Source organism: Strix aluco, chromosome 3 (assembly GCF_031877795.1).
Source record: "Strix aluco isolate bStrAlu1 chromosome 3, bStrAlu1.hap1, whole genome shotgun sequence".
In the NCBI taxonomy this organism is placed as follows: Eukaryota; Metazoa; Chordata; class Aves; order Strigiformes; family Strigidae; genus Strix; species Strix aluco.
Window position 1 is genome coordinate 54,445,632 of NC_133933.1, and position 72,089 is coordinate 54,517,720.

The 72,089-nt window shown below is 39.5% G+C and overlaps 1 long non-coding RNA gene across 1 annotated transcript; it reads right to left on the reverse strand.

Annotated features, from left to right (window-relative positions):
* Window positions 1-8,214: 8,214 nt before the first annotated feature.
* LOC141921773 (uncharacterized) lies at window positions 8,215-35,657 on the reverse strand. Its single transcript, XR_012622772.1, has 3 exons — window positions 35,619-35,657; window positions 17,852-18,050; window positions 8,215-8,454 (listed from the first exon to the last, which is right to left on the reverse strand). It is a non-coding gene; the product is annotated as an uncharacterized LOC141921773 (long non-coding RNA).
* Between the last annotated feature and the right edge of the window lie 36,432 nt (window positions 35,658-72,089).

Sequence of the window (72,089 nt, forward strand, 5' to 3'; positions counted from 1 at the left end):
GAAAAAGCCCAATCAAAAACCTTTGAGTCCAGAAAGCAGGGAATCATTGTTAACAGATCAGATATTACTATCAAGCAATTTTTTTTTTTTCAAAAGAAATAAATAGCAAACAACAGAATACATGTTAATTGACCAATATATATGGCTGTCAAGTCAGAACTGTCATGGTCCATGGGGAATTTGCGATGTCTTTTAACACAAGTTAACCATCCTCTGTGAGACTAAAGCATCTTTGCTGCTTGTAGAAAAATTTGTGTTGTTTTCAAAATACATTTTTAATACTCTTTAATAATTATGGTTCTAAGAAAAGTCAAACAGTATTCTTGCTGGCAAGGAAGGAATTCATGCCCTGAACACTGTAATGTGGAAATAACAGTATAATGTTTTGATATGGAAAGCTTTATTTTAATTCTTTATTTAAAAGGTCTAAATTGAGCCAGAATGGGATGAGCAGCACTAGGCAACTTCCACTTTCTGTTAATGATGTCTTTTGCAATAAATACCTATATATTTTAACATATTTTCCTCCTGTATAAAGGGAAAACTAAGTTGAATTTCATTTTTATTCCATATTGTGTTGCCCTGTTCTTTTGGTAAATAGACCCTCTCTCTTTATGCTCTTTTTTCTTCACAGTTTCAGGTGTAAATAGCAGATAGATGAGTTTGTAATTGCAACAGAGTTCCATTGGAATGATTATTTCTTTTAAGCAGGTTGCATTTCATGTCTGATTTGCCCCAGCAACATAACCAATACAAGACAACAATCACACTCCTCAGTCTGTAGTAAACCGATATGAAAAAGTTGTCTTACATTTACTGTACCGTCACATGCAACTGAGCTTTCACAGAATCACAGAATCACGGAATCAACTAGGTTGGAAAGGACCTTGAAGATCATCTAGTCCAACCATTAACCTAACACTGACAGTTCCCATGTACACCATATCTCTCAGCGCTATGTCGACCCTACTCTTAAACACCTCCAAGGATGGGGACTCTACCACCTCCCTGGGCAGCCCATTCCAACGCCTAACAACCCATTCTGTAAAGAAATACTTCCTGACATCTAGTCTAAACCTTCCCTGGCGCAACTTGAGGCCATTCCCTCTTGTCCTATCGCTTGTTACTTGGTTAAAGAGGCTCATCCCCAGCTCTCTGCAACCTCCTTTCAGACAGCTGTAGAGGGCGATGAGGTCTCCCCTCAGCCTCCTCTTCTCCAGACTAAACAACCCCAGTTCCCTCAGCTGCTCCTCGTACGACATGTGCTCCAGACCCTTCACCAGCTTTGTTGCCCTTCTCTGGACATGCTCGAGTAATTCAATGTCCTTTTTGTAGTGAGGGGCCCAAAACTGAACACAGTATTCGAGGTGGAGCCTCACCTGTGCCGAGTACAGGGGTAAGATCACTTCCCTGTCCCTGCTGGCCACGCTATTTCTGATACAGGCCAGGATGCCATTGGCCTTCTTGGCCACCTGGGCACACTGCTGGCTCATGTTCAGCCAGCTGTCAATCAACATCCCCAGGTCCCTCTCTGACTGGCAGCTCTCCAACCACTCCTCCCCAAGCCTGTAGCGCTGCTGGGGGTTGTTGTGACCCAAGTGGAGCACCCCGCATTTGGCCTTATTGAACCTCATACAGTTGGCCTTAGGCCATCACTCCAGCCTGTCCAGGTCTCTCTGCAGAGCCTCCCTACCCTCGAGCAGATCAACACTCCCACCCAACTTCGTGTCGTCTGCAAACTTACTGAGGGTGCATTTGATCCCCTCGTCTAGATCATCAATAAAGATGTTAAAGAAGAGTGGCCCCAAAACCGAGCCCTGGGGGACACCACTCACGACCGGCCTGCAACTGGATTTAACTCCATTCACCACAACTCTTTGAGCCCGGCCATCCAGCCAGTTTTTTACCCAACAAAGCGTGCAATCATCTAAGCCTCGAGCAGCCAGTTTCACCAGGAGAATGCTGTGGGAAACAGTGTCAAAGGCCTTGCTAAAGTCAAGGTAGACAACATCCACAGCCTTTCCCTCATCCAATAAGCAGGTCACCCTCTCGTAGAAGGAGATCAGGTTTGTCAAGCATGACCTGCCTTTCATAAACCCATGCTGACTGGGCCTGATCTCCTGGTTGTCCTGCATGTGTTGTAAGATGGTACTCTGGATGAGCTGCTCCATCAGCTTCCTGGGTACCGAAGTCAAGCTGACAGGCCTGTAATTTCCTGGATCATCCTTCCGACCCTTCTTATAGATGGGCATCACATTGGCCAATTTCCAATCTGTTGGGACCTCCCTGGTCAGCCAGGACTGCTGGTAAATGATGGAAAGCGGCTTGGCGAGCACCCCAGCCAGCTCCTTCAGCACTCTTGGGTGTATCCCATCCGGTCCCATAGACTTGTGTATGTCTATGTGATGTAGCAGGTCACTGACTCTCTCCTTGATTGCAGGGGGGTCGTTCTCCCCGTCTCTATTATCTGGCTGAGGGGGCTGTATTCCCTCAATACAACTAGTCTTGTTATTAAAGACTGAGGCAAAGAAGGCATTAAGTACCTCAGCCTTCCCCTCATCACTTGCTACCAAGTTTCCTTCAGCATCTAGCAGGGGATGGAGACTCTCCCTGGTCTTTCTTTTGCTATTGACATACTTACAGAAACATTTCTTGTTATTTTTGATTGCTGAAGCCAGATTAATTTCCAGCTGGGCTTTGGACCTCCTGATTTCTGCCCTGCATAGGCTCACAGCCTGTTTGTAATCACTGTGAGTGGCTAGCCCCTTCCTCCAAAGGCTGTAAACTCTCCTTTTCTCCTTGAGTTGCAGCCAAAGCTCCCTGTTCAGCCAGGGTGGTCTTCTCTGCTGCCTGCTCCTCTTGAGCACCTGGGGACAGCCTGCTCCTGTGCCATTAAAACTTTCTTCTTAAAGAGTGCCCAGCCTTCCTGGACTCCTATACCCTTCAGGATTGTCTCCCAAGGGATTCTGTCAATCAGGTGCCTAAACAAGACAAAGTCAGCCCTTTGGAAGTCCAGGATGTCAGTCCTGCTTAGCCCTTTCCTGGTCTCTCTAAGAATAGAGAATTCTATTATTTCATGATCGCTGTGCCCTAGTCATCCTCCAACTGCCACATCATCCACCAGTCCTTCTCTGTTCACAAGGAGGAGATCTAGCAGGGCACCTTCTCTGGTTGGTTCTCTCACCAGCTGTGTTAGGAAGTTGTCCCCCACACATTCCAGGAATCTTCGGGACTGGTCCCGCTCTGCTGTGTTGTATTTCCAGCAGATGTCTGGGAAGTTGAAGTCCCCCACAAGAACAAGGGCAAGCGATCGTGAGATTTCACCCAAGTGCCTATAGAATATTTCATCCACCTCTCTGTCCTGGGTGGGTGGCCTATAGTAGACTCCTACTACAACATCTGCCCTGTTGGCCTTCCCCCTGATTCTAACACAAAGACACTCCACCCTGTCTTCACTGCACTTGTATTCAAGGCAATCATAACAGTCCCTAACATACAGTGCTACCCCACCACCTCTCCTACCTTGTCTATCCCTTCTAAAGAGCTTGTAGCCATCAACTGGCACGCTCCAGTCATGGGAGGCATCCCACCATGTTTCTGTGATAGCCACAACATCATAATTTTCCTGTTTCATCACGGCTTCAAGCTCCTCCTGTTTGTTACCCATGCTCTGTGCATTGGTATACATGCACTTCACATGGGCTGGTGTTTTGCCCCCTTCCCCCTTCAAATTTAGTTTAAAGCTCTGTCAATGAGCCCAGCTAACTCCTGCTCCAAGATCCTCTTCCCCTTCTGGGACAAGTGCATCCCATCTAACGCCCAGAGGTCTGGTGCCCTGTATACCAACCCATGATCGAAAAAACCAAAGCCCTGACGGTGACACCAGTCTTGAAGCCACGAATTCATCTACTGTGTTCTTCGGTGTTCATCCTCATCCATCCCCCCAACTGGAGGGATGGAGGAGAACACAACCTGTGCCCCCGACCCCTTGATCAGTTTCCCCAAGGCCCTGAAATCTCTCTTCATTGATTTAATACTTCTCCTGCTAATGTCATCGCTACCTACCTGGAAAACCAGAAGAGGGTAATAGTCCTTGGGTTTGACTAGAGAGCGGAGTCTTCTTGTGAGGTCCTTGACATGGGCCCCAGGGAGGCAGCAGACTTCCCTATGATGCGGGTCTGGTCTGCATATGGGGCCTTCGACACCCTTCAGAATGGAGTCCCCCACTACAATGACTCTTCTGGGGTTCCTTTCAGAGCTGGTTTTAATACCTTTTCTAGAGTGACCTGGCCTTGGTGGTCCTTGGTCTTCCTCATTGTTTGTCTCATTCTCTTCCTCCATGTCTTCATTCAAAAGTTCCAGGGCCCCGAATCTATTGTGAAGGTGCACCATGGAGGGTGAGGGAGGTTGGGAGAGAATTTTCTTTGATCTAGTATTCTGCACTTATATGAAGAGTGCTATTGACTTCAGTTGTATGTCAGATAATTTCCCTCTCCCTGCCTGGCCTTGTTGCCTTCAGAGTGACTACACAGGTGTAAAACTGGAAGAGAATTTAATATGTGTTTCTAAAATATGGCAAAGATCGAGAGAAATTAAAATGAGGATTTCCAGCAACATCTTCTACTGCACTGTTTTGGTACCCAAGGTTTGTTCTTGGCCTTGATAATACCTTTACATTCTTGTTTCTGTTGGTATTTCAATCAAAGGCAATTTTACATCTGCATTAAGAACTAGTCTCCCAAGGACAGGACACAGGAAATGGATAATAGATTATTTTTCCATTAGGATAATGAAAAAAGAGTTGTTTTGTTTGGTTTTTTTTTTTTAAAAAACCCAAGATATCCCATTTAGATTTGCAATATTCCCTATGCTTATATAGGCACTAAAAGACTAAACAGAGAAAAGAAAATTAAAAACATTAATTTTTTTGAATCTGTGGTAAGAAGGAGTGAAAAATAATCCATAATACTTTTTGCACCAATAAGGTCATCTTTACCCTCCCATTTGACTTTCTTCTCTGCTACCTGGTTATTTTCTCCCTGTATTTAACTTTGCTCTTTCATCCATTACTACTCCTAGTTCAAAACCATTTCTTTAAAATATAAACATAATACCAGTAAGGATGAAAAGCCTGCTATAATAACTCCATTTGTCCTGGAGGTGATTACAACCAGCAACAAGGAAAGAAAAGGGAGAGGAGATGAAAAGGTATACAGTTTGTTGCCACAATGTAGGGAATGATTGTGAAGGAGATTTAAATTAAAATGTTCCTCTAAATAAGATTCTACATCAATGAAATTCCTGGAATCTCCATATCCTTATATTTTTTTTCTCGTAGTCTTGGTGAACATTTAAAACAATGCTAAACGCCTTTTGAGAGAAAAATAGGAGTCTCAGGTACACTTTCAAAATACATCATGGTGGTAAATGGATACCACTGCTTACTAACTGAGGAAACTTATCCAAGTCACTACACTAGTTCTTCTCCCTCCACTCAAGAGATTAATAAAATACGTGAATCACATCTGTCTAGAGAATGTGATTTAAGCTTCCTATAGAACTACAGAAGAGTCCTATGACCTTTTTCCTTGAGTTTCCTCTTATTTCTTTTTCCCCTGATAGCCCGACGTTCCACCTTCTCTTTTTGCGAGTGCCTCCATTCTGTTTCCTGATCATTCCAATCTCTTTCTGTACAAATCTGGAAGTATTTCACACTTCTAGAACTGGCTTCCAAGGCCCCTTCTAAATCTTAGATAGCAGTCTCTGCATTTTAACTTGTGTACTTTGCATGAGCCAAAATCAAGAATCCCCTTTAGCTTTTCTGCCTCTTTAGTGCTTCTTTGCCCCATCCAGAATATTGCACTATGTAGTGAATTGATTGGTGTTCTGCAATCTCACTGGTTAGGGGAAAGGCAGCATTTCTGGTTGAAAATAGCTCCCTTGTGGGAGGTCTGCATGTACATCATCTGGACAGGGAATCTCTGTATAGTGGTATTGTATGTGTATATATCATGTGTACGTGTGTATTCAGAAAAAGTTGATTTTTTAATCTCCTTCTGAAATATTCTTCTTAGCTTTGCTTTTAATTAGCACCTTAAATGCAATTACTGAAATAATAAATCTCAAAGTATATTTAGTTTTCCGGTTAGCAGCGTTCACCTCTATTAAGACATATGAAAGGAATAACCTTGAAAACTGCTGCTTTATACAGACAAATGTATCACAGAGATTTTTCTTGTACTTCATATGGTATCTAAATTATTAACTTTCTTGATGAGGTTCACAGAAATTCTTTTAATAAGTTGCTATGATATTAACCTTTTGTGTAATACAAAAATTACATTTAATGATATAATTACATTTAAATGAAACCATTTTTAATTTCTTTGGTTCTAATTCGATGTTGCTATACTTCAGCCTTGGAATGTGGAAATAGTGAAATATGTTTGTGACCATAGTCATGACTCTTTGAACAAAACAGATAAACCCACCTTTAAAGATCTGAACTTGTCTTCCTCTTGCAGACCAGAGTTCCTTGTCCTCCTTGTCCCTTTGTTTTGTCTTTCATAATGACATATATAAACATTTCCTTTCAGAAAACTGCGTATGCTAACAGTCATTTGAGTGCATAGAAATTTCATATCCAACTACCTCCTACATTAGGTCTCTGTGTGTATGTGCTCATAGGATAATTTACTTATGTCTACATGAAGGAATGATAATTATCACAGTGCTCTGCATATCACAATATCCCTAGGTTGTCGGTTTTGTGCTAACGTGAAAAGCAGCTGCACAAACTCCTGGGAGAAAAGTCTACAGAGGGCTGTGGAAGGCAAAGATGCCACGCTGGCTTGAAAGTCCCCAGGTCATTTATGGGTTAGAGTCTATTCTGGAGATGAAATAGTTCTGTACCTGTGCTGTTTCCTGGGCTTATGCTTCTGGCCACAACTGGAAAGAGGCTAGTGTCCTAAATGAACATTTGATATGACCCACTGTGCTTATTCTACATAGCTTCTAATACACAAGTCAACTCCTTCAAATACAAGTTTAGGTATTTCTCTATGGCACTATGCCAAGTAAATAAGCATTAAGTGAAGCATTCAGGCTGCTAAATCAGGTCACAGGAGGTTACATCATGAGAGATATAATAATGAGAAGAGACCTCTTGTTGCTCATAGGTCCACCTTGTCCTTCACTGAGATGCAAGCGAAAGGCAATCTTTTTATGAAACGTGATCTTAAAATAAAGAATTTGTGGTTTTTGTCCCATGCTGCTTGGCATCTGACACAATTCTGCTTGAGGTGCAGGTTTAGAAAGTAAAACAAATATTTGAGGTTTCTTGTCATGATTTTTTATGAGTTTGGGTGTATTTTTGTTTCCTGTTTTTCTTAAGTAATTGCCAATTATATCCATATTCTTTAGAGATGTGTGTGAACCAGCATATTAAAAGCTGTGTAACATTTAGTATATCTGCTGTGTAAGAATGAAAACAAGGAAGGATGGATGATTTCCAGGTTGCCTGGGGCATCCAAACTCCTTAGAGGCCAGTATGATGTCCTAGTTCTTCATGTGCAATTTCTATTGACTTCTGCCTCAGAAGCTAAGGGAATATATAGTTCAGAAACTGAAACAGGAGGGACAGAAGGACTTTTTAGTAAAATATTGTAATATCATGTATATAAATTTGTACTGAAATGATTAGATTGTAATTGCTAATATCAAGTGGATTATCGCTTCTTAGTGCAGCTTTTTAGGACAGCAATTACTTCCTAGGTCTCTCGATCACACAATTCATTTAACCGAATTTCTTCAGACAAAAGAGATATCTAGATGTCAAAGCATATGTACATATTGTTTGTGGAACTTGCAGTAAGGATTTTTATTCTGGAATCCCTCTATCCATTTTTCAGAGTTTTACCAGGTTTTTACCAGTAGGCCTGGAATTTTCATGGTTATTTCTTCCACCAATTTTTTTAGAAATCCTAAAAAAAAAAAAAAAAAAAAAAAAAAAAAAGGAATAAGGGAAAGGTTCAATACATAAAAATGAACCTTGTTTGTTTTTAGAATGTGAACTTTAAAGAAACTGTATTGTTCTATTATGAGGTGATGGGAAACAGTCTTGCAATCATTTGAGAAGCTAAACTACCTCTCCACTTAGTGTCAGAAGTATTATTTTGCTTGAGTCTTAGATGTTCTTATGAAAACCTACCCACATCTGACAATCCACAAGAGAGGAGAATCATTACTTCTTTGTGTTGTTTGGTGGAAGACTCTGAAATGCAAGCAGCAAAAACTCCAGACACACGGGACTTCTGCCTTGACTGTGGTTTTTTTCCATGCATCTGCTCCTTCTGCCTGGCAGAAGCATCTAGGACCATGGAAGTTGGTCCCAGGAGAGTGGTTCTCCAGTTGTCTTCCCGGTGCCCAGACATCCAGTGAGCAAGTAAGCTGTTTCTGATAAGAAGAGAGGAGATGCAAGGTTTCTTTTGTTAGAAATATTCTGTCAAAAACAGAGCAAGGTTAGATATGCAGGGTGAGATGTGGATTCCTGAGGGAAGCAGCAGAGGGTGGTAGTTCAGGAGAGACCTCAGGCTTGAGACCATCACTTTCAATTTAAAATAGAAATGTGCTGAAGTTCTTTCTGAATTAATATAGAAAGAATATTTGACTTGCTTACATCTAAGCACAGGAAGGCAAGCTATGTTCAGGCTGAGTGAAAAGAGAAATTATTTTTGTAGTTGAAGTTTTGTTCAGTTCCCAATTTCTGTGGCAGGATAAGGAACAAAAATTAGTTATATCAACATGTTGTTTGGACACTAAGCACGGCACAAGCCATGATACAGTTTGTGGTTGGGATATGATCATGAAGGGATACTAGAGGGAAGAAGAATTCACAGATTGGAACTCAGTATTGATTCCTCACTGTTTTCCCCAAGTATAGGTGTTTTGTGTGGGTATTACATTACAGCCTATTCTCAAAGTGAACTGCAGGTTAGGAACATCTTAAGTGAATGATTACTTCCCCCCCAAATTTGCCTTTGCTTTGATGCTTCTAGCAACTTCTTTGAAAGCATGTAAAAAGAAACAAACAGAAAAATCCTCCTGCCTCCTAGGAAGCTGCTACTACATAGGCAGAATTAGAATGCCACAGGTACAGCCATCCTGCTAGTACACACAGTTGTTTATAGATACTTGGGGGAAAAAAATGAGCCTGGAAGGTAAGTTAAAATTGCTTATAGAATAAACATCAAATCAGTTGCACTGAAGTCTAACAGTGTTAAGTGTATATAACATTAAGTACCACGATAAGGGGCTGATTATTCTCCACAGGTAGAGATAATAGTGTAAGACACAGGAGTTAATAAATGCATAAGAAAAATTCAAAGGAGTGCTCTACGCTAAAGAAGTCAATGCACTGTTTATTGTCCTAGTTTAGCTATTAACACCTTGCTTTTGTCAGTGAGAATAAACTCAAAGCAATTGCAAGAATGTTTCTACCTATCCCTTAGTCAGAAATTAGTCAGAAAAGCAGATACCTTCTGAGGAACAAGAAGTTAAGATACAAAGGTCTGAGCAAAAAACTGTCTGGAAAGTTAAATAGAAGAGAAATTGTCTGGAGTCATTTGTCCATTAATCTATGGCTGTCATGAGAACCCAGATAAAAAATGTGTTTAGTTTTAGCCATTTCCTTAGGTTTGCTATCTAGTTCTCCTCCTTGTTTCAGGGCATGTGGTAAGGTGTCATGAAGGTCATGGAAACCATGATTATGTGCAATGAAGTGGAAAACCAGAGGTCTTTTCGGGACCCTTCAAATGTTACTGAATGTTGGCAGGGCACCTGCCAATTTTGCTTGGGGTATAACAGATTATAGAGAAGAAACCAATAGAACTGTCATAGGGAACTGAAGATGCTGCAACAAATTCTGCAACCCAGAAGAGATGAAGTGAAAAATATTATTACATCTTGTATTAAGCTATTGTTACTATTAGACATACAGAAATGAACTGGTACTATATAAAAAGATTAAGATACTTCATGCATAAAAGAAGATTAAACTGCTTTATAAGGTTTTATGATACAAAGTTATTGCAATCATCTGAGTTGGGAAAGGGATGCTCTTGATATAATACATAATTTTGCAGAGCTGCCAGCATGCTGTAAGGTTAATTCATTGTTCCAGTAACATAAAACAGCTGACAGCAGTCAGATGCATAATTCCATGCCTATTAATGGAAAATTAATATCTTTACTGCACAATTGTTGATACTTTAAAGATAACAGAGATCTCGATTTTTCTACTCAGGAAAGAACAATAGGGATTCTGCTGTTTGAATCTTGGAGTTGATTATGCACTATGATTTCCAATCCAATTGTTCAGTGCTGCTATTGATTGCAAAGCGGAGGTTATTTTGTGTAGGAGTAAATCTCTTTGACTGAAAAAGAAAAAAAAAATGTTGCCTGTGACCGTTATTGCCTACTGGCTTGAAGAAGAATCATCACTATGCACACAATGTAACCAATCAAAAATCCATATTAATGCATTATTTGAATATTAAAAAATGTGTCAAGTTTTCAGACTTGGTGATGACTGACTAGCTGGATTTTCAGCTTTATGAACACTTTCTGAGTACCAGCCCACCAGAAGCTGCATCCCTGGAGATATCTTAAGGTGGGAGGCTCAAGTATTGAGGTATTCAAAATGTTATTTTATAAAACACTTTCCTTAGGTCATTTAAAGCAACACAACTAATGGAGGTATCACCCTTTATAGCATGTAGAAGGGGCTAGCATGTTCCTCCTCATAAAGTGAGGAAGGTTCTACTCTACTCCCCAGGGAAGGAAATTCTTCAACAATCCCAGAGAAGTTCTGCTGGATATCTCAATATCCAGTCCAAATTTCTCTAGCTGTACAGTAACCTAGACATGTCCTCTCCAGACTTTTTTAAATGTGGAGGTTCTCTTCTTACGGAAGACCTCTTTCTAACACCGATGCCTCCTTTTTTCATAACTCTTTAATTATTGGAAGATCATTATTAATTCCTTTGTGCCCTCTTTTTTCTTAGGGAAAGCAAGCCCAATTATTTTACATTTTTGGGCATATTTTTCAAATCTCTTGTTGCTCTTCCTTAGACTCAATGTTTGGAAACTGTATTTCCCAGACTGGATATACTAAACTCGTCTGAGCCTAATGAGCATTGAGAGGAGCTTAAAAAAAGTGAATTTCCTGGGTTGCATGTATGACACCCTGGCTTTAAATGGATGTGCCTTATTTACAAGGCTGTATCACAGTGCTGGTCGATGCATACTTTATAGTGTTCCCAAGCCTTCTGGCTTTCTGCTCTCCTATTGCCTGGCCAGTTGGTTCATACTGTTATGTGTGCCTTGCTGTTTCCTTTCTGAGTATAGTACTTTGCATTCATATTGATTTGAATTTAATCTTGTTGATTCCATAGCTTTTCCCCAATCTGTCAAAATTTTGAATTCTATTCCTGCCCTACAAGTATCCAAGAGTACTTTTGTCCCCTCCAATCTGCTGATCCATGAATTCTACAATTGTATTATCTATTCTATCATCACTCAGAGAAGAACAATTTTAATGTGCATAGTTTCACAATGTGCATAGCTAGACCTCAGTTCTAGCAGACAGGAGAGGGAGGAGAAGAAAAAAGAATTATAGCACCTAGGAATGCTTTCCAAAGTCAGCATCAGACAGTGTAAGCACACCAGTTCATGGAGTTGTTTAGAGCTCAAGAGAACTTTCTGATCTAGGTGGCTCAACAAAATTGGTCTGAAAAGCATCTAAAAAAGGCTCAGTCTTCTGAACGGTTTTCTTTTTCTTTCTAAGGGATTTCTTTTTTAATAACTGTATACACAAGTCCAAAGTACACATGTTGTCAGAAAGTATTGTGGCTCTTCCAGTCATGAAAACAAAACCAGAAGTATTTGTGTAAAATAAGATGTCTCTGAACTTTTACTCCAAACTAGAACTTAAAACAAAAAAGAAAACTTAATTAAGCTTTCTGCAAATCACATAAAGAAATACTATGCTTAAACAAAATTATTTCAACTAAATGACAGTTATCATCTAAAGACATTACCTCAGAAATTAAGATATGGTAGTCAACACTGATTTCATGGATGAGGAAATCAAGAAATAAAGGAAACATGTACCATGTACAATGTATTACCACGTAGAACTACCTAAACTATATCTGCAGTTTTCAGCAGCACTAATTACCCCAGACAAAGCATAGCAGTAAAATAGCTTACACTGCTTTGGATATCTGAAGTCATTTTAGTTTAGCATTAGCTTGGATATCTTTAGCCAAAGCTGCTTTTTTTTTTTTTTTTAGTGTACCCAGATGATGAAGGCCAGAAGTTTTTTAAGAACTTCCTTTTTTAAGGTTCTTTCACAGCGATGCCTTAAGTAGCTGAGCTGAAAATGCTGAGTACCTACTAAGCCCACTATCTGTTGTAGTTATTGCAAGCCTCCAAAACTCCTTAAAATATGACTGAGGCTGTGGAAAATTGCTGATGGATGTGGAAGTAGAGAGATTCCAATTTTACACAGCAAAATATAGTTGTCTATGGTTTCAGAGCAGGCAGGTTTCAGGAAGACACATAGGTGTCTCATGCATAATCACTGAGCCCTGAAATACTATGGGTCTTGTATCTTCCAAATGATTGTCTTGCACTTCCAGGGAGACTCCAAATTCTGGGCAATGTTTGCCTGAGCACAGAAAGATAATTAGTAGAAAGTACTGTCTGAAAAATCTACCAGTGCCTTGGCAGAATGGAAGTATCACTTCTGGAATGGTGCTTTTAAGTAATCATTTGCTGTTATAAGTATCTGGCAGAAATATAGGATTTCTATAGTGCCATTGAGTTCTATATCTGTAATTTATTGTTCTTTAATAATTTTCCCCATTGTTTTAATCTGAGAAATGTATCAAAGATGTCAAACAAAGTTTGAGTACATGTCCCCAGATTGCATACAGGGAGTACTAGTGGGGTTTCAAAATGCCAGCTGACAAGGATGAAGAGTAATATATTATTATGGTCTAATTAGGGAAAAACACAAATATAGACCTTATTTTTTGGAGCTGCACAATGTCATCAATTCTTTCTTAAAGACTTCAGAAAAAGGTGTGTCTTTACAAGGTAATGACATGTAAACTGGTGTTGGGATTTTTGCCTAATTTGGCATCCAATTTAAAATTGCCTCATTCCTTTAAGCAGGATGCTAATTTTGAAACTAGTTGTTTGGAGAGAGATAATTTTGTTCCAACACTGGGCAGTGTGGAGTCATGAAGAGCCCTTACTTCTGTTGTTCCAGCCTTGCTGTCTTTGGACTGTGGCGGTGTGTGGAAAATATGCAGGCTTCTTTGGGAAGAGGTTGTGTTGATTTTATTCAGAGCCCTCAGAAAGAAATAAGATGGTGGCCTCTTATACGAAAGGGGTCATGCAAGGAGGGATATGTTGACTTTTTGAATTGTTGCAAATGGCTCTTCAGTGAGTGCAGAGTGAGAAACATCCCAATTCCAAAACAGCAAGGATCCACTGCATGCAGGAAAGGCATTGGGTTAGTCTGCCTGTGTTGTGAGTTGACAACTTGTCCCTACCACTGATCTAATCACATGCTGCCCATGATGTACAAACTACAGACATATATAATTTGACTTTGCCTAAGAGCCTGTTTTGTAGCTTCTGGAATTCTATTTCAACCTGAATTATGGAGTTTGGCATTGCATTAGATTTTTAATCTGGAAGAAATTTTTTCATACTCCAATGTATTACAGTCTTTAATCTCCCAGGCTTGGCTAATGCTCTTCCAATGGTAATCATTATCTGTGGCTTTATTTATCTTCCTTCTGTATTCTAATCCCTTCATGTTTTATTTTCCCTTTCTTTCTGTGACCTTTTTTCTTTGCTGAATTTATTGCATGCTTTCCCCTGGCAGCCTCTGTAAATATGTGCATTACCATTAGTTTCATCTCAATGTGTATGGGATTTATGCCTATATGGCTTGCCCTGCACTTAATTTAATCACAGGTTAATTAGATCCTCTACTTAATTTGATCAAAATGTTTCTTGAGCCAAATCACTTACATTAAGAAGACTAGCAGTACTTTCTACCCTTTAGTTTGATCAATATCGATCATTTTAAGCAGGTACTTTGGGGTAATTCAATCACTGGCTATGGATATTTTCCATTTAATTAATAATAAAGGACAACATCCTTAATGAGAGAAGAAAATAAACATAGAAAATATCTACAGACACGTGAAAGCAACTAAGTAAATTTTGGGGTTTTTTGAGGGAACAGTTTTACTTCTGCTTTCTCTTCTATCCTGAAGCAGGTGTTCTGGTGGTAATATGGTCAATTCTAGTATGTACATTGTGATGGGAAGGCTTGTACTGGTGGCAATGTTCATGAATACGCACAGAAATAACAGTAAGGAATTTCAGTATGTTATTGCTACATCTGAAAGCTCAGTTGGTAGACATCAATTTTGCCTTAATTTTGGTGAGAAGAGACTGTACTGAAGCAAAGTTTTGCTTTTTTTTTGAGATATAGCATCATCGGTTCCTTAGTTTTACAATAGCAATTTTTTATATTTACTATTTCCTGTATAGCAGAGGTCCTTTGGGAGGCCTGATATATTGCATTTGGGTGATGACTAATAAAACATTAATTCTAAATGCCAGGGACCAAGGTGTCAATATGATAATTTGTAAACCTCTCATGTGTGTATGGGTATAAGAAAATTAGTGTTGAATGAAGTCACAGATAGCACATTTCTTTCCTGAAGCACAGCGTTTGCTGTGTCTAAAAGAAAATTCTATGCTTAATTTAATTTCTCTAGAGTGGTCATTTAAAGACCTTAAAATAACCATGGAAACTGAAGGAAGACTAAATGCCCAACCTTGCCTTTTCAAGAGCTGTGATTGATAGGTGGCAGCCTTCATGTGTCACATTGTAGATGACTTATTTTAGAAAGCATTTGTTCACATTACCACTGCCACTGTTTTCAGGAAGTGTATTTGCATTAATTTGTATGAGTTTATGCTGCCCAATCTGTCTCAGAAAAATGCGTATTATGAGAGCTGTGAAATATCTTCAGTTGAGCTAGACTTTCAGAGGCCATTGTCAGCAGGATTAACACAATTATTGAAGTGCAAATTCTAGTTCTCCAGAACAGCATGTTGTTTGCATTGTCCGCATCAGATACTGGACCCCTAATCCCTGGGTTTACTCCAACAGTTCCATAAAGACTGTAATACCTAAACCAACACTGTTACCTAGTATACTAGTGAATGTAACACAGGATTCGAAGAAATTGCATATGTAATGATTTTCAGCCTCTTGTAAGACTAACATTTGAAATCTGATTGGGGCAGAAGGAAGGAAAATAATTAATTTCACCTAACTTTATCCATCTAAAATTTAGTGTCCAGTCTAGTCACCTAGTTTCATCTAAAGGATGTGTGCTCTTAACTGCACTTTGTTCTAATTTATTTATGTGGGATTCTTTCTCTCTTTTGATGTTGAAGGGAGCTTATATTTCCAGCTTTAACAAGCCATCCTTCATATCAGTTGTTAATATCCAGCACCATTATGGCATGTATTTAAAAAAAATAAAGAAAAGCTAATGCTATTTTAAACTTACAGATGTGACAGCTTGGAGGGGACTGTGGTAAGAAAAGCTGTTTCTGGTAACACCATGAGATAATAATATATACAAGTTACTTAGTTTAGTGTATCATCCAGATTTAGCTCTCTTTTTCATCACACTTTTCACAGGCTAAGCACCTTTTTTTTTTTTTTTTTTTTTTTTTTTTTCCCCAAAGCATGCAAATACTTATGGTGTGGCTTTGTCTGGATGATTTTGTCTGAAACCATCTGAAGCATAGTTTCAGATGTTGAAGATCTCTTTAATGATGATGTTACTGCTTATGGATTGCTCTTTCTTACATATATCTCAAAACACATAAGTCTCATGAGTTTTGTATTAGATATCAGGAAATCAAGGCAAAGAGAAATAAGGAATTCTAATTCCTGAAGTCATGGCTTTAGACATCTAGGACTAAACTGGATTAAATTGAAGTTGCCATCCATATTTACTTACCTAAATGTTTATGAACTGATTCTTTATGCTGCAAGAAATGTAGCTCACCCACTAGCCTCACTTGGCACTGTGGTGATTTCAGATATTTCTCAATATGAGGTCCCAAAATTCTATAGGTGAAAATAAAACTATTTCCAAGTTCAGAGAGTACTCTGAGTGGCAATTATAGGTTCTTAAAGCTTTTAAACCACTATATATACTGGATTTTTTTTTTCCTTTTTGGGCAAGTTTGTTCCAGGTCTGACAATTCTTGCAGAAGATTTTTGTTAGCACAAGTGGTGATCTGCACAAAGGACTATATCCATTTCCCCTATTTTGAGGGAGTCTCCAAATTAGGGTTGTAGTTGCTCCACTCTCCCTTTATAGACAGTAGAGATATATGATCATGACTAAATGAGATTATTTCCTCTAACTGGTGAACCATGGAGATGCTCAGGTCTCTCTGGCTCTAGGGTATAACTATGTACCCAATGCAGAAGTATCACCGAGATGCCCAGAAGTACATGGGACTCAGGCTAAAGTACAGTTGTACATGTGCAATTTTATGTATGCATTGACTTCTTGACTGTGATGAGATTTTTTTGCATGTATGAATTGAAGTTTCTTTTGCCATGTCAAATGAACTAAATAGCTTCTTCACAAAGGCAATATTTTTTTCTAAAGCAAGTGACCCTCACTTTTAAATACCTGTTGACCTCATATGAGAGTACTTAAAAAGAGAGAAGGGGAAAAAAACAGCAAAAAAATTTTTCTACTTTGTCTGGGATGAAGGTGAGGTAGTTTGCAATAAGTACTTCTACATGTTGAACTGCCTTTGATGTGATGGCTTGTTAGATAGCAAATGTAAGAAATGGATCACTGAAAGAGAAACTAAATATTCAGATTATGAGGGATTTTGGCAGTGTCCTGTGATGCTGATTCTTTTGTGTAACTGTTGGTCCATGGCTGAATAATGGTCCCAGATTTCAAAAGATTTTGCCATCACTTTCATTTTCTTTAAAATGAAAACAGTTTTTTTCTGCTGGGAATATGTTTTTACATATATATGGAGAAAATATGTGTCATTCCTATGTTAACAGCTCTGACACAAGTGGTTTGTGATTTTCTGGTTTCCATAGAAACATCAAAAACATTTGTAAATCTTTCATTTTTACGTAAACATGTTCAATTTTATAACAAACCAGATGCTCATACTGTTACCCCTTTTTTAAACATTTTTAAAGATTATGAAAAATGGTACTGGTAAACAGTACTGAAACAAGAAGTAGATTATGGTATTTCAGGCAACACCTTTCAAACAGTTTGTTTTGTGTTTGTAATTATAACATTAAGCTGCAAAAGCCTTGCACTATTAAAAATTCTTGTAAATGTTGTGTGTAGGAAAAAACTCTAGGAAGAAAGCATTTCTGGGTGGATAAGGAACAGGTCTGATATTTAGGTTTCTATCCCCAGTGTTACTACTATCCTTCTGGTTTTGTCAGAGCAACTCTCTCTTCTTTTGTATGCCATCTGAAAGAGTGATCTACTATGATGCTTAGCATTTTACTGAAGTGCTTAGACATCTATTGATGAAAGTGTGATACATAGCAGCTATGTATTTGATCATTATCATCATCATCATAATCTTGCTGCCTAAGTGACCTTGTACTGTTTTAGCACACTAGATGCTCTCATTAAGAATACAGGCCTCCACTCTAGTCAGAGGAAAAATTCTTACTCACCAGAGGGAATGATTAGGCTGGTATGAGGTGCATGTTCTTGTACTTGGCTTCTGGCAAGAATAATATTGAAACCTCTGAAGAGGCAGGAGGGCTGGATGGAGGGGGCTGTTAGCAGGGATGCTGATGGGTCTCTCAGCAGTTGGTTCCACAGGAGGGCACAGACAATGAGTGATAAAGTGTAGCTCAGTTTGCAAAGCAGCTGAAATAAAATAAGTTTTTATAAACTTCTCTTACTGCTTTTTATCATGACTGATATATTTTTCTCCTCCCACCTTATCTTGGGGACAATAGCAACAAATGGTGAGGTATCTCAGGACACTGATATGTGATGGAGAAATGGACAATCAGCAGCTTTCTGTTGTGGCAAGAATGGTGAGATAGTGGCTTCTGAGCTGCAGCCAGTTTCTGTAAGGTCCTGTGCCAGGTTTAGGAGCAAGGCTGTGTCAGGGCCCTGATGGCATTAACAGGACTAATGACCCTCCACAGCCTCACCTGGGTGCCCACCCACAGGTTTTGCCCATCTCACTTCAGGCCATGGCCATTTGTTCTGCCTGAGTCATGCTGAAGCTGTGCCTGTGCCCAGTCCTGCCTCTAGCCCTATCTCCTGGGTGGACCTCTTGGACACATGCTGCAACCTTGCCTCCTGCCCTGTCTCTGGACTCTTCTCCTGCTGCTCCTGACTGGTGTTCCTGGACCTAGTTTGTCCCCTTGCTGTACCTGGTGCTGTTGATAGACCCTGTTAACAGCCCTGGCTCTGCCACCTGTGTTCAGCTCCTGCGGGACAGTGTCCATGGGTGTTAGCATGGCCTGTGCCAGAGTCACCTCAGCTCCCAGCTCACTTGCACCTCAGGGGAAGCCAGCCCTCTCTGCCCCAACAAGATGGTCCTCTTGGTGACCACTGTGAGACCCAAAGCCTGCCTAAGCTAGTGTTAGATCTGTACTGTAGTATTGCCATGCTTCATGATGATGTAGTTCATGAAGGTCTTTGGCTAATGAGTTTAGACTCCTGCTTAACAGGTGTCTGCTGAAATGACTGGTCTCAATGGGAGAAAGGCTGGTGATTTTGCCTCATATTAGTCTCCAGCTGGACAGCAGGACTCCCAGACTATGATGGTGGCTTTGAGCAAAGGCTGGCAAATTTGTTGGGAATAGACCACACTTATGACTCTCAACTTGAGGAAAGATTGATAAGTTGAGGAAGTGCAGAGAAGAATGGAAAGGGGGGAGGATGAGAACATTCTGGAAAAGAGGTGAGGAAAGATGTTCTAGTTCTAAGACAATAGAAGAAAAGATTATTTTGTCTTTATTCCCCTTTCCTAATAGCAGACTGAATGATACTGGAAGCCACTCTAGAGAAATCAGAATATGAGCTGTTCTGTGGTCTGAGGGATGGAGGCTGGGAGAAAAGGAACAGAAAGTCAGAAAAAGGAAAATGCAGCAAGTATGAATGTGAGGTGCAGTAGGTTACATCAAAAAGAATGTTATTGCATAGCATTGCTTGACAACATGCTACAGATGAATCAAGTATAAGACAAACAAGCCATGGCAGTATTTTTAAATTGTGGGCAGTGTTTTTGGATTAATGTAGCCAAAGGAAGAGATGAAGGTACCTTCAGGAATAACAGCTATTGGTCTCAGACTGATACTTATTTCTGCAGTAGAGTCTACGTAAGGCTAGCAAGGCTTCTTGGTTCAGTAACTCCTGCAATAAAGCCACTTAAATCCAAGTGTGTTTACCTTCCTTTTGCCTTCATAGTTTTTCATGTCAATCATAGCTATTTATTTTTAATGAGTGCTGTCTCCCTTCCAGCCCATCTTCTCCAATTATCACCATACATCATGCAGAGTGAGTATGGTGACAAGGTAAACTTTTTCATTGTGCAAGTCAGTAAGGGTGCAGATAGTAATTTGAAATTTGTAAATATTCTGACAAGTCAGTTGCCCCCCTACCCATTTTATACCCATAATCTGCCAAGGTAGACCTGCCACTGCAGACAACATTATCACTAACCCAGTATGGGCCATCATAGAGCGATATCTGGCAGTATGTTAATAAAAGACCAGAAGAACAACAACAAAAAAGCAGCTCAAAATGACAACTATAAACAACCTGCCAGTTGCAATAAAAAATGTTGCCCCTAGGAAATTAAAAATTGTACACCACGGTGATCATAGCCTATGCCTGACTACACCAATGCATGGCATAAATATAAGATTATGACTTCTCTACAGTTGAGGCAGAGTCTGAGGTGCAACAGAGACATTTTTTCTTAAACATGAATGCCTCTAGTAAAAGAAATGCAAATATGCAGTATTCCTGAGAGTTTTGGGGTTTTTTTTCCTCATGTTGTGTTATATATTTTCAAGTTTGCCTTGGAAGACTTCCCCTCTAATGAAATGTGCAGAAAGACTCAGAAATTCCAAAATACAGAGTGATATTGTGATTATGCATATTCTTGGTGCTTTGGGTAAAGAGAAAACAGAACAGATGCTGTTTGATGTAATCAAAACAAATTGCGATCTTAAAAGATCATAAACATACACTGTATTTTGGTATTATTCACTGATCTTATTGTTGGAAAAGTATTTTAAATGAAATCTCAAATAGTTAACATTTAAAGTACTATGAATAACACAATCTTTGTTCTGGAATTCAGCCTGGATGTTTACATTTTTAGCTAATGATTTTTAACTAATTTTTGACTTCTGAGCCCTTAAAACTCTTGGCAAACTGAGACCTTCTGCCCCATTTTGTACAGTAGGAGAACTGGTGTTCCCACTTTTCCTTGGGTTAGAGCAGATGCCCTTGCCTCTCCCCAGAGCACTCTTCCTGCTTGGAGGCTTCCCTGGCTTCCCAAATGCCTGTTGTCACTGCTGACAAGTAGTCAATGCGTTTCTTAAATTGGAGGCATGGGCTGGAACGATGATCTGCTGTTCGATTATTTAATCTCTACCTTTGTGAGAATTACACAGGGGAACACTGAGATTTTTTTTTTTTTTCCTCCTGCTTAAATCTCATGTTCTGCCCAAAACAGCCCAGGATGTAAAGAGCTGAAGTAATGAGGAATAACTCCTTCCTGCAGGCTAGAACAATAGTGATGTTATTATTTTTGCTTCTGACATACAGGTTAACATCCTGGCAGGTTATTCACAGGCAAGAGATTGGCTCTCTGTCCTCTCCATCACCCTGTACTTTCCCTTGTTTCGGCTGGTTCATGGTGGGAATGGCTCTTTCTCCAGATGGATGCTGAAGTGAGCTTTTTGGTGGCTCCATCTGACATTTACCTGTTTTGAGGAGCTTGTGTAGAGCTTCTGTCCCCTTTCCTTAATACTTAGGGATGGACATGGCTCCAACTCAGAGAGGGTGAAACTGAACCCAATCGCTGATTTGATGGTTGAGCTATGGGCTGCTCCAGGCACTGGTAACAAGACTAAATGTGGAGGTCCCAAGCCTTGGGTACAGCTGCTAAAGTGGGTGGAAGGGAAATAACACTGAGTGAAGAAGTGGTGCTTATGTTCTGAAAGTGCCAGTGTTTCTGAGCTGTGGTGTTTGAGAAATATTTCTGTCTCCAGCTTTTGGACAGTGCATGATATAATCAACATGTACAATGTGAATTTTAGCCCAGATGCATGATAGGTTTTTATCACTGTACATGCTGGAATACAAACTCTTATTTCACTCTGGCAGGCAGACACTTCTAAATCTAGACCCACTGGGCTGCATCTTGTTTAAAGGCAGCGTTGTGAGGGATTTTCTGCTGTAACAGCAGTTCTGTGTTCCTTGGCTATCTCCACCCAGATATGCATGGTTAAAACAAAGCCCAGATGTTTCTTTTCCTTTCAAAGTGATACAGCATTCAGTTTGCTAGCAGTACAAGAAACTGAGGCATCCATGCCTGGGCTTGGTTACCATCTGAATCAATGAGTCCTCAGCTTTGTTTTACTGTGGAATTACATTTCAGTATTTGGTATATTTCCTATAACTTCCTTAAAAGGAGGATTTTTCTATGGATGAGGCTGTAGACCACAACTTGGCTGTGCTGGGCAGTTATTGCCAGTTCAAGTTGTAATGTTAATAAAAATCCCTGTAATTATCATGTGAACATTGTTCTACTAATGTAGGAGTGTCTTTTTTCCATTTAGCTTATCACTTTAGTTTGCCTTAAACCAATTTAAAGAAAAATATTCTCTTTCTGGGGTAGGTATTCATCCATGGAACTACATCAATAGCCTTTCAACTCTTCCATTCTAACATACTACTAGAAAAATTGCCTATGAATACAGGCCTTCTGGATGAGGAGATCTGAACTAAATTCCCACCTCAACTCTGTGGGCTGACTTCTGAAAAAAAAAACAAAACAGGAGAGAATTGCTGTGGTCTGTCATCACAGGGAGCAGCAGCAAACTGCATCAGTCAGGAACCTAGTGAATAACAGAGAAAAACCCAGGGACTGCTTCATCACCTCTCACTTTCATCACTGATGTAGAGAAGGTGCAGGTTCCTAGTTTCCTAATGTAGGTAGATCAGGTAAATGTTTCAAATTATGAGGGAAAAATCAGTATCTTAATCCTTGTGCTTGAATTCTTCTTTATTTCTGCTTCTTCTATCTGCTGTTACATGTATACAGACTGTTGGTGCACTCTCACTCCATGTACAGTGCCTAGCAGAGAGGAGCTGTGTTTTCCATCTCAGGTGTCAAGGAACCATGGCAAATGAGAAATCAATAACATTTAGTAGTCAAATATTATTCTTTTCTACGCTTTTAATTTTTTTCTGCCCTGCTTTTGTTCATGCAGCTAGAGGATTTTCACTCTCCCTGCTTTTCACCTCCAAGCTCAAGGTGATGTGAGCTTTTAATCAGCAGGTTCCCAAACGGTAGCTCTTGAATTCTGTGGCTATCAATCAAGTGTCAGAAACTGTCTTAAAATGGAGAGGTTAAAATTTAAAATCTCTTCCATTGTTTCCTGACCCTATTTGGGAACAGGTAGCAAGATTTTTGAAATGCCCTTTTTGTAAAGGGATAATTTGAAGCTTTTGTAGATGTAAGCATGGTGTGTTTGTTTCCAAAATTCATTGTTATGAATATAAATGGTAATTTTATTCAGAACATTTAATTGCTTTTTTGCGTAGCCTTTTATGATTGTCACACTGCCAGGTATAATGGGTGACCTCTCTGCTATCACTGCAGAAGAAATTACAAGCAGGGAGTGTCTTACTTCATAGCTGGTGAATAATAACCTCCGTTATTTGGCTAAGGACAATGGGACCAAAGATATTGATAAAATTCATGCCTTTGTCAAATGAAAGCAGTGGATGCTGTGGCAGCTGAAGTCATTAACCTGCCTATTGTTCCTCATGGTGGGAGTGTGTTGGAGGTGACTGGAACAACAAAAAGTCAAGACTGGTGTTTTTCTTTCTCCTTCCCTTTCCTATTTACATCCTGAGTAACCTTAGGCAGGATGATTCATGTAGATGCTCTGTGCCTTGGCTGACCAATGCATACAATGACATGGTGGAATTCACTGATCATGCACCTACCTTATGTTCTTTCAACTAGTATTTTTTAAATTCTTGGATCTTTGCATGGGAGGTATTGAGTATGTGTCAAATGACATCATTTATCATTATGAAATAGGAGCTTTCACATTTCTAATGTTCTCAATTTCTCCAACTTACAGTATTGTTAAATTATATATTTAAAGTATTTTTTAAAGTTATAAAGTCTTAAGGAAAACATCACCAGAAATTAATTTGATCTCAAATTAACTTTGTGATCAGCTATTACATACAGGACAAAAAAAGCAAATTCATCTTCCAAAGGATGCTGAAAGTGTCGATATTTGTTAAATCTTTTTGGAGAGTGATGGCTGCTGTATCTAGACCAAAAATAGCATGTCCTTAGGAAGAGAGGGAAAAAAACAATGTGGCCCTAGCATCAAAATTAATAATCATCAAGAAAATACTGTAGGTAGAATCACTGCTAGAACAACACTGGATTTATGTGAATCCAAGGTTTGCTGAGGTTGTGTGTATGAGGAAACTTCACCAAATGAATACCATGAATAAATGTTCTGATGGTGATTGTAGTTTATGATTTATTCTGCCAAAACAATGAATGCAACTATGGATAGCAGCTGTAGTAGGTTTCAGGTTTAGTTTAAAGATAATTAATTATATCTGGGCAAAAAGTAGGCAAGTCTGTGTCCAGACAGGAATGATGTATTCATCTCTCCAACTAAAGGTACAGTAGTTCATCATGATCCATCTCTCATCAGTGCTGGGCAGGTTTCTCTGAAACTGTCTTTCATTTTGGAATAGGTATGTGTCTTTCTTATTCTGCTGAAATGTAAAATGGGAAGATTTGCTTCTCTGCCTATTTATGGCCAGGTGTAAGTTCAGTTGTGTATGTTGGTGATCTGACCAAATCTATTTGGGGTTTGTTTGTGGGGTTATTTCTTGTCATTTCCCCTTTATAGTGAGGAATATTTTCTCATTTAGCATTTTACTTATTCTGGTCTTCACCAGGACATCCAGGCAATACTGGCTATCTGTAGTTTGTGAATGTCTTAGAGAGTGTTCATATGTACTGATGCTGTCACAGATCCGTTAGCTCAACCATGTGTGGGGTGTGTATTTATTTTATTTATTTTTATCAGAGCACACAAGAACCCACTTACAGCCATTATTCCTGAAAGAGAAGTGTCCTAGTGAAGTGATGAGGCTAAAAGAGTCAGGAACCTCACGCCTTGCTTATGTTTTGGGGACTGGGAACCCTGTGAACACTGATTGCAAGACAGGCAACAAGGTGAAGCTCACAGAGTTGGATATTTTGGAGATTTGGGTTTCCTAAGGGTATTACACAAGTAGCTTGAAGTTTAAAAGGTCTCCAGTGGAAGCGTCCTAGTGTTTTCACAGAAGCTTCTAAAAACTGAGATGTGGACACATTTCCATGAATTGTATTCCTGATGGAAACCATTTTTGCCATAACGTTCCTCATCAATTCTAATTGTGTGTACCCACTTCCAAATTTCTACTGCAATTAAAATCCACAATGATTGACCTTGCTTAGTTTACAAGACTATAGCTTCCATCTAGCAACTTCAGTGTAGATGGTGTGTAGAAAGAGTCCTTCCTTGTTCTGAGTATTGAGTGATCTGAACTGCCATAAGAAATACAGTTCTGATACCAAGTTTCGGATCACTTGGTCATAAGCCTGTGCATTCTCATGTAAAGGAATTCCAAGGGGCAGGACTACAGAATCTGTGTGAGAGGAAAGGGAAATGCTGCAGAACTCATCTCCACAGCTGGAGCCTTGGACTGCCATTAAAGGAGACAAGTGACCTGGCATGTAACAAGTAACCATTCTGCACTGTTAAATAGCACTTCCATACCTTGCATGTATGCACTTTTTTTACAGAATGACCTATAACATAATTATTTGCTGATGGTACTAGATAAGTGTCTGTTCAACTTGGAATTGATTTCTGGAAGCCATGGGACAAGGATGCTTGCAATGACACCCAGTGTCATGAATAGTTTCACTTAGTTCTGTGACACCTAATTAGCTCACCCAAATTTAGACAGTCGTGACATTTACACTGTGAGGTTTGCAGCCTAGCTCAATAGGTGAATCAGCTAGCTGAGACATGAGTAAGTCTCTAATACACTCTATTCTTTCTGAAATGATGCATCTGAATTTCAGGAGGTGTTAGACTAAAGCATCTTTTTCTCCAGGAGCGTTGTCAGAAGTGAAGTAACAAACACATATATTATTAAACACTCCATAAAAGCATTATCTGTTTCAAAAAACCCTAAACTCCGAAGTCAACACATCAACAAATGTATGTTTTTTAACTATCAGATACTGTATACTGTAATCTCAGCTACAGATTTGCTACAGGATATTCTGAACACTTGATTAGCATCCCGGGTATCTGTATTGATTGGCAGAGGGTTGAAATGGGATTTAGTCCTTCCATATTTGTAAGGTTTTTAGCTCCCTCTGTGTTCTTTCCACTTGAACCAGTACTTTCTTAGTGGCTTAAGATAGTGCTCCGTACTAAAGTGCTTGGTACTAAATTCTGGATAAACACACTTCTTCCACATATAGTAACAATTACCTTTTAGGAATAATAATGAATCCCCAGCTAATGACAATTTTCGGTAGTATAAAATTTCTCTTTTAAGTGAAATGAGTGGTAATTCCAGTTTCTGTGCTTTGGTACTAACTCCATACAGAGATCTGCAGCTGTTGGGAGAAGTGGCATACTGACGTGAAGCAGGCATTTAGGATACATTCTCTTAAACAGCTAATTTCTTAAGGCTTCAAGTGCTGGCACTTCTTTGGGTATAGTTACACTTTTCTGGTCTAGGCTTCTCTTTTCATTATTATGTGAGGCCTCAAGAGACCTGGTCTAGACTTTTTTGTATCTCACTTCCACTGGGACTCAGTCTTCTCAATTTCAGATATCTTTCTTTTTTATTTTTTTACAATTGTCCAAATGCCTCTTTCTCCTCGTTTAGTAACTGGTACTGTTTGGATATCTAACAACATGCTAACTTTCTCTTTAAACATATGTGAATGCAAATAATAATCTGTAGGTCATGAATATACAGATTACTTCTGTTCTCTTTGTGTTTGACCACCAAAGTTCAAGATTTTCAAAATCAACAAACTTCTTTTAACTGGTCTTACTTAAAATGAAAAAAAGGGAGGCTACAGAGGTGCTAAAGAAGGATGATATGTGAAATAACCAAAGAAGTTTAGCTTGTCTGTTATAGCAAAAAGGACTGAATTGAATCAAAAGTTGATGTTGTCAAAGATAATATGAACAGTAGCAAAATTCATAAAGCAAACTAGAGGTTGGTCAAACACTGGTAAACTTCAGCGGTAGCAGAAGTGACAAAGTTTAATCCATTACCTATATGGAGCTGCTGGAGAGCAGTGTCAAGGTAAATTGTAGTCTTACTCTCAAAGAGGAAAAGAAGAGGCTTTGTGGCACATTGCTAGTGCTGGCTGCAGAAGTACCTGTGCAGCTGTTAGATGTGAGACCTTCTGGAGTTGGTATGCAGGAAGCCTGCCTGCAGAGTCATCAATGAAGCAGAAAAAAAAGTGAAATAACAAAGTTGCTACAGAAATGCAGTTATAATTTCCCTATCCCAACTAAACCATCAGCATCTATAAAAAAAGCCAGACTCCCAAAATTCTTTCTTATTATCAAGTTATGCATCCAGCTCTACTGTGTTTTCTCTACTCCTCCTTAAATTTGTATCTACCCAGATCTTCAAGTCCACTAGGGTTCTACTGCCTTCATATTTTGCCTTCAGAGCATGCAAGGGAAAAATATATATTCAGAACATTTTATTTTGTTTGCCATCTTATAGGTCTATGGATTTGTAGGAGCTTCAAGCATTCAGAAGTCCTAGATAGATTAAGTAATAATAAGGCAAGAATGAGAACAATGTATTTTATTTTCAGGAGCTGGCACATAAAAATCTTTGAGGGGAAAATACAGGAGACGGTAATCTTTTGAAATAGGTCATTTAAAAGTAGCCGTAAATACTTTTCTAATGAGGCAAAATATTTCAAGTTGGTAAAAATGCTTGAGCTGGATATTCTGCAGTCAGGACTTACCTTATTTAATAAAGACAAACAAGTGTAGTCAGAGCTTTGTCTCATTGCCACTAAATAATAGAGAAAATATTTTTTCCTCTAAACCATATATGTGGGAACTGCAGCACTAGTATCAGAATACAAACCATCTAGCTTTGTTGCAGGAATGAGGCCAACTGAAAGGAACAGGGAAGTGCAAAGCTGTTCACAGAGAAGCAAACTTGCTCAGAGAAAGCATCCGTGCCCAAGCCCAGTAAGCAGCTCAGTGCCCATCCGGGAGCACTAACAGCCGCTACTGCAGCATCTACGCCCTCAAACTCAGAAATCCCCCCTGGTTCTGAACAGAAGGAAGGTCTTCATTTAGCAACCTCTGACTGCATCTATACATGTGTATATATAGTACACAGGTGCACAGTCCTAGAAATAGACATATATGTTGAAAGGATTTGGGGAATTTCCTGTCTGTTCACAGGATCTGAACTTTGATCTCTGTCCCATGTGTGAGCTGGGACCTTGGCAGTCCTTGCCTTGCCTTACTCCTCTCCTTGCCAATGTCAGGTTTTCCCAGACAGATTTTCCCTTCAGTACTTTTTGTCTTCAGTGTTACTGGATGCCAGGTACAATCCATTTGCTGGGTGTTTAAATATCCTGGAGGTGACCCTATGTGACCAATCAAAATAACTGTGCACCTGTACTCAGGTACATGAGGTGTTGCACTGCTTTCTTATTGAATAATCTATGGGGCATGCCAGAGTGAAGGTGGTAGATTTACAACATAAGCAGACTTATTGCCATTTATGTCTGTCTGTAGCAAATATATACATACATAGCTTGTCACAGAGAATATTCAAAGTCAGATATTTCGTAGCTTTGTAGCTCTTGGATGAGGTAATTGATGACATAACCTTATTGTTGCCCTGAGCAAGTGATGTGCTCGTATATGCACAACATGTTTACTTATATGATGCTTTCACAGATGGTGCAGAATGACCACCATTAAGAGAGCGCACAGCTTTTCTGGAACAGTCTTTCTTCTTTCTATTATGGAATTTACATTTGGGTGATGGGATCTATTGACACCGACTCAGCCACATACACTGAGGTTCACCTAAAATGTCTCTACCTTCTTTTGTGGACTTCCATCTAACATCAGAATTTTACTTATGTTCCATGAAACCCGTATTCTCCCTCACTGCTCGCAGTCCCCTTGCTGGGCAGCCGCCCTGAGCATTTCTGCTTCCAGAACTTACAGAACTCAGTAAGAAAAGGAAATTGTCTGGGCCCCTCAAGCTACATATCTATCTCTTTTATGCATATACAGAAGATGTGGGAAGACAAGAAAGAGAAAGGTGAATAAAATGAGTATTCTTGCCTCCCTGTATTTCAGTGAAGATGACTTCCAATGGTTAATGCCACCTGTAGGGGTCAGAGTCACATTTGCACGTTTGCAGAGTCACCTATTTCCATGTTTTCTGAGGTTTGTGGTCTACTGACAAACACAGGCTGGAAGAGTGTAAAGCTTTACCAGTAATCTTAAGTTTGAATTTTAAAATTTTTTCTTAATATTTTTTTTATAATTGAATTGACTTTTTGAGATAAATAAGGAAATAAAACCACAGAGATCAGAAAGATCCTGAGGAAGAAGTGAATACAAGAGGACTAACATTCAAACAGCTTCTAATGTCTGTTTGCATAAGAGGAACTTTAATAAAATAGAAAGCTATAGAACTTCTCATGCAAAAGTGATGATTTGGAGCACACTGAGTTGTAGCTGCACTAATGAAGCTACTCAGAGACAGAGGGCAAAAAACCCCGAAAAGCATGGATGTGTTTACAACAGGTTTCAGCATGCTCTGGAGGTGTCTAGCTCCAGCAGAACTCTGAACTTTGGCTTTGTCCTTTCTATCCTGCTCCAGTAATTAAGTCAGAAGATGACCTAGGTCTGACTTGTTCCCTCTCGGCAGTTGTTCTGCCCTGAACTCAATGGAAACTGTTTTCTTACTATGTGTTTCACCAGTGATGGAGAAAATAACAACCTGTTCTTATCTGTTACTCTAGCCAGGTGATAGGAAAGCAAACAGTATTTTGGAAGATGTTAATCCAAGCCATTGCTTTAAGTTATTGAATGAAGGAGTTCAAAGGGTGGTGGTAATTGTCCTTGTTTTCAATTTTAAGAGCTGAAAAGAGGAGGAATTCAGATTATGGATATAAGCAGAGTCTCCTGTCTGATCTGCAGGAGGCATCCTAGTCTGGTAAAAATTCTGCTTTTGAGATGTGAAAAAGAAAGAAAAGCTTTGCCAATAGCAACATAATGTTCTTGCTTAAACCAAGCTGAAATAAATCCATTACTTAATGTTGCAGAATTGGAATAAAGTGTGACTGGAGTTCTTATTGTATCAAAAAATTGCCTCAAATTAAAGAACAGTGGGTACAGATACACTTGGATCTGCTCCATCAAATAATTTATTTTTCCTGTATCAACTAAAATGAGGAGGATGCTAATTCTGTTGAATAAAATTGAAATACATTATGTGTCTGTGATGACTAAATGATTTTTTCTGGGATGAATTCTGTTTAGTCTGGCAGAATTAAGACTTTGTTTGTAGCGTCTGGTACCCTAATAGTTGATCGATTCAGAATCTCTTCACCTACACAGATCTATGAGGTTGTTTATTTGACAGAAGAATTCCAATTCTCAGGCCATTTAGCAAAAAAGAGAGTATGCATGTGTGTATGCATGTGAGATAGCTTGATTCTTTAAGTATATTATGGATATAGTATCAAGTAAAGATATGTGAGAGGGAATACATTAGTGAAAGACATCTACAAATGGACAGATCAAGCAAAGATTTTCATCAGAAAGCTCCTTCAAGAGGATCTGAAAGATCTAGGTGAGATTATTTGTTTGAGTGGATTCAGGGAGGCCTTTCCAAGTTTACATGCTCAAGCTATGGCAGGGCAGGCCCTGAGGAAGTTAATAATGAATTAAAATCAAAGTTGCCATTGAGGTATCTAGTGTTAAAATAGATTGAAACATGAGGAAACTGTCTTTGCCTGAGAGGAGGATGACAGAAAGTGCTCTTCCCTGCTTTTTTTTACAAGATTTTTTTCCTTTTGTATAATTGATCTCCCAGTTTCTTGCAGTATGATGAACATAATGAAAACAGATCAACCCCTCATTTTCACCTGCTTAGAGACATGGGAAAAAAACAGACAGACAATAAAATCAAAGGGTAGTAAATCTAGAGCTAATAAAAGAAAATACTTTTTTGCCTAATGCATAGTCATTGCTTCATGGAAATCAGAGCCTTAGGAGGTCAGCCAGACAAATCTGGTAGATGCATTTGGTAATGTTAAGATCATGGATAATTTATGCAAGCTAAAACAACAACTCAAACTTGAAGCTTCATTGCATAAGGGAAATGCTCACTGAGGGAGCAAGGATTTTCTTATGCATATACAATTTCCAAATATTATTCAGTCTATTATGGGCTTTGTCTTTGAAAACTCAGCTACTGTGAAGTCCAAAGGCCAAATGGAGTAATGATGACATGATCAAGTGTGGTAACCCTGGTGTACCTGTCAAATATCTAGCTGCTTTTCTCAACCACATCTTCCAAGAATCTGCTGAAAGCAAGGACTCCCCACTCTGTGTCTGACCATGGTACCTCCTGAACTTGAGGCAGTTACACAGTGGCAGAAACACCCAAATCAAAGCTTCTTCCTTCCTTTTCTCCCCACAACACTTCCTGGTTCCCGCACTGACGTTAGTGAAAATGCTAATATGTCAATGAACAATGCCACATCAGAGAGGTCATTTGGAAGAGGAGTTAAAACATAACAACCCCCTGTCCACCTCCCCCTCCATCAACACACATGCATTCCACCACAAACCACTGCATTTTACATTACAGCTACATTAATCCTGTAGCTAACTTCTGGTGGAAAGGCTTTGTGCTCCTCTGTCCTCCTTATTTGCAATGGCTGTGGCACTCACCTGACTGCTGTGACAGTTTTGGTAGCTGAACTGGTAGAGAATGCCATTAGGATAATTTAGCTATGTCATGAAACTGCACCCTGCAGGGCTATTTTGTGTTTCCTCCTCACATTCCCTCATCTAATTGTCAAATTAAGACATGTAAAATGATGCAAGGTACACATCAGTACATTAGTTTAGGGCCTTTACACTTGCTAAGAGATGCTTGATAGCTGTGGGAAGTGTGGGGAAAAAAAAGATGGTAAAAAAGAATAAGTGGAATGAAGAAGGAATAATTTAAAATCTTTTTTACCCACTCATCTAATCTAACAGTCTGTGCCTTACATCAGCTTAGAAACCTTTGCCTCCAATTCCCAATATATAACATCACTGTCTTACTTAAATGCCTCCAATTTTGTTCTGAATGTGCCTTATCAGTTTCAAGAAATGAGGCATTATGACTTCCCTACAAGTATTGTTCCTCTTATGTACCAGAAAAGCCATTTCAACCTGTTTAAATACATCTCATTGTGAGCTCATTATGAAGTGTATTTCTGATATCCTTCATAATTTTTGTTATATTTTTCTGCATTTTAGCTCAGATTCTTCTGTTATCAACCATAATTTTGCTTAGCACCATCCCCTTGGTGCTTTGTCCTTCCCACGATATGCATTGGATCGACATTATTGAATTTAAACCTGCGTAATTTTTACTTTTCCTGAAGTCACTTCTCAGTTAAGCTCCACAAAGGTCAGAACATCTTCTAGAGTTTAGATCCTTAATCATATTCAAGCAACTTAAAATAAAAAAAAAATCAATTTAAAATCCTCCCATGATAGTGTTTGTATTCACTAGTAAAATATTGCAGTCACTAATGAGATGCAATTAATAAAGAGGTTTTCTTATACTAATAATGGCACTGCAATTTATTGTTACTTTTTTTTTTTGCAATGGGATATTCATGACTGACAGTCCCAATGTCTTGTTATAAATGTCATTAAGATTGGATGATCTGTGTACACTATCTGTATGTTCAGATTACTCTCTTCAGAACAACGACACTCCCTTTGGAAGCACCATAAATATTTAAGATGCAATTTGGCATGAGGAGGAGTCTATTGAGAATAACATTAAACTATATCTTAAAGCTCCTTATTTCTCATTACCTGTAACACTTGATTTGTACACTCTCCCACAGCTCTCTGCTACCTTCATTTCTATGAGGAGGCAAGTTTAACAAGGATTATGGGGAAAAGAATATCTAATCTCATATATGCTTGCCAGAGTTAAAGCTTGTGTTGCCATCTGCACTGTTTGTAAACCAGCAAATACAGGGGCTTTACAACAATGCGTGCTGATTGTGATACTGCAAATTCTTCCTGTTGCATCTTGGATTACTGCACTTTATTCATCCTAGTACTGCATAACTCGTGTGGCATTTCTTATATGTAGGTGGAATTTGGAAGATGTTACATTGCACTAATCAATTCTGAATCTGTCTGAGCGTTGTGAAAATCAGAGCTTTGAACTAAGGATCAGGCATATAAATACAGAGCAGCAACACCTCTATAGTCGTTATCTGCTAATGTTGCATATGGAAGACAAATTATAGGATTCCACTTCAGAAGTCCTGAAAATTAGGAAAATGTAAAGAGGGAGAAATGCTTGGAATAGATTTATTTAGTTTTAACTGAAGGGAGCCATTCTCTGTACAGAAGAAAGAACTCTATCTGTGACAGTTAACACTTATCCTGTTACCCACTGTGCCAGGTGGTAATTCCCAGTAGTCCAGAATCAATGTACTACATCTACTCAAAAATATCACACCAGCAGCTCCTAAGGGTGGAGAGGTTGATGTCTATTACCCAAGAAATTATCTGTGAATTGAAAAATTGATGAGGACAAAAAACCTAAGAGGTTCTGAAATTCTTGTAATAGCAACTACCCTGCTTTTGTAAAGAAAACAAACCCAGAAACATTCATACCATTAGGTATAGGTAATACCTAAAACGATAAAGGGTTTGGCCTGGTTGAGCTGTTGTTGGATACTGTTCACATTTTCTTTCTTTGCCTTGGACTTTTCATAGTCTGAACTAACAGCTTTGCTTTATAATACTGTTTTCATAGCAGTGGAAGTGCTGCTGTAGCTGTGATGGAATGGATGGTGTGTCCAAAACGTTGTCATTTTTCTTTTCCAGTTAAGTTGGCCTTGCAAAAGATTAATAGAATTTTTCAGTTGGAAGGGGCCTACAATGACCACCTAGTCCAACTGCCTGACCAATTCAGAGCTGACCAAAAGTTAAAGCATGTTATTAAGGGCATTGTCCAAATACCTCTTAAACATTGACAAGCTTGGGGCATCACCCATCTCTCTAGGAAATCTGTTCCAGTGTTTGACCACCCTCTCAGTAAAGAAATGTTTCCTAATGTTCAGTTTAAACCTCCCCTGCTGCAGTTTTGAACCATTCCTATGCATCCAGGTACTGAATACCAGGGAGAAGAGATCAACACCTCCCTCTCCACAATATCAGTTTTACATACAAATCATGCTCTCTCTATTGCTACAGCACTTTCCCACCAGGATCTTCCCAAGCAGCTGTGAGTCCGACCACGCTGTTCTTCTGTGAGGTGGAAATCTATTAATAAGTTAGCAAAGTAGGGTCATTAACCTCAATGTTTCCCCACGCAGTGTCTGTGGGAGAGCTGAGGATGCCTTTTCCAGTAAAGCACATGTTTGTTTGTTTTTTGGGGTTTTTTTTAATTAGATTTGGTAGAAACCTGAGGCAGAGAACAGATGCAGATGGATGGGAAAGTGGTCTGATCAGCTGATAGAAAACAAACTCGGCGTAGCTACAGTGAATGGTTCTCTGTCTAATGTGTTTCTTTACAAATGTGTCTTCATTTTTGGGGGGCTTCAGCAGGACTCCTTATGTACATAAAGGAAAAGATAGAGTTAAGGGATCTGTACTCTGGAAAACAGTTTACTTCTATTGCTGCGTCCTCACTCCTAGGGCTCTTCTGAAAACTGCAAATTAGAGCCATACCTACAAAATGTGGGTAGAGATATGTATTTGGGGAAAGTTTACCTATGATTGCATAGTTAAAAATGTTAGCAAATTGTGTATCCTCCCAGTTCACTGAATTCAGAATAAGTAAATTTAGTTTGGGGATTTTCTGATTCTTGAGCATTGGCATTTAAATTTTATCATTCTACTAACTGTGTGGTACCTGTGGCTTCTAGAATTAATGATCAAAATATCTGGAGAAAACCCCATCTGCTCACTATTCACCTGACTCATCACTGGAGGTAACAATGGCCAGGACCCCTGCTAATGGACACAGTCCTGTGGGTGAGCCATACAGGAACAGTGGCTGGTTTCAGAGGGAGAGGTGAGTCTCAGCTCCTTTCCATGCTCTGGAGACAAGTGTTCTTTAATGGATGCAGAACCTCTTTCAGCCTGCTTGAGTCCCTCCATATCTTGTCTCATCTGCCCTGCCTTTCAGTTCTATTTTCCGGCAGATACTGCCTCTCTATCTGTATCCATCCTTTTGGTCAGAAAATGTACCTACTCCTCTTCCTCAGGTTGTCTGCATCCATTCCTGAGTTCCTCCTTTCCCTTTTTCAAGGTTATTTTGTTTGGCATGACCTCCAGAATATGCTTGTTCTTCCTGAAGACTTTGCTCATCAGCCAGCTGCTTCTGAGTATCTAATGCTTGGCTCGTTCAGGCCTGGTGCTCCATGTCAGTGTCTTATTCAGTATGTTCCCCCTGCAGCCCTGGCCCCCATTTCACAGTTGCCTTGTGCAGATGGTCTCAGCTACCTCCCAGGACACACTTGGTCTGAAATACATAAATCTATGTCCTTTCCTCTGATCTTCCAGCCTTATTCAGCCAGTCCCCAGATCTCTCTGGCATGGTCCAAGTCACACCTTCTCCACTCCACATCTACTTCCCTCCTTGATTTGTAGCATTGGGTGTTCTCCTATTGTTCTGGTTTGAACTCAGCTGGTAGCAAATCACCACGCGGCCAGTTGTTTACTCCCCGCACCACAGTAAAATAAGGGAAGGACAAAAGAAGAAATTTGTAGGTTAAATAAAAAAAAAAATTACAAGCAAAACCAACAGTAATAATTGTGGTCCAAAACAGGTAAAATGCAGTAGTAAAATGCTACTCACCGAGTGGCAACCAGTACAGAGCCCGTCCCCAGCAGCGATCTGACCGCACCAGAGAAACTCCACCCAGCCGATCGGGAAACCAAAACCAAAACAATGCGCAAGAGAGAGCTGAGCTTGATGTCACATGACATGGAATGCTCCAATGATCGATCGGGACCCAGCCCTTCAGCTGTGCTCCCTCTCTGCACAAGGAAAGTTAACTCTATCCTGGTCCAAACCAGGACACCTATCCAGTTCCTGGGAAGCTCCTGAGCTCCAGCAGTGATGGAAAGAGAAATGTTCTTGGTTCAGGTGTTTGCAGCTACAGGAAAAACTCCACTGGATCTAAGCTAGAATATCCTGTGTGAGAAAGGACTTTGTTTCTTACGTGGGAGAGAAAGTGTTGTTTCTATATGGTGAGCTTCTACACTGTCAGCTGTAACTTTTAAAATGAATATACAGCTAGACTTTGACGGACTTCCCACAAGAATGTGAAAAGGCTCAGAACTTGACACAGGGAACCCAACCCCAACTGACTTTCAAGAGCAGGGACTGGAAACATAGCCATTTCAGATCCCAGCTTCACCTATTACAAAAGTGGTTTCAGCATGAGTAAAGCAGTCTCTCTGCGTAGGTTAATGTGGGGGTGATATTTCCTTTAAACTGTTCAGATTTCAGTAAGTACAGGGAAAATTTAGCAAACCAGTGAGCGGTGAAAAGCAGCGTCTCACAAAAGGAGATGTTAAGATATTTCAATTGCTGTATTTTCTCATACAGGCAGTATCTTGGAGCTGGTTGATTACAGAATCATCTAGGTTGAAAAAGACCTTGAAGGTCATCTAGTCCAACCATTAACCTAACACTGACAGTTCCCAACTACACCATATCCCTAAGCCCTATGTCAACCCGACTCTTAAACACCTCCAGGGATGGGGACTCCACCACCTCCCTGAGCAGCCCATTCCAATGCCTAACAACCCGTTCTGTAAAGAAATGCTTCCTAATATCCAGTCTAAACCTTCCCTGGCACAACTTGAGGCCATCCCCTCTTGTCCTATCGCTTGTTACTTGGTTAAAGAGACTCATCCTCAGCTCCCTGCAACCTCCTTTCAGGTAGTTGTAGAGGGCGATGAGGTCTCCCCTCAGCCTCCTCTTCTCCAGACTAAACAACCCCAGTTCCCTCAGCCGCTCCTCGCTCCTCGTACGACACGTGCTCCAGACCCTTCACCAGCTTCGTTGCCCTTCTTTGGAAGCACTTGAGTAATTCAATATCCTTTTTATAGTTAGGGGCCCAAAACTGAACACAGTAATCAAGGTGCGACCTCACCAGTGCCGAGTACAGGGGTAAGATCCCTTCCCTGTCCCTGCTGGCCATGCTATTGCTGATACAAGCCAGAATAGCATTGGCCTTCTTGGCCACCTGGGCACACTGCTGCCTCCTGTTCAGCCACCTGTCAATCAACACCCCCAGGTCCCTCTCTGACTGGCAGCTCTCCAGCCACTCTTCCCCAAGCCTGTAGCGCTGCTGGGGGTTGTTGTGGCTGAAGTGCAGTACCTGGCATTTGGCCTTATTGAAACTCCTACAGTTGGCCTTAGCCCATCGCTCCAGCCTGTCCAGATCTCTCTGCAGAGCCTCCCTACCCTCGAGCAGATCAACACTCCCACCCAACTTGGTGTCATCTGCAAACTTACTGAGGGTGCACTCGATCCCCTCGTCTAGATCATCAATAAAGCTGTTAAACAGGAGTGGCCCCAAAACCGAGCCCTGGGGGACACCACTCGTGACTGGCCACCAGCCGGATTTAACTCCGTTCACCACAACTCTTTGGGCCCGGCCATCCAGATAGTTTTTTACCCAACAAAGCGTGTGCCCATCCAAGCTGCGAGCAGCCAGTTTCACCAGGAGAATGCTGTGGGAAATGGTGTCAAAAGCCTTAGTAAAGTCAAGGTAGACAACATCCACAGCCTTTCCCTCATCCAATAAGCAGGTCGCCCTGTCGTAGAAGGAGACAAGGTTTGTCAAGCATGACCTGCCTTTCATAAACCCATGCTGACTGGGCCTGATCATCTGGTTGTCCCACATGTGTTGTGTGATGGAACTCATGATGAGGTGCTCCATCAGCTTCCGGGGCACCAAAGTCAAGCTGACAGGCCTGTAATTTCCCGGATCATCCTTCCAACCCTTCCTATATACGGGCGTCACATTGGCCAATTTCCAATCTGTCAGGATCTCCCCTGTCAGCCAGGACTGCTGGTAAATGATGGAGAGCGGCTTGGTGAGCACCCCCACCAGCTCCTTCAGCACCCTCGGGTGTATCCTGTCCGGTCCCATAGACTTGTGTATGTCTATGTGATGCAGTAGGTCACTGACTGTCTTCTGGATTGTGGGGGGGTCGTTCTCCCAATCTCTGTCCATTTGACTGAGGAGACTGGATTCCCTCAGTACAACTAGTCTTGTTATTAAAGACTGAGGCAAAGAAGGCATTAAGCACCTCAGCCTTTTCCTCATCACTTGTTACCATGTTTCCTCCTGTGTCTAGCAGGGGATGGAGTCTCTCCCTGGTCTTTTGCTGTTGACATACTTATAGAAACATTTCTTGTTGTCCTTGATTGCTGAAGCCAGCTTCATTTCTAGCTGGGCTTTAGACCTCCTGATTTCTGCCCTGCACAGCCTCACAGCATCTTTGTAATCACTGTGAGTGGCTAGCCACTTCTTCCAAAGGCCGTAAACTCTCCTTTTCTCCCTGAGTTGCAGCCAAAGCTCCCTGTTCAGCCAGGGTGGTCTTCTCTGTTGCCGGCTTCTCTTACAGCACCTGGGGACAGCCTGCTCCTGTGCCATTAAAACTTTCTTCTTAAAGAGTGCCCAGCCTTCCTGGACTCCTATACCCTTCAGGATTGTCTCCCAAGGGATTCTGTCAATCAGGTGCCTAAACAAGACAAAGTCAGCCCTTTGGAAGTCCAGGATGTCAGTTCTGCTGCCCCCTCTCCTGGCCTCTCTAAGAATAGAGAGTTCTATTATTTCATGATCGCTGTGCCCTAGTCATCCTCCAACCGCCACATCATCCACAAGTCCTTCTCTGTTCACAAAGAGGAGGTCCAGCAGGGCACCTTCTCTGGTTGGTTCACTCACCGTTACTTAGAGGTGGTCTTCCAACCCTTTGCTTCCTTGTTGGCCCATTCTAGAGAGAACAGAAAGGAGAACTTGAAATTTGGTCTGTGTAGCACAGTTCAGAGGAATGTGTTTTCGCAATAGACAAAGGAGTGTGAGAGTATCTAGTAGTGATTATAGCACAGAGCCCTTCACATCTGTAATACTGAAAACATGATTGAATCTTGGTCTGGGTAAGGTTCATGTGAGGGGAGTGCACACAGAGCCTGGGCAGTAGGGTTAGTTTCCTTACCTTTGATAGAGTGATCTTAGGGAATTGCCCTTCCCTGAGGATTCTTCGTTTATTTCAGAGGTGGAGATGGTCTCTGAACACAGTACCAGTCGTGCTGAGCATAGGTTGTTCACAAATGAGTGCACAAATTACACCTATTCAATACTTTTTTTTCTTTGGTTTGGTTTGGTCTTAACGTTCAAGGTTCATTCTAACCTATGCTATGTAACCCTCTGCACTGTGCCATCATGCATCCTAGGGTAACCCTGTCTTGCAGAGGATATATATCATTATTTTAGTCATAGGCAGCAAGCTTCATAAACTTAAGTGCAGACAAAGCCACAGAGCACAGATAATAAGGAACATGAACCAGCTATTTGCAGCTCAGATGCACACCTGCTGATGGGTTTGTTGTTTTTTTTTTTTTTTTCCACTAAGGTTTTGTCCATAGTCTTTCTTTCTTTGCTAGGGCTCATACAGTAATTTATAGGTTCTGTTGATGAGATCAGAATCTTCTGGTTTTCAGCAAAATTTGATTTCCCATCTGCTTCTGATAGATCTCTGTATTCAGCAGACTCTGAGGAATAGTCTTGTCATTCTTGACGTATGGGAAGTTATGAGCATAACTCATGCCCTTTTAATGTTCATGGGTGTTATCTGAATAAATCACTGACTGTAACCCTTTTTAGTCTGAAAATTGACATTTTCAGAGCTTAAGCTCCTCTATCCGGCTAATGTTGCACTTGTTGTGCCAGATGTATGCAATGTCACTCATTTCAAAACCATTTGCACTATGCCTTGGAAGCTGTAACATCTTTAAATGGAAGTAATTACAGACTTATTCAGGGGCTGTCACTCTCTGTATGCATCTTTCATCACCGTTACCAGTGGCATAAAGAGGCTAAGCAGACAACATTCTTTTGTTAGGTTTTGCTAGTCTCTTTCCAGATTGAAAAGATCCTTCTTTAATACTGTCCTGGAGGTTCAGGTGCTAAGATTCAGCTGATCCAGCCAACACTTTACCTCAGAATATCACTCTGGGTCATCTCTGCTTCACTCAACTCTCATGAATTATCACTGTAAAGATTAACTTTCTCTAATCAGTTCCTCTGACTGTACTTGCTGCTTCAGTTCTCCATCTCTCTTTATATTTTGAAACTGAAGAAGAGCTATGAGATTACTGGATGAACTTTATTCTCTTTATTTTGTCCAATTGCTTCCTTACCATTTTAGATCCCAAATTTATATCAAAAATTTTTGTCTCTCCCTACCTCTTTTCCTGCAAATACAGATGGTACTTTCTGTAAGAATTAACCTGCTAAATAAAGCATGTTCATTCAAAATGATTAATTTAAAAGAGTTAAGAGAGTCATCTAAGTTAAATGAACAAACTTATCTGCTATTGATTCTTGTCAAAGCTGTCTGTGAATATGATGAAGCATGATAAGAATTAATTAAGCAATGATTTTGGGAGGTGGGGAAGGTGGGCTGTGTGAGTCCATGTGAGCAGCACTGATGGTGTGTAATCATTTAGGACTATAAATATTGTTAGCAGAGCTTATTTTTAGGTCACTCTCTCTCTTACTCTCTAGTATTTATTATTATTATTATTATTATTATTATTATTATTATTATTAATGTTAAAGCTGAAGATGTCTCATGTGCTTTTGTGAACACTAAGTTCTAGAACAGAAAGCCTGTTGCTGTGGAGCAACACCAGTTCTAGAAATAAGTCAAGATAACTAAATCAAACTGATATATGGCATATAATTATCCTTGTGAGAGCTTAACGAACAATAAAGCTTTTGGTTTTTTACCTCTTTCTTAAGAATATGGGCTGGTTCTCCACTTTTTTACCTGCTGCTTTAATGCCCATCTTGTAATAGAAAACATTTGGTTCAGAAGTTAAGGTACCAGCCTGGGGATAAGGAAATCTGTATTTAGTTTCCTGTCATGCCAACTGTCCAAAAAGATTTTTAAAGTTTGTGATGCAGATAGGATCCTAGATCTCTTTGCAGTCAGTGAGACCTGGGTTCCTACAGTTTCCTTAAACAGAAACAGGCAATAAAAGAACTCATTAGTCTTTAAAAAAGCACACTTCATAATCTGAGAAATGTGAATAGCATCATATCCAGAGGTATGTGAAAATAAAGACATTAAAGATTTTGAGGCACTTAAGAGTTAAAGTAACTGGTGACACATCACTTCTAAAAGAAGAGGACTTATTTTCTCAGAATGAGAAGACAGGAGTCTATTTTTCCAAGAAGAAAACTTTCCTGCATACTAATGTTGGCTTGTTCATTGGAGACCATAACATACAATATAATAAGCAGAGTACGTAATTTAACTGTGCCATCTTCTACTGATACGCTTTCTAGCATTTAAGTCAATATAATATTTCTCTCTCTTTTTACCACTTTATCTTTCCTGTTGTGCTGATACAATATCAAATGCTTTCTTGAAATCCATATAAAATTCTGAACACTCATTTATTTTTATTGTACAGTCATTGCGGGTTATATATTCCATGAAACCTAAACTCTTTTATTGGCAACATTTGATGCTTGAATGATGTAAGGATCTCTGCACTGGGTGCCTGTTTCACAGTGAAGTCAGATTTGTTGGCCATAGCACTGCTGAATTTATGTTTTTCTAAATTGTTCTGTCACTTTAGTTCTCAATTAACAGTTCTAAGTTCTGTTGTAGTATACTTTGTGTCAAAAATTTGGAAAAATTTCAAATGTAAATAAAAAAGAAAACTCAAAAATGGATGTTTAGAAGAAGTTTTACAATTCTCACTGTTCCATAGCCCTTTGAGGGTTGGTTTGTTTGTTTGAATTTTATTTTAGAGAAGCTTTTTCTTAAATTGCTTTTTTCTTTCTTTGCACTTGTACCGAGTAGATCATATTTTATAGATGCCATGTCCATGTTCTGTGCTCATCTAAAACACTCTTAGCCTTCATTTCACTTCAGGAAGAAAGCATCTCTGCACAGCAAAACTGAAGGAGAGATTGTAGCAAGCACAGTATGTACTAGCAACCCTAGGGAATACATGACATCTGTGTTGGATCGCCACCCTACCACCACATGACAAGGCCAGTGCTAACACCCTTTCACAGTTTTTAGTGCCTGCAGTGTGCCAGGTACCTTGGCACTTGCTTCCATCATACTTTTGTTTTGTGGTAGCTTTTTTTCACACTTGGTTGTGTGAGCTTATGACAGAGGTTAAGGCTGTTCAGAAAAATGTTGCTGCTTAGAGCAAGAGCTGCACACCCATTTGAAAGCAGGGCTTTGTATCATTTTAATAGCTGCAAGACTGAAAAAGAAACGTGTGTGTTACAGTTTAAGAGTTAATGGAAACTGGGGTTGCGATGGAAGTTCCTGGCAGAGTATGTATTTTATAACTGAGGGTTTGATCTGTAGTAGTTAAAATGAGGAAAAAGAAGTGTTATCAGTTTGGTAATCCATTTTTGGGGTATATGTGAAAGTCTGTACCCAGACAGGAACTTCTTAGTGCAAATGTTTCCAAACGCCAGCCTCAGATGCATTGATGATCTCATTTTGGGCTTTGCCTGTTGTGATATTTACTGTTGGTCTAAGTGTTGTCCTGAATGAGCTCAAGCTTTCTCATCTTCACCACCCTTCCTAACCAGAATCATTTGTACTGCATCTTCCAGCATGACACTAAGATACCTCCCAAGCTTTGTCACAGTCCACAAAGTAGTGCAATCGCTCTGCAGGCACCTTGTCTGCTTCCATGAGTTTGTCCTTGCCTAGGGCTGACAGAGACTTCAGGAGTGTGAGAGGAGGACACAGAGGAAGGGAGTCAAGACAGGGAATCATGGGGTTGCTGCTCGCTGATTCCCCATGCTAGAGGCCTGCAGAGGGGTGGAAAGGAGAGGAGAGATTGGAGGTGAAGAAACCTCTGACTGACCTCAGCCTTGAGACTTCTGCAGAACTTCACGGTCTGAGATGAACAGTTGTTTGGGATCGAGCTGAAAGGCTTGCAGGTGACTGCAGCCTAGTTAGCAAACAGATACTTCTATAGGTATGGCTCTACTAGGACTGTAAGCACCACGCTGTAACCAGAAATCTCTCTCGGGACTGCTTAGACAAGATTTAACAAGACATTGCATATTGTTCTATATTGTTATAGTTCTGTGGAAAACTATCATAGCATTTACTGGAGAATGCTCACAAGTTATATTCAGTAATTTTGATCGATAGACTTTTACAGCACAGCTACAGTTCTTTACTGAATAACAAGGTTAATTAAAATTCTGTAAAAATCATATCATTCATTTGCAGAAGACTCTTGAACTCCAAGGGAACCATTTTGCTTTCCCCCCCCCTATTATGCCTTATAGGCTTTTTTACAAGAACAGTTTCTGCTTGTCTAGTTATTGGTGGTGATTCTCCGTTTCCGGTGGATCAGGTTCAAAGTCCCATGTGTAGTCAGTGAAAGTCTTTGTATTGATTTAAATAAATGTTGGCTCAGGCCCTATAATAGTGGTCAACTTTTTCTCTGCCATAACGGTCATGACAGTGTTTTTAAAAAGTCTGTTTTTTTCTTTCTTGGTAAATGTACCATATGCCAGCATTATAATTAGTTTGGAAAATGCTGTATATATGTTCAAAGGGCATTGAAAGGCTCTGTGTATGGAAAGCTACCAGGCGTAGGAGGGTGTTTCTGCTGAGCCATTAGGCACATGCTTAGTGTTGGTATTGCTGCCTCTGCTCTTCACTTCCTGCTGTGGTGATAAGTGCACTGATACATTATTTTTTCAGTGTTGCTGCTTTTTAAAAGTTGTTTCTCCTTTGGAGCTCCAAAACAGCATATCTAAGATTATATGTAGGAGATGTTGTGTCTGTGTATAATATACAAAAAATTGGCTACCATCTTCATTATGTTTCCAGTCTTTCTGCTGAACATAGTTGTTTAGTCACTTCCAATAATTCTATTTAATTTATCAAAAGGGAAATGCAGTAAAATTATAATGTCAAATCTCTGATTAGGTGTGTGAAGATTGAAGGCTTGGAGCTTTTCTTTGCTCTCATATGATCTTTATCCCTGAAAATGAATTCATCTGTTATTTTCTGTGCTTGCTTCTAGAGTCTGTGCAAAACATTCTAATGTCAGTCCACCTGGTGTGCACAACCCTACTATCTATGCAACTGTGTGGCTTAAGTATAGGATTTCTTCTGTAGTGTCCATCATGTTAACTGCTAAAGCCATAGAAGTAATAATGTAACAGTATATCAAGTGGCTTCACAAGCCTCAGTAGTCTGCATTTCCCATGGATGCAAAGTTCAGTGAATCCCTCTTAACTACTCAAAAGGGAGGACTGAGATGGCCAGGTATATTTAAATAAGTAACAGTAAGACCATCTAAGGCATGATACAGAAGACCATCTGACCTGGCAAGCGTGGAAAGCTCCCTAATTATTCCTTGGGTCCAAAATTTGGACAGCTTGACATCTCAAAAGAACACTTTTGGACTTTAAATAGACATTGGGTTAAAATATGGATTTAGGCCAGTGTGATGATAAAATATGCTCAGATGGGTAAGGAAGTATGCAATTTACATCTAGCTGGATCTACCTTCTGATATTGCTGCGCACATGCTCACAGTTAATTAAATTACTGTCTGCCTTACTCAGTTACCCTGGAGCACTACAGAGCAGGTAAATTTAGTTCCTGCCCCAGAGAATTTTGCAACCTGTGTGCAATACCTAATTATTTAAACAAAAAAAAAGAAATAGAGAAGAGTAACTTAGGGGATTAAAAGAAACAAGCAGTATTTTGTCAGTATGATCTATGGGGTGACAGTTTCTACAGTATCACAGTCACCAAAATTTTCCTTTAAACATCATGAGAGTTTGAAGGAGGACAGAGAGTTGGTTTTGCAGATGCCTGGGGATCTGTGTATCCCATATGATGGAAAAAGCTAGTTGTAAATTAGGTAGCCTGAGTCCCCAGAATATTATACCATGTTGGTAATGTGCTCTGTCTCAGTTAATTCACCTTGAAAAACCCTTGGGGGTTTTGGGAGTTCACCCCAAACATTAGAGACAATCTGTGGAAAAGCTGAGGGGTATTTCTTTGGAAGTTTAATGAATGGGTACTGGAGATGGATGCTATGTATGCATTACAAGTGGGTATTTTGGTGGACAGTAAAAGGTGGGTAGAATATAGATTGTGGAGACAGTGCAACAAGTAGCCCCTTAACATGTTGTCCCCCATGGAGCTGGTGGCAGGGAAGAGCTCTTGTGAGCAACATTTTTTGTCTCCAACAAGAGTTGGCCAGCCAGTGATATTGGTGTCTCTAGGGAAAGTGGCTGCTCGTGTGTATGGGACTTGGATGCAGGGTTATTGTCTTTTAGTTATGAGAAGAAAGAAAGAACAGAGGCAGGAAATAAAAAGAAATTAATTAATTGAAAGTTAGAAACCAAATAAGGAATCCACAAAAGTGTGAAATAAGGAATGTAAAATAAGAATAATATTAGATTTTTTTTTTTTTTTTTTACAGAATTGAGTAACCCCTAGATATGAACTCTTATTGTGTGTCGAGGTTATCATAGAATCACAGAATGGTTTGGGTTGGAAGGGACCTTAAAGATCATCTAGTTCCAACCCTCCTGGCATGGGCAGGGACACCTTCTACTAGACCAGGTTACTCAAAGCCCCGTCCAGCCTGGCCTTGAACACTTCCAGGGAGGGGTCATTCACAACTTCCCTGGGCAACCTCTTCCAGTGTCTCACCAACCTCACAGTAAAGAACTTCTTCCATATATCTAATCTAAATCTATCCTCTTTCAGTTTAAAACTGTTACCCCGCATCCTATCACTACACTCCCTGATGAAGAGTCCCTCCCCACCTTTCCTGCAGCCCCCTTTAAGTACTGGAAGGCCGCTATAAGGTCTCCCTGGAGCTTTCTCTTTTCCAGGCTGAACAACCCCAACTCTCTCAGCCTGTCCTCATAGGGGAGGTGCTCCAGCCCCCTGATCATCTTTGTGGCCTCCTCTGGACCTGCTTGAGGAGGTCCATGTCCTTCTTATGCTGGGGCCCCCAGAGCTGGACACAGGACTCCAGGTGGGGTCTCATGAGAGCAGAGTAGAGGGGGAGAATCCCCTCCCATGATCTGCTGGCCACACTTCTCTTGATGCAGCCCAGAATACAGTTGGTTTTCTAGGCTGCAAGCACACATTGCTGGCTCATAGTCAGTTTTCCATCCACTACTACTCCCAAGTCCTTCTCCTCAGGGCTGCTCTCAATCCACTCTTTGCCCAGGCTGTATTTGTGCTTGGGATTGCCCTGACCCATGTGCAGGACCTTGCACTTGGCCTTGTTGAACTTCATGAGGTTCACACGGGCCCACCTCTTAAGCCTGTCAAGATCCTTCTGGATGGCATCCCTTCCCTCCAGTGTGTCAACCACACCGCACAGCTTGGTGTCATTGGCAAACTTGCTGAGGGAGCACTCAGTCCCACTGTCCATGTCGCCAGCAAAGATGTTAAACAACACTGGCCCCAACACTGACCCCTGAGGAACACCACTCATCGTTGCTCTCCACTTGAACATTGAGCTGCAACTCCTTGAGTGCAATCATCCAGCCAATTCCATACCGACTGGTCCATCCATCAAATCCATGTCTCTCCAATTTAGAGACAAGGATGTTGTGCAGGACAGTGTCAAATGCTTTGCACAAGTCCAGGTAGATGACGTCAGTTATGGTCCAGTTTGATATTAAGTGGTATCCGACTGTGTGTGTTGTGACTGTGCTGGGAAATTCCAACAACTGCAAGCCCAGCTCAGGGGTCGTTTAATGATAATGGGAGTCTGAAACCTGCTTGTTCACAGACAGTGACACCCAATGCATCCTGTCTTCCTGAACATTAGAAGTAGACTGGTTTAATAGTAAATGAAGTTCGTTCCCTAGCAGTTGGCATGTACCACTCAAATCATTGTACATTTTTCACATCTCATTTAAAATGTCAATCAATGAAACACATCTGATAGGGCAGAATGCCTTATCATGGTCATATTATAAACAAAATAAATTAGAAGAATTTCAAAACCTTATTTCCAGAGAAAGATTGAACTAAAAGAAATACATGGTGCAAATGAGGCCCCCCACCCCTTTTTTTCTGAGTTAAATGGCAACAAGAATGGATATGAATACAAAATTAACTTCTGATTACAGTCTTAAGAAGGGTATTTTGCTGGTCTGTTCCTTACATTTGGCTCACTATTTTGGCCTCATGATAAAAGCTGCTATCTTGGAAAAAAGTTCTGTGTGCAGCACTCTTATCAAGTAAACAAGATTGTCGTTAGGCTAAAATCGTAGTATTCTCTCCCTGCTGTTACCAAAGGTTTGTAGGAAAAGGTTAGATGAGAATACATAAGTATTTACAGTGCTTCTAGTTAGGGTATTACATTAGAGTTTACTGCTCAAAATAAGTATCCTGGTTTTACACCAAGTATTAGTCATAAATGCTCAGCTTCAGTGTTCTACTATAAAAGAAGGAGAGACATCTGAAAAGGAACAGGTTTTTTCTCAGCACACACTGATAGAGGTAATGTGGTACTCTTTAATCTTTTAAAGGTCATATTCTCCCTCCATCCCTTCATTTCTCTTCTCTTACAGCTTTTCCTCAAATATTAATGCATGACCACTGCATGTCTGTTGCTTCTAATGGGTCAGAGGTGCAGCCATCACATGTAATTACAGTTATCATATGAGGAACTGTGTGAAGCTTCTGCAATAACCCTAGCAAGTGCCATGTGCTGCAATAGCAATAAGGAAACTTCTCACTTCAGGGTAAGCTGATTACTGCAGAGGGGATTCAGCTCCTGACTTCCCTCACTTCCATCCCCGTGCCTACCACACAGGCTTTGTTTCCAAGTACTGGGAGTCTGCATCTCTTTCAGAAACCTCCAGTAGTGGCCTAGGAAAGCCCTGAACTCACTGGCTTCATTGATCTGATCTGATACAACAAGTACCGTGTACTCACACCCTACAGCTGCTGAACAGAGACAAACAAAACTGCTTGGAAGACGCTTTAAATTAAGTTGCATTCTTATGTTAGTAGAAAAACAGTGTCGCATATGTGTGCCTTTTGTCAACACACAGCATGGGTCAATGCTGGCTATCAGCATCAGGGTTCTCTAAATTTGGCCCATTAGGCATGAAATACAGGACCACTCTTGAGCATGAATGAATGTTTAGATGAAAGTTTTACACTGACAGCTTTTACAAAAATAGACTTCTTTCCCCTTAAATTGAGCCTGAATAGTAATGGCAGTTGACACATTTTGCTCTCAACTGAGAGAGATTTTTAATGTCTCTTGAAGCAGCAGGGTGCAAAAGTTTGATAGTTTCTTTCCACTGAGTGCACAGAGGAGCAAGAAAACCACTTTTTATTTGCTCTGTTTATTTGTTCAAGCTTTGGAGCTGAGGGTTTCACTGCAGTCTTTTGTCATATAATACCTTACAGTTTGTTTAGACTCCACTTGTTTAGGCTGAGACTTACTTGATATGATAAACTGGTATTGCAATCCCAATACACAGAAAGTTATTAATTAATGATAATAAACTGGTCCTGGGGAAAAAAAAAAAAAAAATCTGTAACATCTTCTAAAAGACTGAGCTGTTAGGAGTTTCTTGGAGCATGATGAATGGTTCTTATTGGGAGAATGAAGAATATGCTAGAAGTGAGTCCACTCGGTTTCTATCTGACTTAGATTTTTCTCATCAAGATGTACCATATGCTTCAGGCAGGTGTATTAAAGAAATCATGGTGTGACAAAAGTTTGTCTGCAGAATGGTGAGGAAAGGCTTCTAAACTCTTCCTGAATCTAAACTTTCTGCACTCATCATTAATAGTCTCTCAAATTTTATCCATTCTCTGCATGTGTGCATGCTCCCACTGTACTTCTTGATAATAATGTAATGTAACATTCATAAAATCTCCATTCATTTGAAGCACTCCAGATGAAGAATGGTTTCAGAAGTTTTAAGTTATGTACCTGGTGTTTGGCCAAATTGTCTCTCTTGGGTTCAAAATCTTTTATTCTTCCAGTACCACTATCCAAACCCAGTATATTTGTCAGCTTTCAATTCAGCTTGTGTTACAAAATGAACAAAGATTATTCAAGTGCTTATTTTCAGGAGAGGAGGCAGAAGAAATAGTGATTAATTTTAGATTTATATTCAGTTCAGGTTTAAATGCATCAAAATCTTACAAGGCTTTTTTTTCCAATTGTGTCAGTTGTTGTGTAAGCTGTTCCTCTATCTTGAGATAAAACTTTAAAGTATTTGGAAGTTGAACCTAAGTCCTTGCTGGCTTCAGAAAGAGCAGGTCTGGACCTTGATATTCAGAGGATTACAGGATCATATGGTTTTGTCATATTTGTTATTTACTGACCATGTAATAGTGATACTGACATTTCCCTCCAAAAGACTCTCAATCTATAATCATGTGTCTTTAAAAATGTGGTCATCAGTTTCCCATCGCAAGATCATACTGTCTTATCTGTGGCTGCTGACCTCTCATTACCAAGTCCTGTCCTTATATTAGACCCATCAGTCTACAAAATCACATGCTTAAAATGCAGATGTTAGCAGAACTTGTGTAGAAAACTTTGAGTCCCTGTGCTTCAGTAGGCGTCTAAGTAATTCCATAAGGGGATACAGAAAAGCTCTTTCTAAGATTGTAAAACTCATAGTGATATGACAGTGTTGAGGCAGAACCAAAAACATAATACATAAAAACCCCCAAATTTTGTTGCAGAAAAGAAGATAAAATATTTCAGTTTGTACTAAATAGCATTACTTAATGATTTTAACACATTTAATATATATTTAACACATCACAGTGTCATTTCAATGAAAATATTAATAATTTGAATATGGGAAAAGAAAAAATGTAAAAGAAAATCCAAATAAAAGCCAAAAGATTTAAAAAAATTATTTGAGTGAAAAAAATATAAATTGCATCTTTACAACACACATTTAGCTCTACAGATACTGATGTGTCATCCTAAATTAATACAGTAGTTTAAAAATACTGCATTATTAAATATTTTTGAAATTCCACGTTGAAGTAATGCGCTTCTCTAAAACTGAGAAAAATTTTAGCAGAAAAAAAATCTGAAATAAAATTTTCATTTTGGAAAATTACTAGTTGGTCTTATTAAATGAAAAACTAGTTTTGACACCATCAGGGAAATCTGTTCAGTGCTGCCCTGCATAGACATTATAGCTACCTTTTTCCCAAATGGAAAATTCTCTACTCAGAACTGTGGGGTACGTTTGAGAGAAAAGATGTAAGAACCTTTAAATGATGCTGATTACTTGGCTTCAGTCCAACTCATTCTTAGAAATCTATGACTGAAATTTTACATGTGAACACGAACTCATGTACCACCACACATCCACAGGCAAGCAATTAGCCTGCTGCCATCAGGCCAGCAGCATGAAAATTGGAAGGCCATGCAACTGAATGCAGACTTAATCATGAGCTGGGTCTGGCAAGCGAAATCTTCAGGCTGAAGTGATCAGCCTTGTCTTTAATAATGATGCAAAAGAAGAAGATAATATCAAGAGAGAACCAAAAAAGACATCCTTTCATGTGAGACTTGCAGCTTCATCATCAGAAACAAAATTTCTTGTTTTGTTTTTGGTTGATTTTAACTATCAGGTCACACATTCCTCTAATAGACTTTTAGCACAAGTGTATAATTGTAATTGATCTGTTTTTTGGGTGGTTTGCCATGGGGGACTATTAACCAAGAGTAAAATTAACTGACTTGTATTCCAGATGTCATGGCATTCCTATGAAAATACAGCAAGGCTGCTTTTCTCTGGATATCAATTTGTAGCCCTTAAAGATAAAATATGGAACCATCAGTTGCAGGCATCTGCTTCACTAGCAACCAGTAAATAAGAAATTTATAATACTGAGATGTCCTTGATATGTCACAATATAACACCGGTGCTATTCATTGCAGGTGGAGCTTCTTAGATGACACTGTGAAGGCTGTGTGGCTGAGGGGGAAAGACAAATATAGATACTTCCTCTACTGTTCTAGTCAAGCTATTGAATTTGCTATCTCAAGGAAAGCAACATCAAATTTCCTAAATGGCAAAAAGCAAACCGTGTTGCTGTCTGCATAATTTTTGTAATGCATCTCATACAAAAATTTTGAACTTCATGGGTTACTACTTTTAGATTATTATATGAATTTTCTATATAGAAGATCAGGTTTTATTTGATATCCTAGGTAAAGACATGAGCAGGGATGTGGATGGAGAAGCAATATGTGTTTAACGGTGGACAACTCTTTATCTTTTTTATGTTAAATTTCAAACCTTTTAATACAGTTGGGCTGAGAGATCAGTAGAGTGCTTGGGGTGATGGACTAATGGGTTGAGGCAAGCAGAGAGACAGAAGGATGAAGGGAAGACAGAACCAATGGAATATCTTAAGCAAACTTGATGGTACATGTGATGAGCTGGGAGAGAAAACGCATGGTGGAAGAGAGAAATTATTTGACCAAGACTGAGGTGTTTCTGTGAAAAGATGGATCTTTATGCGATTGTGTGTCACAGAGCCAAGCTCAGGTTTTAAAATTTAACAGTTTATTTAAGTCATGTGTGCTGTTTAGTTTGGGATTTTACTTCACCAGTATAGGCCAGACTGGGTGGACTTGCTCTACTTAGCTCTTAAGTGCCTTTTGATAGATATGAGCACTATCTTTTATTGTCTCTGAATAGGTGAGAGACTGGAAAGACAGGGGAAAATATAGTAACATAAATGAAATAGGACTTTTATGGAAGCATCAAGTCAAACTATTTAGAAAGATTTGTGTTACTGCATTTAATTTCCTCCAGATGTTCTTGTAAAGAGGGAATTTGGATTAACCTGGGAAGGTCAACGGAAAAGCATGGTTTCCTGATTTTAAAAATAGGGAAAAAAGAGCCCTTGTGCTATCCTGACAGATTTACAATTATCAGAGTAGTCATTGATTTTACTTACAGTACTCTGCCTGCAGAGCTCTCAGAGGAAAGGGGGGAAATTTTTGGAAGAGGCACCACCATGGCAGCTATTAAAATTCCAGTAACTTGCCTGCTATTCAGAGCCCCTGAAAAGCTGATGGGGAAGAGGGCCTCTATGTTAGCATTGGATTAAGATTGTTTGCATTTAGTCTGGGGTTTATGTGACTAAATGTTGACACTGACTGAAAGAAAGAACAAAGAAAAATAAGAAAATGCTATCACCAGAAATAGCTTTAATTAGCATCCTGTTTGGCAACATCAGCAAAGGCTGAAGTATCTTATCACCCTTAATCGACTGCTTTGCAAGAGGTTTATCTTATGTGGAAAAGTAAGTCATATCAGAAGATTGAGAAGTAGTTGCTCTGGATTTAGTATGATGAATGTGGTGGGAAACCTAGATGGCTCACAGCTGAAGTCATGTGAACTAACATGATGTTAAACATGATTTTGCAGCCTGAGGAACTAGAGACAAGTTATCTATGTCAATTGTTCATTTAAGTACTGAAGACTGAATATATGGCTTTTTTCTTGCTTCTGCTGGTCATGATTTCCATATTTAGTATCTGATGATGATTCTCCTGCCCATGGCAAGACCAAAAGCTACTGACAAGGCAATGGGGCTGTCTGTATCTGTATAGCTGCTTTTTTGCTCCACCTTCACTGAGACAAACTGAAATGTGAGAACACACAGACACAGAAGAGCTATTAAATAACAAAATTACCTTGAATGTCTTCTCTAGGAGCTTTCTGTCCCTCTCAAACCCTCCAACCAGTGAGCCTTTGAAAGAAAATTAAAATAAAAACCGTATCATAATACAGAGCTGGGCTGCTGGAAAAATAGGTCATTGTCAAGTCCTCAGTGGTGTGTGGCTTTCATGTACAAAGGAGATGCTGGTGAAGGTTTAGATAATTTTCATTAATATTTTCCCCAGTGCAGGCAAAGGACCAGGGTAGAGATGTGGATATTACTGGTGTGTTAGAGAAGCACTCCCCCATGTTTCTCTGCTTCAAAGAAATAAGGTTGAAAACCCAAAGTTTTTTCCATCTATAGTAGCCAAATTAGCCAAAATAGAATTTTCCAGATCTCAATTTACATGTCTGTTATTTTGCTGTTATTTAGAGAAACATGAACTGATTAAAATAGAAACTTACTTCCTTCTCCTCTATTGATCAGTCCCTATCTTCCACAATGGGAGTAAAAAATATCAGTCATTGTTAAACACCAAAAAGCAAAACGTTTTCCAATAGTAGTTTAACAAATTTTTTATTTTCCCATTTATTTGTTTGTGCTTTCCTTTCACATAGTTCTGTATTGAAAATAAGTACACCCTAAGCTTTACTCATTTACTTGCTACTGCCTGTGGCTCTTCTTTCACAGCTAATGCTGTGTTTTCTTGGCCATGTGCTGTTTTTTGCAGCTGTTTCCAGTTGGGACTAGTACCATCTTTCTGAGGTTCATTCAGAAGATAATAGCACTGAATTTTCTTGCTATTTGGTGAAAATCACACACTATATATGTGAAAAATCTCAGGCCTATAAGTGCTTTCAGAAATTATTGTGCAGATAAATAAGAAACAATTGTAGTCTGACTGAAGACCATTAATGAATGAGAAAAAAAGAGCTTAAGACAAAAAATTATATACTTCAATAGATGCAATTGAAACCTCTCTAATCTTTTTGGACTTCAGGGCTGTTAGATTGGAGGAGCCCAGGGGGAGAGGGGACAGAGAGTATTAGGAGGATTTGGCAGGGTTTCTGGAAGGCAAGATGGAGAGCTGTCATTGTATTTATCTCTGCAAGCCTGACAGCAGTTGCCATACCGTGCTGGAGTCAAATTTGTGTTCCAGTGTAATCTGTTCCAAATAGCTTGTTTCAACATGTTTGGTTTGTTTGTTTTAATTTGCTTTTGTGCATGAAGGTGAACTTAAATGGTCTTTTTCTAAATATTATTCCCAGGTCCAGAACCGATTAGCTTGTCTCAATGGGCAAAAACGAGAGGCTGTCTACCACATGCATCCAGCTATGGTGGGAATAGATATTTGGGATCATCTAACTCCCATCTGTGCAATGCAACACATGCTCATTAACACACCAGAGGATGTTTCTTCTGAATCATAAGTGCTGTGTAATCCATAGCCTGACTTTGAGAGAGAAGAGAAAGATACCACAGAAATAGCACAAGCCAACTGTAGATATTTTTTCCCCTCCTGAATCAGTCTCTATGCCAGTGCTCAATGACTCTTCCAGTCCATTGCCTCTTTTTCTCCAAGGATCTGCACTACCCTGAGTAAAAAACTGTCTTTGCCAGAAACTTAATTAATGCCCTCATACATCATTATCAGCTCTTTGCAGCCTTGCAAATTCAGTCTTTGTGTGGGACCCTCTGTTACCAAATCATACTGATGAATATATTCCCCTGTGGAAACCATTTATGTTCTGTGTGTGGCAACAACAGCTGTGCAATGGCTTAAATGGGTGTCACCATGGCAGGCTCATGCGGGAAGAGGTAGAAAGGGACCATCAAACTGGAGAGAATTGAGAAGACAGAAAGTGAAAAAACAAACCAAAATCAAAACACAAAGCCCTCTGTGTTGTGCAGAAACCACATCAGGCTGATGTGAAATGGAGAGAGCTGAGGATGGTTGTAAGCCTTGGGCTCAACTCTACTCTTTCATTCTTAAATAGCAGTTTTCCAGCAGGCGCCTTCCCGTTGTCTGCAACAGCAGATGATTGGTGATATGCAGTTAAGTGTAGCACTTTGGTTTTCCTCAGAGACGCTATGCCTTTTTGTGTAGTTGTTAAGCTCCACAGTTGGTCATCAAGGGAAAAATAGTGAAAATTTCTATCACCTGCTTGGGTTCTCAGCATAGGAGAATATTATGATAACATAACACAACAGTTTTGTCTTTAGTTGATGTTTTTCCCCATTAATTTACTTTCTGTTGTTTTCCTGGTAATATCTTGGGTAGCAATAAGTGGACAATAGTCTACCTTTTTCTTACCAATAGTGTTCACCGAACCACATTTAATTAAGAGAATGTATATTGACATGCATAAAATAATCAGGTCAGGGACTCGAGCTGGAATTGATTGAGTGCAGCTCTACACTTATTTCAATTTATGAATGTTCAGATGCAGATGGGTAGTGAAAAGGTTTAATTTCCATTTGTGTTGTTTGCACAATCCTTATAATGTAAGCATTAATTGAACATGCTCTGTGTCGGTGTGGAGCAATCAAGCATGTCCAGTTTTCAGAAACGGAGGTCGGAGGACAATTTTGAGCAGGTTCCAAGCGGTCTAGTTATAGAAATATACTTACATTTGATCAGCTATAGTATTAAAGATTATGCTCCTGGAAAACCAGCATTAGGAAAAAAAAAAAAAAAAAAGGTAGCAAGTATTTTGGAATAGTAACTCTTGTGTAAAAATAGGTGATATGTGTATTTTTATGATTTACAGGGGTGTAGGAGTGAAATGGTTTCCTGCTACAGATCTCTGCAATCATTTCTTTTGGTTAGGTCATCACGGACATTATAGTAAACCTAGGGTTTCAATTCTAGTATTCATTCATTAATTAATTTCATTAAAATCTTAAATCTTGTTTTGACCTGAAAGCTCCATGGCAATAATGAGTTACACCGCTTTTTCAGTGTGTGAGACATGCAGCATTCTACACCCGCTGAGTAATATTCTCTATATCTTAAGCCACAGCAGTATGGGGTATTCTAAAATCTGTGTTTTGTTAGTGAAAGTATTTTACCCTTGTAATGATCTTTATTACTTTCTATCTTATCAGCAAATAGATTTTTTCTTTCACACTGCATCATGGGCATATGACATTTTCTATCATCCTTCTTTTCATTGTATTCACATAATGATTTGCAAGTGTTTAAAGCTCAAATAGAAAGATGCAAGTAACTTTGCATTTTGCCCACAACAGTTGTGTGATTTATTTATTTATTCATTCGCTTACAGGGGGAACAGACCATTAAGATACACATCTCATTTCCAATTTAGATACCTCATAAATTCTGCTTGGTTGATAAATTAATGGAAGGGTCTGGGGATTTCAGTCTGGGAATTTCTGTCACATAAAACATTCTTCTTTCCCTTGGGATTTTATTGACCTAGAAAGGAAAATACAACCTCCTGTTTCTGGAAATCTACCTTAGGAACTAAGAGCCATAACTTAAAACATATTTAGAACGGTGCAGCAGTGTACTGTACAGTACATGGAAAAATAATTGATTTCTCAGTTCAGCTGCCAAATAAAAAACAAAAAAGAAACAAAAAAACCCAAACAACAACAACAACAACAAAAAACCAACAGAAAAACAAAACACCAAATGCAATTGGTTATGATTAAATCAAATAGAAAAGTTTTTAGTTTTTTTCACAAGGACAATATATTGCAAACTTTTGTGTTGAACAAAGTCCCTGATTTCCCCTGAATTGAAGTGTTTATTATATTTTTCTATTCATGTAAGGAAGGCAGCAAAAGATTTGAATCAGGTAGTTGTTGCCCTTTTACACTAAGAAATTGCTCACAATTGGTGCAAGGCTCCTTGATTCATTCTTCCATTTTTCCTGCATGCTTTGAGCCTGTGTTTCCTGAGAGAGGCCATGGAGTATCCAGGGAAGATAGCCCCTCTCCCATTCTGCCTTGCTGAGGCTCATTTTCTTCCTCCACTTGAAAAAGAGAAACAGTCTAAACTCACTGTTTTTACCTATGTAATGAGAATATTAATCAAGCTGAGAGGGTCATTCTTTCTCACATTGACACATGCATATCATACAAAACAATAACATATGCCATAGCTTATCAAACAATATGCCCTCTTGGGTGGTGGAAGATGAAGGCTCAAACAGCTTCAATAAACTGTGAAAGTTGAATCCAGTGTTTTCACTAAGTGGGTGATTGCCCTAGCCAGTAAGTGTTTGTGACTGTTCAGACAGCCAGATTTTTATACTAGTCCTGAAAAAGCACCAGAAAATATTTTGCCCAGCTTCTAATTTTTATGCTCTAAATGTGAAAAGAAGCAGGCAGGGGGATTTTTTTTTTTTTCTTTAAGTTCCTGATTGTCTAATTCCTACCTGAATTCCTGCCTAAATGTCCTAAGACATTCAGAAATTAAGATGGTTTTAAAGTTCTCACAAATGCTTTTGCCATCTGCATAAATATATGTACATGTACACCTTGAATATCACCCTAAAGTATGTGCCTGAAAAGGAATTTTTGTGAGAGAGTGGAATGGAACCAGGATGCAAAATCATAACAGTTTCTCCATGCTAAGCATACATTAAGACAGAGACAGAGACACGGTGAAGTTTAAACGGACTACCAATCAAATTCACATCTGCCATACTTTTCAGTGTTGAACATAAATGTCAGTATCTTTTGATGATATACCTGACTCCCACCTGTGCTCTGTTCTTGCCTTATGTGAATACATGATATGACAAGAAGTAAAGCGTGCCCAATCCTCCTTTTACATGGCCGGCATGAGATCAGAGCAACATCCCCATGGTTGTAGAAATGGAATTAGTGTCAAGCAAGTGGAGGAAAAAACAGTGAGAGGTCACCCAGCTGCTTCCATTTCCAGCTACCACTCAGTGTAGTTGCCTGGCTAAGGTGGAAGGATCTTGTTTAGCCTTGGCCATATGATGCGTCTCCTCTGCACAGTAGGAAGTCCTGGAACTTCAAGTACAAAGTATCTCGTACACAGTTTATATGTAACTGGCAATTACTAATATTCAGTGTATATGTCCTTTTGTATGAAAGGTGCTATGCAAAGTGGTAGAGAACATGCTTGAGTCTTCCTGGACACAAAATTCCTTGGGCTAACATTAATATCTGGTTTAAATTATTTGAAAGAAAAGTAAAAATTTACCGTATGATTTAAAAGATTATACATTTGAACAGAAGTGACACGATACTATATTTCTGTTTTCTAATTGTTATTGACTGCAGCGGAGGATGACATGTTGCTTTCTGGAAACGTGGTTCTCAGTGCATCCAGTTGATACTTTTGTCTGATGCTCATTGACTAGTGATTACTTACCTTGCAGACCTTGTATCTGAAGCTGCTTTCAAACACAGAGTCAGACTGACTGCGCATACTTTCTGGGAAAAGTATCTCTGTAAAAGGAATTGTTCCTACAAGACGTACCAAAGTTCTGTATACTACCCAGGTAGGGCTAGCTCCATTCAAAGGAGGTCAGCTAGACTTCTGGATATGTTACCCAATAAATATTCTTCAGGAAAATATTATTTTCTTTGTTATTCATTTGAAATTAAGCATATTGTGGTTATCTCTAGAGAAGTGGTAAACTGACCAGACTGATAATATCTTTATAAATAATTTACTTAATACATTTTCCAAAGAGTTTCTACTCTAATACAAAAAACCTTCCTCTGAATCATTTTATGGAATAGTGGGAGGCAATGTCCAACCATGAAATTCTCTAAGGCACTTGGTCTTGGCAGGCTCAGCACAGTTTCATCAGCTGGGCAACCAGCTCATACCCCATGTTTCTACACACTGAGAGCTGCCACACTCTAAGGAAGGATTTCAGTCCTGATTTAACTTTAAATATCTTTAAATTTATCTACAGCTGCTACGTTGGGAAGGACCAACATGTTCAGGTCTCCATAAGACTGCTCCTGCCATTCATGTTGAGGTGGACGGCATGGGGGGTCTTGGCTTGTAGAATTTCTTTTGAGGGGGTTCAGGTATTTGGACACAACTTGACCCACAAAAATGGAGGAGGGCCCTCGGCACTATGCTGAAGTGAAGTTATCCTAAAAACCCAATAACTTATTGTAAAGCTTGCAGAAATGCATATATTCAAAGACGGTACATCTATGAAACAATAGATGCTTGATTTCTCCATGGACTCATCTATATTCACTTTCACAATGAATACATGGAAAATTGTGACAGTCAATATTAAAAGATAAACAAATATTTGTGTAACTCAGCAGTTAAAGAATCCTTTTTGTAAATAACAATAACAATGCCATTAAACAGCTCTTTGATCCCTATTTATTCAGAGCTTGTTTTGTGAGCTGGCAAGACCAACTAATTGGCCAAGAAAGTATTCAAAGCCTGTTCCTCAGACAGGAGATTTATACCAAAATTTTTAATGTAAAGGCTTTTTACCCTTCCAAAAATTATCTATGTCCTTCCTATTTCTAGGGAAAATACTGTTCAGGCATAACAGCCTAAAAACAGCCCTCTCCACTGCTTTTACTAGTTTCTAAAGCTGCTTTTTGACCTCCTGTGATGAGTGGTTTTCAGTGTTTTGCTGGACTGAATATCTCTGAAAGATGGTATGAAAAATTTTATAATTAAAATATTTGAATTAGTGCAGAAGGCAGGTGGGACAGTGCTGTTTATCTTAGAAGCAATAGTCCAAACAAGAAGCCCTACCTAAGACAAGGAATATGTGCCACAGACAACCAGCCTGCTACTCCTGGGAGGCCCTGTAACTCCACAGGCAGACAGACCAGCACTGAACTGATGCCAGACAAAATAATTCACTTTGGCTGGAAAAACAGCAATGTTTCAATTTTAGAAAGATCACAAATTTTGTTTCAATTTTTCTTTGTGAAAACTGAAGCAAAATGTTTTGTTCTGTTTGGTTTATCCTAAATCCCAGGGACTGGAATTTTCAAAGAGCTACGATTTCCATTTGTGTGTGTACTTGGGGTGAAAGTCATGACAGAAAAATTCCCAGCCAGTCTGCTTACAGGCTTTTTTTTGTGAGTAAGGTGTTAAATAAAAGTAATATGTTATGTTAAAGCAGTCTGTGATGGGAACAGTGGTAAGTCATATAGAAGCATCAAGGACGAAGGCTGCAGCAGGAGTAAGATGAGCGTGCATGGACTGTTCCAGAGCAGGATGGGAAAACGGAGAAATGCCACCAGACTGTCCAGAAACAGAGACTTGCAAAAGATCAAAGTTCAGCGAGGCCCTGTGACTCTCAGGAAAAAACAGGCAGGAAAGAGAAACAAAATATGGTAATCTGGAAGAAATGGAAAAGTTCTGCCAGATGGTTGGGTGGGTTTTTGTTTTTCTCATTAAACAGCAAGGGTAGGCAGAAATAGCAAAAGAACACCAGGGTCTCACAAACTAGGTTTTCTAGCCATATACAAACATGAAAGCCCTCTGTTGCTTTGGCTTCTGGCAGTTTGTAAAGCATGGGAGATCTACACCAGGGGCCAGAGGAAAAATTTCTTTATAAAGAAAGTTCTTAAGTGAAATCCCCAAACCCTGTGCTTTCTGTAAGGATATGTATGAAGCAATACTGAAAAGTCCAACCTTCAGAATACAAATTCCCAGGAATCCAGAGTGGGCAGGAACAGGCAAGAGATTTTTCTAGGTTTGGACTGTGTCTGCTGGTTTGGAGTAAGGGCAGCTGGCCCTTGAGCCCTACACAGCAGGAGAGGAGGGCTAGGTACATAACTAGAACAGAAGTTTAGACATGCTTTTCCTCCAAATGCATTATCAGCTTAAAGTGTTAGTAGAACTGAAAACTCCATTCTTGCTGCTTGATATTGATCTCCTTCACAAGGATAGAAATACTTCAAAGACTTTTTGGCACATGCACACACATATAAGTTCTCTTCATATATCACAGCCTGTCTGGTTTTGATGTAAATATTGAAAAGCTCAAGCAATGCTATTTTCCTTTTTCTTTTTGCTCTCTCAGTCCAAATCATTTTACAACACTATATATGACATACCTTGGCGGGGGTAGGGGAATCTTTGTGCATACACGCCCACTCCACATGTACCTCATACACCAAATGTATATCATGCACCTGCACCTCGAACTAAGACTCAGCATTGCTTCTGTTACAGTCAGTTAAGAAATCCGTGTTGACAGGAATGAATTGGGGGATGCAGCTGTGCAGGCAAAGCACATGGACAGTCAGTCTATAGAGCTTCCTGGAGGAAGGGAAGGACAATGCTGACAAATAATATTTCTACGCTCTTTATGTGTTCAATGAATATGATGGAATATCTGATGTCTGTGAGAACTGGGAAGGATCTTGACTTTTAAATAGCATATTATAAAAAGCTGGCAGTTTACTGAGCAGAAGAGAAAGTGCTTGTTTCAGGAATATGAACTGTGACAGTTTTATCAAATTTTTAATTTGTGTTTTAAGGAGGTCTTACTTGTTCCAATCTGAAACTTAAAAAAACCCTGCTTATATGCCTTAGCATAACTAAGCTAATGTATCTGAACCTGTCTAAAATTATTTGGTTTGGAAACTGAGTTGAAAACTTCATGAGAATGTAATGGGAGATATTTCTAGTAGCTCATGGCTTGCCTATGTTGGAAATAATATACAGAAAAGCCTTCTTTTACATCTAGGAAAAAGTGAGATCTTCAAGGATAGGAAAGAATCATAAACTTTGTGAGATGATTAACTAAAAATTCATTTTTATTTTATTGAAACCTCTTGGTATTGATGTAGTGATATAATCACAGAGCTCAGCCACCCTTTGGTCCATTTCTTAATCTGTCCGTCTGAGAGATAAGGGCTTTGCTCTTAGTGGGCAAGCTGTTGTATAAAAGCCAAGATAAAATACATAGATCAAACCTTTAACCACATATTAAAGCACTATGATAAGTGTGTATAAATTTAGAATAAAAATCTCATCTCACCCTGGGATCTTCTGTTTCAGGAAGCAGAACTGCTAAGAACATAATTTGTGGTGTTTTGTGTTTCAGTGATACCTGCTGATCTGCTGTGATACATCAAAGCTAACTAGAAGTTGAGCAAAATATAGACTTCAGATTTGATTTGGCACTTCATGGACAGTGAACATGTGCTCTGTGTACACAATTGCTCAAAACTGGTGAGGGCATCCTCACCAGATACATGAGGCTTTGTGTGCTGCATTTCTGTTAGCACAGTTACTGCCCTAAAATGTACACAGAAATGCTAAAATCTAATAAAAGTTCAGACTTGCCCAGTAGAAATCTTATTCTGTTTTACTCTCCTAATCTCTGCAGGAATCTCTGCATGGATAAAATGCTACTATGAGTCTCTGGGATTGCTTTGTCCTTAATTTTTTATTAACACACTGGTAGACCATACTACCATGATAAAAGACAAAACCACCCGATGAAATATATTACATTTAATAGTTCGGTGCTGATGTCATGACTGATGTTATTTTCAAAGGGGAAATTAAAACATGATAAATAATTCTAGACTTGGTCTTTATAACACTCCTTTTAAAAATCTATCTGCTGTTCTTTTTGATGCAAAATCTTGATACAAAGAATACGGTTCATTCTTTGGTTACACAAGAAAGATTAAGTTAACAAACTCAGTCCTTTGAAGATGCTTGAAAAATTATTATTTTCACCATTGTTCTGTCTTCTAGGAGGAAATAAAGGGGTTGGAAAAAAGTCAGTCCTTAGATCTTATAACTAAGATTAGAACCTTTTCCCTGGTTTGATTTTCTCATTACACTTTCAGACCTGAGAGCGGAATTCTCTCAGCATGATTTCTGTGCCTTTAAAACCATTTGCTATGAGCAGCAGAATTTTGTGAAAACTCTCTTCCTGTAATTTTAGTGATGAAGCTCAAGGAGGTCACAAAGTAAATGAGTTGTGCAGGTCATGTCTCAGCCTGACTGTTTCTGGTTACTAACTTTTTCCCAGAAGATCAAGCTGTCAGTTAAATTTGAAAGAAGATTTTTCTGAAGTCTGAAATTCTCAAAATTCATCAGCTTCCCATAACCTCCTGCTATTTAGCAACCTCATTAATTGCAGCTGAAGCCCCAAAATGACCAGTCAGTCAAAGTGCCGTGGGATGAACAAGGTCAGAAGCTCAAGGCATCAGGAAAGCTAATACCAGCCAATGCCTACTGTTGTTCCACACCAAGTCAGCACTGCCTGTGGCCTTATTTGTTATCACTTACAAAAACCCTAACTCCATTGACTTCGGTAGGGTTTTTAGATTTGATTGGGATCCCTGTAAATGGTATCCAAATCTGTCTAATGTGAGTAATATGTGATTAAATCTGATAATTTCATCTTAATTGTGCAGATGAAAAATATGGCATTAAGATAAGGCAGAGTTTCTCATGAGAGGTTATTAAGAAAATTAAGGATTAGAGAGTGAGAAACTGATTATAACAATTTAGAAGGGAGGCAGAAAACACATATCAGGAATAAATGATTACTCATTTAAAATGGTACAAGATCGGAAGAGTGATACCTTATATTCTCTCTTAGGACTGGTATTAACCCCTGGAGTGTCCATCTAAATAGCACCTGAGAATTAGATCTTTTTCATCCAAACTTTGTTATACAGGTCTGGTGCCTTAGTATTTCCTTGGTCAGGCAGCTGGTTCAAGGTTAACAGGTAGTTTGTCTTCCTGTGTAAATGGCCCTAATCCAGCAAAACAAATGTGTACGTGTGTAATGGCAAATGTGAAAAGTTCAAATGGCTGCATTAACATTGTTTCCATGCCAGACAGCCAAGAACACACGTCAGTATCTTCCTGGAATCTATACCAAGAAAAATAGTGTTTTATAGGATCTGGTTCAAAATATTGCATACAATGCAGTTACCTCACAGCTTACTACTTTTCTGACACAGTCCACCTGTTTAACAAATACTGAAGGGAACAGTTATACTATTTGCACAGCTGATTGCAGTCAGTCTAAAATGAAATAATATCTCAGATGCCCTTCCCTTCCTTGTTCAGCCTAATTATTGTCACAAAATGGTCAGAAGTCCAGCTATATCATATAATGACACTTTAGGTTGGTTTGCATCACAATCTTCAGGTTGGATGAAAATAGCATAATTGACACCTTTCCTGTCATGCAGCAATACTTTGCAACGTACCTACAGTCCATACATTCAAGATTTTATTTGGCTCAGTGAATAAAGAATTATTCAGCTTTGTTAACTGTATACTTATATTTTCTTAGAATTTTTTTTGTCATTAATGCAGGACATTTTGCAAAGATCTCACCTTTCAGATGCCTGTAGTTTCCACTGGAATTTGTTCTATGCATTTAATTGCATGTTTTTAGTTTCAGTCATTAGTAATGAAATCTGTTTTTTTTCCTTTTTTTTCCTAACCTGATAAAGGCGTGGAAAATAGATGTGCCCCTCTTTGCTTCCTATCCTCTTTTACACTGTATCCTATACTCACTTTAGCACAGCAAACCACTATTTAACATTAGTGACAACAAATGTGTGGAGACAGCACATGTGGGTAGGCTCATTTACATGCAAACTCTCTGATGTTGTGTGAGAACAGAATTAAATCTTTATACATTCATGTAATTGTGCACTGGCAATCAACAAAAGTAATTGCTAAATACAAGATAAAACTGACTCTTTCTGAAGTGTTTAGTTCTGTTTTATGGATGAGATATTTTTTCATATATATGTTTCTGTGTACTAAAATGTAAAGAACAGATAACATTCTGCAGACAGGGTTTTATTAGGAGGGGTGGGCATTATATCAGTAGGAAGCTACAGTTACTTGATTAACTTCAGTGGAATTACATTGTACTATAATGAGCAGAAGCTGATTGCTGGTGTCCATGCAAATAAACAAACAGTATTTCTAGTGCAAAAACACTGAAGATGGACCTCTAGTGAACATAAAGTGAAAAGGTTGTTTCTAATGCCCGGAAGGGTGTTTTTTTTAAAAATACATTAATCTGTAACAGTGCCCATCATTAGTTTGAATGAAGTACTGAAGTATTTGTGACCTTTGGAGCTCACACCAGCTTAATTCCTAATAACCGACTGCTTCATATGAAATCCAAGAAAATCTGTTCCAGAAGAGTGGGCACAATGCAGTCTTCTCCCAAGCAATCTCCTTTTCATCCAAATGCAAACAAATAAGGATCTCAACAATTTATCTGAGAGGTGAAGCGATTGGTACTCTATCTAATGTCTGTTTTTTTCACTTACATCAGATAAAGATATGTTGGCAGGAGTAATTTATTGGGATTCTTGCCATATGTGTTGTCTTGGGAAGAGATTTCAACTGTCCAAATTTTTAATTCAATATTGCTTTTACTATAATACCAGAATATTTAACAGTGAATTTTTTCTGATTCAGGAATAGTACATTACAACAGTTTCTCTGTCCAAACTCTTCTCTTTTCCTCTGTGTTCTGCAGGATGTGACAGTGCTCCCATTGGTTGTGATGTGACTATATATAATAAATGAGCATATATAGTATAGATCATAATATAATACTTAGTAAATATTATATTTATTATATTTTATTATACTGTAACACATAACATGTAATTATATTCTTTAAAGGTCAAATGTTTGATGCACATCACAATTAATATTCAGCATAAGCTGTGGTATTGTCCTGGTTTCAGCTGGGGTAGAGCTAATTTTTCTTCTTAGTAGGTAGAATAGTGCTATGCTTTGGATTCAGTATGGGATTTGGTATGAGAAGAATGCTGACAATAATGCTGACAAACTGATGTTTACAGTTGTTGCTGAGATCAAGGAGTCTCCAACTTCCCATATCCTGTCCATGCGTAGGTGTACAAGAAGCTGGGAGGGAGCATGACAAGAGCACTGGACCCAAATTAGCCAATGGAATATTCCATATCATGTAACGTCATGCTCAGTATATAAAGGAAGGGCAGCCAGCAAGGGGGAGGTTCTCTCTTGCTTCCAGGATTGCGATTGGGGATCTTGGTATTTTGGGATCACTAGCCGGGAACAGGCTGGGTATCAGTCAGCAGGTGGTGAGCAATTGCATTGTGCATGACTCAGTTGTACTTTCTATTATTGTTATTGTTTTATTTTATTACAATTACTAAGCTTTTTTTCTCTCTACCTATGAGTCTCCATTTACTCCTGCAATTTACTTCCCCATCCCCATGGCAGGGGGAGGGTGAGCAAGCAACTGCGTCGTGTTTGGCTGCCAGCCGAAGAATAGAAGCAGGACACACATACCCCCAAATCCTAACCTCTTGCAAGAGGCATTATTAAGTATCGTATCTACTATGGGTCTGCAGAGAGTAAAAACGAAATAAAAATATCTTTGTGGAGGTCTGGAGTTAGAATAGCAGTTTCCACATATTACTATCATGAGATTACTCTTTCAATTGAACAAGGGCAATTAAACCTCCAGGACCTTTGTTTCCTCCAGAAATCTTGCATATAGTATGTATGGGGGATAAGAAGACTTTTTTATTTGCTTCTGTAAATATACTACACTTAAATATGAAATCTGTTGCATCAGTATAGATTTATCTTCTTTTTAATAGGCTCAGCTTTCAGTCTGTTAGTGTAAAGTTGCACAAATGCTGCCAAGTACTATGCTGCCAGCTTTCATTACTGCTTTAGCTTAAAAACAGAATTGTGAATATGTATAATTGCATGATTTCAAAGGAAAAATATCAGTAGAGGTCTTTTGAGAATTTAAGTCTTTTTTGTCTTTTAGTGAAAACCTGTGCATTGTTTTTCCTACATAACTGACACCTTTACACACATTTGCATCTAAAGTGATGTTACATGTGTTGTATTTGAAGTAGATCACAGGATTTTTGGTGCCAGAGACCTTGTCTTTCACTGTATTTTGTAAAGCATCTTTTATGCTTACAGTATTCCCTAAATAATAAATAAAATAGATAAAAAGCTTTGCAAACCCTTCATGTGAGATTTTAGACCTAACAATATGACAGGACCTCCTGCAGAGGTGTGAGACTGCAATAAATTATTATCGTGAATTAATAGGGATTTTGTGTGTCAAAACAAGCCTTCAAAAAAACACATGGGCTGGTATTTTGGCAAACTTTGTTTCTGTTGGCCTCTAAACCTTTGGTTGTCATCACTGCAGAAGCTGAATGGTGCAATAATGAACTTATAAAAGCCATGTTAAACAAGGCAGCAGACAATGTCTATCATTTGAATGAGGGTTAGGGCTGGGCCACGAGCTGAAAGACAGATTATAGTTCTTGCTCTGGTTTTCAAGAGTTACTGAGCACATAAAGATGCTGAGATGCTCATCTCCTGTTATCTTGGGCTGGACCTTCATTGGGCTGCCCTGGGTTGTGCAGAGGAGCCATGGTGGGGCAGGGACTATTTAACTTACCTTGAGCTCCAGCTTAGCACCTTTCCTCCAAGGTAAGGATGTAGCTTACAGCAGGGAAAAGAAGCAGCCATTACTTAACTGTCAACAGCAGCACCTCGAGGCCCTGACTAAGATCAAGGGTCTCAGGTTCCATGTTATGCAGCAAAAGGCAGCACTCAGACCATGTGAAGCTGGGCTAGCGAAGAGTGAGGAGTGGAAAACCAGAGGCAGAGAAGGGAAACAATGGCCAAAGATCTCACAGCAAGTCATTGATAGATGTGGATGCACATTTTACGCTAACAGAAGCTGTTTTCCTGCTCTGCTGTACCTGTGAATAATTGACCAGCTGAGAAAGGTGAAGTGTTTAAACAATTGTCAGCTTACTCTGATCTTCAGCACACAACTGGTCAAGTGAACTCCAGCTGTGTGAGCTGAATATTGCATCCCACATTGTGCAGATTTTCTGTATCAGTAGTGTATAATAAGTGGTTGCATGTTTTTCTTTTTAGTTTAACAGGATTAAAGAAGACCACTGTAGCAGCTGGTTATACAAGAACAATCGATGCCTAAACTTATTTTTGTTTTAATTTCTACTAGGAAGCAGACCAATGCTGTATTTCTTTATTATTAGGTAGTGAAAAAAAAAAAGGAGGTGTGTTTTGAATTAGCTAGCTCTGCCAAAGAGAAATCACCACTACTTCTGCTTGCTTTGCTGGAGGAAAAATAATTATAAGAGAGGCTGCCTTTTCCCTTCAAACACATCTTATTCCCAGCCTGCATATGCCACTTGCCTAGAGATGTCCCGGTCTCTGGCAGGTGATCAGCACATGACTCACAACAGCAGAAAACTTGGAGTCAGCAGCATCTTTCAAAAAGATTGGTGGGGGAAAATATGAAAGTTAACAGGAGCGATGTGTGTGGGGAGATTTCCATGTGGTTCTTTTTTCTACTTTCTCCCATCTACTGCTGCTCTGCTGATGGTACAACTCGCAAGTTATTAAAAATTTAATGTTATTCAGATCCATCTTTCCCTACACAATCCAAGCACTTTTCATTTCTCACACCTGTCCTCAGAAACACTTTCATTCCTCAAGAACAGCAGGGGAATAAAATATATCTACAATGTATATTATGTTTAATATATGGCGGCTGATCTTTACTTGTGTACATAAATGTCACAACAGATCAGCTGCTGAGTATTTTTTGTCTCTCTGAGGTACTTATTGTTTCTTCCATTTCCAAAAAAACTGTATATACTGTATGAACAGAGAGGATAAGGGATTCTGCCATTTGAAAAGGAGGGTGTGCATCAAGGATGTGAAAAATGCCCACAGACACACACTGTGCCATCAGAACTACAGTAGCAGCTGCTCTGCTGCCCTTCGCTCGCTCCAGGGAAGAGGCTGGGAGTGAGGTTGCTTGTGCGGGTGTTTTGCATCACACCTTGCAGCTTGGCTGTGCCTTTGGGTGAGGAAAACCTTGTGGTGCAGGAGTCCTGAGATCATGAACAACTTGGGCAAGGTAAAAGGAAAACGCAGTGATCGTGCACGTCCAAGGTAAGCAGCAGAGTTATAAAAGATGGGCAGAGGAGCTATGTGCAATCTGCCTCTCCCGAGATTCAGCCAGGAGGGTCTGTCCCTCAGTCCAGCTAACCCGCTGCAGCTTTTCCTCATGTACGCCTCATTAGGGATCCTGAACTTCTGTGTGTATTTAACACCTTGAGTTGTGTGCGGTGGAGAGAACCCCTTGGGGATGCTAGCTTTTATAGTCTATCCCAAGTCCTCCAGGAGGTACAATACAGATTTAATCTTACTCTCCACAATTTCTCTCCTGGCTGAACTAAACATTATTTCCTTTCCTGAGAGGTGCCAGTTCTCTCCATTAGACCAAGTGCCAGTACTTGCCCAGTTAATTAACAGCTCTTTGCTTTGAAAAGATAAAGGTCTCCCTTACACAAACACACATGCACACAGTTTTGTGAGCCAGAGACCCACTCAGCGGCCACCCTATCATTGCTCCTTGTGCTCCCTGGCTGTGTGGTCCTGATGACTTCCTTGTGAATGGGCAGTCGCAGTTCAGGTGAATAGATCATCTTGAAAAACGATCTCCTCTTTGTTTTTCAGGGTTGCTTTTGTCTGGGTCAGCTCCCCTGTGCTACTGCAGCACAAGGGGTAGCAGCATCCTGCAAAGCCGCAGAGCGGAGAGCAGGGCTGTGACAATTTATCTGGCTGTGGAGCCATATGAGTTGTCATTTTTCACTGGGATGTGTACCCTCCACGGATCCTTAGATATTATGTCAGTGTGTGCAGGAACAAATATTTTGCATCTAAGCTGCTACATGGGATAGATACATGTAGCTCATTATTACCTCTTAACTTCTGAGACATACAACAGTGACCAGATGCTCTGGGGTGAGCGTAGGAATGGGATATTGACTCCTCGCTCAGAGTATTTTTCTCCATAGCCCTCTGTGGGAGTTACCAAAGTTGGAGTGGCCCCTTTTCTATTGCAGAGTAGGCAATGGGATTTCAAAAATGATTTTGAAGCACAATACAGAGTCTCCAGTTATGCTTTGTTAATCCAGTGCTCATTGTCAGTTTGCATCTATGTGGGTTATTTTTTCTGTGGGAAATGTAATGTCTACAGGCTAAAGGGAATAGAATAATTTATCTATCAGAAATATTGAAATTATATAGTTTTGGTCATTTTGCATGATGAATTTAAAATATTTAAGTTTCTTGAACCAAACAAAAATATTTACTCTTCAGTCACAGATGATTTGGCCAAGCTCTTGAAATTGCAGTTTGGGTAACTTTATCCCTTATGTTGTTCTTATCCCACAGTTTAGCTGTGCCATATGTTGACAGGACATGTGATACCTAAGTAAATGATGGACTGGTAAAGGAAGGTAATGGGGAATAATTTACACGTGATAACAGGTAAAGGAAGTAATTGTAATTTAATGTCAAACAGATCTGAAAATAAACTTATCAGTTAGATTCAACAAACTGGAATGCTTCTGTACGAGAACACTGGTGTGATTATTTTGACTGTAAACCTAGCAGTGAGATACTTTACTGTGTTACCTTAGAAGCTTGATGAAACTTTGACATCATGGAGCAGGTCAGGTTGAAAGGGACCCTTGGAAGTCTCCTGTTAGAAGCAGGGTCCAAGCTAGAGCAGGTTGCTCAAGGTAACATTCAGTCAGGTGTTGAACAAATCTAAGTGTGGAGACTCCACAGTCTCTCTGGGCAACATATGTCAGTCAGAATTTGAACACCCTCACAGTAAAATTTTTTTATTTGTATTTAAGTTGAATTTCCTGTCTGTAAGTTGTGTCAATTGCCTCTTGTCCTCTTGCTGGGCACCATTGTCTCCCTCTTCTTTACTCCCTCCTGTCCCCTTATTAGGTATTTATACACAAATCAGGTATCAAAATACTGGAATTTCCTATGGCAAGAATATTACAGTTTTCATTTAGATTTCTATTAAATATAAGACTGAGGATATGAAGATAGAGGAGACAGAGGACAAAAGCAGAATTTTCTGGAGATTAACTAGTTTGCATAAAATAGCTCCTATTCTGAACTTTTTCTTGGGTATGGTGTGACATATATAGGACCACATCAGATCAAAATCGTTTATATTCAGTAACATTTCTGTTTCTTCCCTACTGAGACAGATAGATCACAGCAAAAGACATTACTGTTTTTATTAGGCCCATCTGAATAGCATTGTAAAGGACACTTGGGGCTGTCTTTTAATTTATGACCCAGACTGGGCTGTAAGCTTATGTGGACAAAACTGTCTCTTTCCTTAGCTCTAGGAATTAAATATCACCAGCAAAGTGCTACAGACATCATGCACTACTCTTTCCTTGAATTCAGATGCAAGTTGTGAAGCAGCCTCTTGTTTGCTTGGCTTTGAAGTGCAGTTGCGTATGGCCTAGAGGGCAAGATTATTTAAATGTTAATTTTTCCTGAAAATTTAAAGTAGCTAATATTCAGGATGTAATTTCCTCTTTACTGCTTCAGTGAATTGCATTTGAGTCCTTGATGGAGAGGAACTGTCTCCTACAATGTAAGAGATGTGCCTCTACCTAGAACTTGTAATGGAAGGAGAGTTTAAGTGCAGATTGGCTATAGAAGGCCGTGATGGAGAGGGAGCTCTTGACTGATACTGATTTTGCTTCAGTGATTTTCATCAATGGAAGACCCTCCTGATCATTTTCTGGAAGCAATGGGAAAAATACTGCAGCACTTTGATACTGTGTTCTCAGATGTCTTCCTCCAAATTAAGGCATTCTCCTTCACTGTTTTCTGTTTGGGAAAAGCCAAGATGCAAGCCTCTCTCCAAGTCTGGCTAGCTACAGGAAAAGAGAAATATGCCCATGGAACAGTAACAGATGTAAGTTTGTTCTGCAGCACCTGAGTGCAATGGCACTGAGGACCCCTATGCGAGGCCCCTGTTTTGGATGGAGAAGTAAAAGGTTCCCCATAACAAAGTTCTCCTGCCTCCAGACCCCGTGCTCCCTGCAGCTACCCACACTCTGCCAGGCAAAGGCAGGGCAAATGGGCAGGCATGACGTGGATCTGTGCATATTGCACGTGTACCTTACTCATTTGTTGTGTCCTCTACTCCTTGCACAGCAGAACTGTAGTGACTGCCTTGCCAATAAGTTTTATTTTGAACCTGTGGAGTATGCTGAATTTGCCCCTTTTATGTATTGCATCTGCATTTATGTCTTCTGTATGAACAATCCCTGCCTTATAAAGCATTACATTTAATGGTACTGTTGAGCGTCCTGAGGAAAGAAGCTGAAATCTGAACAGGCCACTCATCCCATATAATTTGTCTCTTGGCAAGACTGTGGCATAAATTTGAATTTCTATTAACCCTGTTATTAGATGGGTTTATAGGACGTTACAGTTTTCAGGGCTGTCACTTCA